At 34.6% G+C, this 72,089-nt stretch overlaps 1 protein-coding gene across 1 annotated transcript; it reads right to left on the reverse strand.

The window, feature by feature from the left end:
* Nucleotides 1-31,977: 31,977 nt before the first annotated feature.
* LOC147077668 (ionotropic receptor 84a-like) lies at nucleotides 31,978-52,806 on the reverse strand. Its single transcript, XM_085940066.1, has 9 exons — nucleotides 52,608-52,806; nucleotides 51,341-51,530; nucleotides 49,333-49,508; nucleotides 45,013-45,251; nucleotides 40,167-40,305; nucleotides 37,838-38,016; nucleotides 37,297-37,404; nucleotides 33,661-33,827; nucleotides 31,978-32,179 (listed from the first exon to the last, which is right to left on the reverse strand). The coding sequence occupies exons 1-9, from the start codon at nucleotides 52,804-52,806 to the stop codon at nucleotides 31,978-31,980; spliced, it is 1,599 nt and encodes a 532-aa protein (XP_085796192.1).
* Between the last annotated feature and the right edge of the window lie 19,283 nt (nucleotides 52,807-72,089).

Genomic DNA, 72,089 nt, shown 5'->3' on the forward strand with positions numbered 1-72,089 from the left:
CAAGGATCAAATCATAATATTGAAATTTGAGGCAAATTTGTTAACGAATGATAACTGTTGTTAAATTTGTCTATTTAGTTAAAATTAAAAAAAAGTGAATAAATCAATGCAAGGACCACTAATGCATTGACTGATTTAAAAAGACAAAGTGAAGGCATACATAAAAAATTGGAGCTTTGGAAATCAAAATTTAAAAAAAAAATCGTCATGTTTCCACTTTTAAATGATTTTGCGCCAGATATATTGAAGCAAACAAAAATCTATTTACTGAGCGTTATGATAGTTTGCTAATGCACTTTCCCCATTATTTATTTCACAAATTTACTCTAATAGTAAAAAAATCATTTGATTTCAAAACTATGATATATTAAATGTGTAGGTAGTTGTACGTTTGATGTGATACCTATATCATGAGTGATATATGTAATGATAACTCCCGTGTATGTGTATAATTTAGGAAACACTACATTATAGTACCACACTGCCCTTAACCTCAGAGATAGGTAGGTGGGCCCGACAAATATCCTGGCCTAGGGGCTCGCTTTTCGCAAAATCTTTTTTAAACATCCATCGCATGAAAAATAAATTAATTTAAATAAGTATAAGTAGTAATATAAGTAGTAAAACCTTGTTTATTATTTATATATTTAAGTTTTCTTTATTTTTGTATTAGTGCCTACATTTTTGACTATTTAAAAAGGTGTCTGAATTATTTAATGAAATAAAGGGGGGAGGCGCCAAGTTTCATTTTTTTTAAAAAGGAGGCGTAATAACATTAAGTTTGGAAATCACTGATGTATTTGATAGGAACCGTAATTTAATACTTGTGTATTTTTGTAGATACTAAACATTATACTTACCTACATATAATAAAACAATCATTAGATTTACTTAGGTGGAAGATAACGGTGTGAAAGACCCCTTACTTCAAAAATTGTACTGAATTCCACACCACCGTGGAGGTACAGTTAAATTGCGGGTTTTTTTAAATCTGTGGTTTTCCCATTACGACTATTTCATTGTACTACGTTTTAACTTAATTTTCTAAGCATAACATATTATACAAACTACAAATGAATATATCTACATAATATTATCTAATTAAAATTTAAATGGTGACCCATAACTTTATATTATAATATAAAACAATCGAAATAATAAAACTACCTACTATTATATTTCTAAGAAAAATACTCACTTTCTGAAATGCAAAATATTAAGAATAACATTACCTACATAATATATACAAAATACATAAAAACATTTTATACATGTGATAGAGGTATTTTTTGCAATTTACATTAAATTTAGTCAATACCATTATGTACGGACTATGTCCAAAATGGTATACCAACATAAAATGAATTGATTTTACAGACATGGGGTGCAGAGAAATAATATTATATTATGTTTATACCTACATCAGATTGAGTATGATAACATTTTTATAATAAAATAATATTATTTGGTACTTATGACATTAAAAGCAAAATTAATAATTAGTAGGTAATCTTAAATGTATTAGTCCTACCTAAATAAATTCACTGATTTCAGGGACATAATAACATGGAGTTAATGTTATAGTATAATAACTACATGTAAATGCAACAGTTTCAATATAATTAATTATTTAGACATGTACCTACTCACTAATATTATTTTTTTTAAATAAAAAAGATAAAAATAAATATCAGTAAGCACTTATTCATTAGACGTAACCAACTGAAAGAAAGCATAGTGGTTCGTACCACGAGAATGTCGTGTATACTATACTATTGAAAATACTAAAAATACTTTCTGCGACTATTGTATACCTACATACTTCATAAACAAAAGAATATCTAGTTGTATTTGAAATGCATGTCCTGACTAAATAATATTCTTTTCGGGCATAAGTTATTATTAGTAATTTATAACTACAATATAATTTATTATAGAGGTAGAATATGCAAGTACTCATATGCACAAAGGAAAACCGACCGCTTGCTGTGCGTTTTTGTGCAGGTCACTCGAGGTAGGTATATTTTCAAATGCACATGTTCCACAAACTGATGTAAACTTTACAGACCTTGTAATAAGGGTTGGTATTCTTCTAAATCTGGGTAAAAAGGTTTTTATGACATGCCCGAGATACCGGGAATTTAAGGTAAGTGTTTAGGAATAAACGTCATATGAAGCAAAGTTAACATGATAAAATAAACACTAATAACATTACATTAAGGGTTAGTTTGGCATTTATCGTCAGATGCACGGAACATTTTAAATTTCAAGGTTCGTTATATTATGGGAGGATTTATACGAGCCATCAGTCATATAATTAAATTGAACAAACACATAAATTGGCCTCGCTGTTCTAACAAATAACATTTTATAATAGTGTCTCACTTTACAAAATTATTATGTGGGTTTCTCTAACGTATATCTTTTTACATAGCCCTATCACTGTCTTATCAAAATATCGATCAGACTTTGGAAAATGATTAATTTTATATAGAAAACATTCAATTAAACTACTTGTGCATTTTTATTTTTACGCATAAGCATTTTATCTACAAATAGCTAAAAGTAGATTTTTTTGTATATAATAATAAATGGGGTATCCATGATTTAAGGGCCTAAATAAAGTGCGAGTTCTTCATGGCAACGGGAGTGTTAAGGGCATTTAAGCGATTTTTTGTATTTTTAATACACCAGTTTTATATTGATATACACAATTATGGACATGTCAAATATAGACAATAATTAAAAATTGTATGGCAAAACCACATATCATTAAATGTCAGTATGCTTGAAGTGAAACAGCGCCCAACATTTTTTTCGTATTAGTGCATATTTGTGATGTGTGTTTATTTCACTTGGCTGGTTGATCTCTCACGCCGGGCACCCCGTAGGCCCAGGCCCCCAGGCTAGAGGCCTGTCAGCCCCTTGTGGGAGCCATGACATAGATATTTGAGGTCATAAACATCAGTGGAGATTGATCACCACTCGCCTTTCAATATGAAGAAGATCCTTTAATTATTTTAGTTGTCTTATTTTTCTTCAACTTAGTAGAAGATCTTTATATGTGTTGGAGTGTATAAAACCTTCCCAAATGGTCGCGGAATACCTATTCAGGTTCGGCAAAACATAGTTTGGGAAACCCTGTATAGATTATAGAGGGGAGTTATGGATACATATCAGTTCGCTACTTATTCCCACATAATCTGTAAAGTTAAAAAAACTATATGATCTTTATCAATTTACCATTTTCGGAAAAAAACAACTCAATTATAAAATAAAAATATATAAAACTTTCTTTACTCTACGCCACTTTTAGTCACAACAGTGCAATAAAAACATCAGTGCGTAGTACCGACTTTCTTATAAAGTTTTTCTCTAGGTGATGTCGAATTTTTTTACTGGCTTCTTTGCTACAGAATGTTAATTCTTGGAAAAAGCTTCCGATTGTGATGATATCGTTACTTTGGGTATATTTATTCCCCGTGACTAGGGATGTGACAAAAGTATTGATCGATATCGGTTCCGACAAGATACGGATACATTTGTAGCAATCATACCACTCTCACACGACACACTTTAATATTAATATTGTTTTTTTTTGTCAAAACAAAACAACGTAGCGGAAACGATGTCAGCATTTCCTCAATCATAACTAATACTTACAGTATTGGGTGAACATAAAAACGTCTCGCGGATAAAATATTTCATTATCTAGGTACATTTAGTTTTCTAGTTTAGGGATGACTTCCCTACTTACAATTAATAATTTTCTTCTTTCTTATAAAGTATCATTATCATCATCATCAGCCTGAATCTAAACACTGCTGGATGAAGGCCTCTCCAAGCTGATTCCACTCCTCTCCTGTGCGTTGCATTGCCACGTACTTCTGTAGAACTTTATCATTTCATCAATCCAGCGGCCTCTAGGTCTACACTGCGGACGTTTTGTACCTCTTGGATACCACTGGATGACTAAATTTGTCCAACGATTGTTCTTTCTTCAAGCTATGTGTCCAGCCCATTTCCATTTGAGGTTTTTAGTAAACTTTATTACATTTAAAACCCCTGTTTGTTCCCTTATCCACTCATTCCTCTTTTTGTCCTTTCGCGTTATGCCCAGCATGCACCTCTCCATACCACGTTGTGCTACTCTAAGTTTCTGTATCTCTCTTTTACTTAGAATCCATGTTTTACAGCCATATGTGATTACGGGAAGCATACACTGGTTGAACACTTTGCGCTTTAGGCACAGTGGAAGGTCACTTTGAAAGACATTATTCAGGCGGCCAAAAGAACTCCAGCCTAGCTTTACTCTGCGAACAATTTCATAAAATATACATCCATCTATTGACACTTGTTGTCCCAGATAGGTGTAGCTTTTCACCTGTTTGAGCTGAGTGCCATTGATAAGGATCTCTTTTTGGCCCGCAAAGCAGTTGAATATGACTTTCGTCTTTGATATATTTATTTTCAAGCCTATTTTGTTGCTTACTTCAGCGAGTTCCTGCATTCTGCTTTGGAGGTCTTCTGAGTCTTGCGATAAAACTACTATGTCATCGGCGGCAAAGCGCAGATGACTTAGGTATAAACTCTTATAAAGGATATTGACACTTTATTCTGATTCAATACCGATTATAATTTTAGTATTAATACTTCTCCGAAACGATACCAAGTGGAGTTTCGCCACCATGTTATTGATTTTTGAACCCACATAATATAACAATAATTTTATTTCTCTTCAAGTTTTAAATGCGAATATTTATTTTACAGGAAACTGCTAAAAAGGCTTTATAAAAGTTTCAGGAAAGTTTTCCCTGTATCCGACAGAATATTTGGATTTAATTTAACGTCAAAAAATGTAGAGAAATGTTACAGAAGAGTTTAAATATATATTTTACAAACTGTTTTCCTTACAAGAAAACGTATTACTGTTATGAACATATTATTATATACTATGTAAGTATGCAACGATATAGAGCAGTATATATATTATTTTATCATTAAAATTATCGAACGGGAACGTTTACAGAAATATACAATATTGATGAATTTAAGATTTAAAAAAATCGGTGTGTGTACTTATATACGCGCGTTAGAAGTTATACTTCTTTGGCGTAATAAAACAAAAACAAAACTAGATTCTTTGACTAGCTCTTAACCAGTTAAGTGACCAAAGCGTCTTTGGACGCCCTAATTACACCAATTATTATGTTAATTACTATCAATTAACTAATTGCGGCATATGAAGGATTAATTATCTTGTTAAATAACACACTCAAGAAAAAGGACCGCTTATTGGAACGCCGTTGGTTTATTTCTATACACTTTAAGTTATATTACTAAATTATATAATGGTTTCTCGTTGGTTTTTATTTTTAATGTACCAACTGTCACTCTGACGTTTAATGGTTTGTTTACGTAAGGAATTGCAAATGGCCGACAATAATAAATTCGCTGCCTAGGCAACGGAACAATTCTAAACTATAATATTATACTGTATAATCGCCACGATTGCAGTATGATACTGTGGCATAAAGGTAGTGCGTTCGGTTAATAACCGAACAATCGGTCGTTCGAATCCAATCGAGTGCGTTTTTTTCGTGTGAAAAAATAAATTATGTGTTACATGTCACTCGCCAAAAATACACTCTGATCTGATTTCCCAAACGCGCCAAAATAAGTATAACTTCAAAAACAAGCACAGGACGAGTCAGTTTGTATAATTAAAACTCATTTAGTGCTAACACCGCGACTGGTGCATTTGGAGTAGTTGGCTATTAGATATAATTAACATGTTATTTAAATGTGGTAATGAAAAGGTAATTAAAAAGTCAGCAGTGATTGTGTTGCAAATCAGAAACTATTATATAAAAAATACACGAAATATAAGAAGAAAAACACACACTTGGCAAATAATTATAAATGTTGTTATAGTTAGGATGGTTGGGATATCGATATACGAGTAGGATGTGGATGGTATATATATAGGATGGGGATAAGGATAGATAGGGATAGAGTATGGACTATTATTAGGGGTCGTGAATTACCTGTTTCCAACGGACATCTGACATTACGACGAGGTTATGCGTGACCGGCAACGTATCGGATACAGTGTTGTGAATGAATGAGACTAATAAATGAAATACCCACGGCTGACCGCTCGTGTGAAATATATTAAAACAAGCAAGTATGTGAGATGTTAAATAAGTGCTCCAATCACTTGAAGATGTCACTCTGAGGCGGACGAAACCAGTCATAAATAAAAGTGGAATAAGTAGTACGATAAAAATTTGCGTTTTATTAAATTAAACTAATAATAACTGTTTACACGTAAAAGGGCTGACTGTCTCGCCAATATCATTCTTCAAGAGTAAGCGAGATGCGATGTAATCATTGTTTGGTACTATTTGACAGGTCGTGATATTCATTTAACCTCAAAATGAGTCTGCGCGGTGTAGTTCGTTTTTTTACCGACATGTTCGCTACTATCGTTTTACTGCGTATGCGCAGATATTGCACATTCCAATTGTCGTGTGAAAATTCAGAAGCTTCTGAACTTTTTTGATTCATGCATGCAATGTATCAATTTGCACAATAATACACGTGCATTTTTTTGTTATGGCCGCGATAATACGTACTGTCTGTCAACAGGAAATCCGTGCACGTGCAAACGGGGTATCATGTTAAATGAATTAAAAAAAATGTTGAATAACACCATAATATATATATACCTGTATATATGTATATATCGCTATATATATATTATATTGTCTTAATTATATGTTCAGCGGTTGTGTTGTCAGTTGTCACAGAACAAGGTCAGTGATATCTATACTATAATTTCGACAAAATTTGGAGGGTAGACGGAGGCCAACGAGCCGGAGTGCGTGGTGGGGGTCTTGAATTTCAGATTTAATTAGCTTCTTCTTCTTCTTCATTCTATCTTCTTTTATTCGTATGGTTCCTATATCATTCATCCAATTGCGATGAAACTTTGGTGAGTTGTTATGTGCACATCTGCGAAGGTTTCTGAATTAGAAAAACCATCTTCTTCTTCTTATATTCGTATGCGTTCCTATACCATTCATCCGGTTGTGACGAAACTTTTGTCAGTTGTTGTGCGCACACCCGCAAAGGTTTCTAAATTAGTATTATATAAAATACAAAGTTTGTTTGTTTGTTTGTTCCATCCAATTTTGCATTTTTTTTACTACATATTAATATTATTTATAACGTTTGCATATTTTGGATTCGATTCTTATATATTGTGTTCTTTTGTTTGACCTTTACTCCTATTAGAATTATTTTCAAATTAAAGCGACCTTTTGCAAAGCCGGGTACTTCAGCTAGTTATTATTATAATTTCCGCTGTCTCGTAAATGTACTGACTAGTTTGATGCGCACCATATTTTTTTGATCCCTATTTGTATCCTTCCTTTTTCCAAATGTCACTATTCACCACTGATATTATTAGTAGAGTATTAATAAAGTTAGCGTTTATATTATAGAATTCTATTTTGTAAAATAATAATATAATTAATAATTACAAGATAAATACAACTTTTTATATACAAAGTTTTTAAATTCTGTTGAACCATATATACTTGACTTGACTAGCTTAAACGAACAAAACAATTTGTATTTGAGATGTCATATTGATTTCCATAGTAACGCACGTATATATTAATAATTTAGCTGCTAGGACCCCAGCAACCAATAATGGTGTCGAAATAACTTTTCATACAAAACAGAATTAACTGAAAATGAATTCAATTCTACTTAAAGATGGCTAAAAGTATTAAAAAATGCAAAATGGCATCGTGTTCTGATAAATATTCTGTATATACAATAAATAGGATCATTATTAAGTATGCTATCAAGTTTTATTCAGTGTACATAATATAGTTTAATTAAGACTTAAATCTTTAACTAAAGTTTATTAAGTTAATAAATAGTGTACCTACATTGGTATATAATTTCAGTTAAAGAAATTTGGCTCTCAAAAGAAATATCAATCGTTGAACTGTTGATATTTGGCTCTGTTGACTAATGAGTTTGCCGACGACTGGCATAGGCCATTCTCAAGAGATCTTCCGAAACGTCAAAGAAAGAAGGAAGAAGTACACACGATGAAAACCCAGAAACCTATAAATTCGTCAAAGTTATCATCATTCATTTCGAAATTTTCTATAAATAATTTACCATATTGCAGTTGAAAGATGAGAAATATCTAGAAATACCATCGAACTGTACAGTTTCGTGCCACGGCTTGACTAGTGGGCCTTGACCACTTGGCGGGTGGGCCTTGACCATGCCCCCCACAACTGACAGTGCTCTGGCCTGGGGCCTGGAGTGGCTGTTCGACCAAATAAGTACAAATTAAAATATTCTGTATAGTTTCAAATGTCTAGCTAGTCGGGAAGTTAGTTAAAAATCGATTGCAAGATTTGTACTGGACAAAAAACCACCGAACAAATAAGAATACGAGCTAAGAAAAACGTTGTAATAATATAAGATTATACAGGTGGGTTTAATAGTCGATAACTATTTTGGTTGTCGTACACGATGGTTTTGATAATGGTGTGTCAAGCGAATTAGGTGTCCTGTAATAAATTATTAACCAGTAGATTAACCAGTAGTCTCAAATTTATTTTGCCCGCTGTTCCCTTTTTAAAAATAAAATATTCAACGCTCCTTTGGAAATTTATATTCTTTAAAAGAACAACAGAATGATCCAGCGACAAATTTTCATTCTTTTTGTATCTTTATTTCTGCATATTATGAAACAAAGTAAAAAATATGTTGTAAATAAAATGTCCTGATTTCCTGAATTATTTGTTTTAATTAACCACAGTAAGAGTCGTATTAGACATCGACAATTAAATAAACTATTTATTTTATTCAACGAATAAGACAAAATATTTTAAAATGTAACATTCTATATATTATGTACTGAATTTACATAGTTGAAAACATCTCATGCGTATACACACTAGAACATTATAACAACGCAATTCGATAAGCATTTCATGTAACAAGTACTAGTTAAAATTGACGTGATTCAATAAGATTCCCGTAGCTTAATTGGAAAAGTATACTGGCGAGAATCCAGCAGATAAGGAGTCATGTCCCGTACAAAATGATTTTCTCTAGTGTTGCATGCGACAATTAAAATAACAAAACATATTTAGGTATACTAAAAAACTAAAATAAAATAAAAAATAATCCCTATGAGAAAGATAAACCAATATAATAATTATTGTTGGGGTTTATTTTTGTCGATAGCACATATTCCTGCCGACATGCTCGTCTGCTAACACTATTGTTTATTAAGACCTGTCAGCTGCCATGGAAACATCTGAAGTTTCCGTGTTGATTTAGTAAATATAGTAATAACCACGAATTTAACTGTAATATTATGTTACACAACACAGTTTTTCAAAATTTTCTTCTACTTATTCTCTTTTTTTATTCCACCGCCCCTTTATTTATATTCAATACAATTGCTTCCGACGCTACTGTCGTCCTCCTGGATTGCTCCGGGGTCCCATAGGGGGCAGTAACGCCACTTTGAGAAACACTGCGTGTAGAATGTAATTTGATTTATATTTTCAGTTCGTGATATGTCTATGTTCAGGTATCTACTTAATTTACAGAGAGATACGTTATCCTTTCTCTCACTCACTTAAGCAATTATTAAATATATATTTATATATATTATGTTACGCCGAATGTGCGAAATTGACTATTACATGAAATGGGAAAAATTTTGCCTAAATCATGAAAAATGCAAGCCCGTTGCCTTATTCATGAATTAGGCAAAATATCTGCCAAGTGCGTGAATTCGGCAGTAATTTTTCTGCCTAGTTCATACATTGGGCAAATTAGATAGTAGCGCTACGGTGGTGTTTTTTGCAACTAAACCAAATGTGTCAAATGCTCATGCATTGGTCAAAATATATGGTCGCGCTTTGGTGGTGTTTTTGCAACTAATCAAACTAACCAAATGTGTAAAATGTCATTGATTATATAAAAATATACCAATCAATAACTACAATGACGTTCATATCCATTTACTATGCCAAAAAAAATAATATATACAAAACTGTAATATGATAACGGAAGAATTTTATTAAAAGGTATTTTCGTGGATTCGTGCTTGGGTATCAGGCAACGGTCGATTGTTTGTTTGTGATAGTATGATTTGATAGTTTGTTAGCTATCCTCAAAATGGACATTCAGTTGAATTCAGAATTACAAAACATAACCTAACCTAACCTAACCTAACCTAATAAGAATAATATTATATTATGTCCAATTATAACTAATAAAACCATCCGTATTAAATTTACTTTTTCTACTGTCATGTTGACAGTTTAAGAGTTCCATACCCTGGCAAATTCATGCACTCGGCAGATAGCTTATCTAATTCACAAATAAGGCAACGGGCTTAACTGTTACATGAATTAGCCAAAATTTTCCCATTTCATGTAATAGTCAATTTCACACATTCGGCGTAACATATATATCATAATAATGATAAGTATTTTTGGAAAATCATTAACTTTAGTTAAAAATAAGTTAATATCGTGTGCTTTGGTGAATTGGCGAATTTATAATATGCCCTCGAATATTAGCATAAATAATATAAAATACGGCTAAAACTTTTGCATTTTATAAATTAAATAGGTCAAACTGCGCTGAAATGCCTTCAATGCTTCGAATTTCTATGGTCGAAGCAGCCAGACCCATTAAAAAAGAATAAAAAAGACTTAAACAGGACAAAAACATATCCAAAGCAGCATAAAAGAATATTCAATACATCGCTTCAAGGAACGATGTTCATATTAATCTAAAACATCTATGGAATTTAGGTATAGTTCAATGATATTATATGATTTTAATCAAAATGGTAGAAAATATTTGTTATTTTAAATAATGAAAAAATATTATAAACTTATTCATAATATACCTAGATAAATTATGATGGTATAGGAGTAAATGACCGGAATCCTTAGCTGAAACCGTCTCTACAAAGGATGAAAATTTATTTCCCAAGTAAATTGCATATAGCGGAATATACATGTTCGCCTTTCTTTGTTGCTTTTGTTAAACCTAACCAAATAGTAGTTAAATATATTTTTATCTTATTCGTTACTTAGAAGGAAATTTGGTAAATACTTATAGTACCTACTGTAACAAAGCCGTTGTAACAAAGTGTAATTTTCGACGAAATAAATATTTAATTTTAGCCAAACGCGATGGCTTATAATAGTATTTTTGTCAGATATAAAATCTCACTTATTTCACATGCAAGCAAGATCTTATTACATATAATCTGCATACGTCTGAAACATTTCATCGACCGACAAATACCTAAGGAACAAGCAGGTTTTGTTATGGGCAAGAGAACTCGAGAACAAATTATGAACATCAGGCAACTAATTGAAAAATGCAGAGAGTTTAATACCCCTATGATGTTATGCTTCATTGACTATCAGAAGGTATTCGACTGCGTAAGATGGAACTGTATGTGGAAGATACTTCTAGAAATGGGAGTTCCATCACACCTTACCTGTCTTATCAAAAACTTATATAACAATAGCCATACAAAGGTAAGAGTAAATAGTGCGTTTTCTGAGACTTTCCGAACCGAGAAAGGAGTTCGTCAGGGATGTGTTTTATCTTCCCAGTTATTCAATATATATGGAGAGCACATAATGCGAAGAGCCCTAGATCATTGGCAAGGCGGAATAACAATTATTGGAGGCCAGAAAATAAACAACTTAAGATTCGTAGACGATACCGCACTAATCGCTGCTGATGAAAGAGAACTCACAGAGCTGCTACACCGGGTAGAGGAAGACAGTCGCAAATACGGCCTTCTTATTAATAGGAATAAGACCAAGTTAATGGTTGTTGATCAAACTAACCTTCTACCAACAGCAAGTACACTCGAAAACCTCGAAAAAGTCGACGAGTTTGTATATCTGGGATCGACCATCAGTGGAAAGGGCAGATGTGAAGCGGAAATAAGAAGGCGCACACATGTTGAAAAAAATGCGATGACACGCCTTACCACTATATGGAAGGATCGGGGAATTTCGATTGCCACAAAAATGATGCTTGTGCAAACATTAGTGTTCTCGATATTTCTATACGGGATCGAGTCGTGGACCCTGAAGGCAAGGGAACGGAAGGCAATTGATGTCTTTGAGATGTGGTGTTGGCGACGAATGCTACGTATTTCTTGGACGGAGCATAGGACAAACCAGTCAATCATCCAGAGACTGAAGATAAAGGAACGGCTCTCGACAATATGTCTGAGAAGAATTCTGCAGTTTTTTGGACATATTATCAGGCGCGGACCGGAGAACCTGGAGAGACTGGTAGTTTTGGGTGGCCTCCAGGGAAGGCGAAGCAGAGGAAGAGCGTATGCGCGCTGGAGCGACCAAGTGAAAGAGCTGACTAGGGGCACCATCCATTCTGCCCTGAGAGAAGCGGAAGATCGAAAAGGATGGAAAGCCTGGTCGCTCAAAGGATGGCGAAATTCAAATGTGGTCACGATCCTTAGCCATGAGTGCATGACTAAGAAAAGTCAGATATAAAATAATAATACAATCACTTGCTTAAATATTTCTGTATATATGTACTTATACGTAGCTAAGTAATAACATATAAATAATTTAAAAACTATAACAAGCCATAGGGCCCAATGATAGTAGTTTCGTGAAACAGTGGTATAGTTAGTAATATAAAAGAAACGGTTCCATGACAAAACAAAACAGTGATAAAATAGAACATGACAAAACAGAACAACGATAAATATAACTATGACCTTTCAGGAAAAATATAAATTTAATATTGAAACTGTCTCTATTATAATATTATGATAGATTTTTAATAGCACAGATTTTCAATACGCCATAATAAATCAAATTATATACAGTGTTGCCGTACAGTATATAATATAGTGTTGCCGGTAATCTTAGGATATCTCATCTTAATCAATATAATATGTTCAAAGTGATTGGATGACTAGGTACAACGAAATAATGACCTAACTTAACCTAACCCAACCCAACCTAACCTAACCTATCCTAAGTAGATTCAACAAAAATTAATGTTTCATTTTCCCCCTGGCTGTTCTGTTTTGTCACTGTTCTGTTTTGTCATGTTCTGTTTTGTCATGTCCTGTTACCAAAAGAAACACCCTCAAACACATACATATATTGTGACCTAACTGGGAATCAAACAAGAGCCCGCGGATGAAATGCCAGCACCTTTTATTTATTACCGAACACACTACTGTGTTTACTAGTGTTGTAAGTGTTATAACTTTATACTTCCACCAAAGCTCAGGTATGACACAGCAATTCTAACAGAGCGTAAAAACCAGTTGTTTAAAATTCTAAAATCCCATTACACAGTGAAAATAATATGATCTATCCGCCTAATGTCAGGTAAAATGAAGAAAGACTTTCTGGAGGATAAAAGACGAGGTGGTTCAAAAGAAAGATGATTCCCGGGAAGTCTGGCGCTTTAAATGGCAGGTGATGAAATATCATCTGCTAATTAAATTCTAGAGATCCCAGTCGGGCCCTTCTTATCCGAAATTAGATTAATGAGTTGAGACCGTTGCCTGTATGAATTTCCTGTGGAACTTTTTTTTATTATGCAACAAGCTGATGAAAATGCTTTGACACGGATTGAGGTTCTGCCAGTGTCTCTATAATGGGAACTATTTCTACGCAATTTGATTATGTGTCATTGACTCGTGGTTGGGCCAATTATGGCGGACCTAACACAATATAAATGTCTTAATAATAACCTGACATTATTATCCTTGCCAGGCCAGGCCTACTATGAACAGGCAGTCATTCTGCAACCATGTGAGTGTAAACACCTATAACTTGTAAAATATTAAGACGTCGTTACTTGCACTGGATTTGACCGTCAATTGCCGCGCACAGGGTGACTCAATAAACAGTACGCGCGAGAGTGGTAAAGCTAGTGAGTGAGAACCAGATGACGGAGCCAGCCTCATCATCAATAAAGGTCATTGCCTGGCATCATTGGTATAACTCCCCTAGCATCCGAATCATTCCGTCATATTACAGTCCACTGAAAAGTGCTGCCAACTGGTTTTCCGTGAATGTTGTCATCTATACCCGGTCATGAAACGAGTGAGCGAATGAATTAGCGACTGTCTCTGTATACACATTGTTGCACGTCTTTTTGTAGGACATAATATTATGTGGCCATCTGCTGACGTTATCTTTATAATAATTATCGTATATTACTATATTTTTCATATTATATTTATCAACCTACTGAGTTGTCATTTTAATTTAGAAGATTTTAAGTGTTCTGTGCTTCGCTATTGGTGAATACAATTTAATACAACCATAATGTGACATATAATAGTCGTAGAAATACAAAAAAAACAACCAACGAACTGAGCTACGAGTATGTATGCATCTCTTGAGGTTAAACGAAGACCTGGATAGTTTAGACTGCACTCTAGTAAAATTGAAAATACTTAATAGAATAATAAAAAGCTGTGGCTGGATCGTCCGGGATGGAGAAAGTCCTTAGAGGAAGCAATACAGTTAAATATTTACTTTAATACGTTGCATTACAATATATACGATAGATTTTTGCGTCAATTTACAACTCAAAAAATTACATTCGTAAATGATACTTTAGCTTCTTACAAGCGGTCAGCACAAGAACTCACCAAAACCATTAATCATACAAAACTGTACGCACCTATTGAATTGCGTCAACATCAACAACGTTTGTGTATAAAGTGGAATACACTCATGTAGTCCCAGTTTTATCAGAATTAAGCTTAGTGCCTGTTGCTCCCCCCCATTTCCCATTTCCACCATTCCTAACTTCCATACAGTCCACTATTTTATAATAGATATGATTATATTTTAAAGATCAAATAGAATAATATCAATAAGGCCATCCGCTCACGTGAATACTCAAAAAAGACGAGACTGAAACTCCAGTATTTCAATGGCGGCTCGATGACGGCAAGACTGGAATCTCTCAGTTTCAAAACTTTCGCAACCAAACTGAAGAGACGCGACATGCTAGTCTCCCAGTCTCTCAGTTTCCAGTCACCCATAAAACAGTGGTACCAATATCAGTAGATTCGATGAAAAATCATATTTTATTACCAAAATTGGTAGCACTGAACTGAAATAAACAAGCAATAGTAAGTCAAGACGTCAAAATTTAAAGATGGGTGAACCGATTTTTTATTTTAAATATGTGGCAGATGTTGAGAAATACTCCTGCCTGTATAATTACAGGCTGTCAGAATATTCCCGTAAACATATATTACGGAAGAAGCTTAGAATGACGTAGGAAAGACAATGGGTTTGACAGTTTGAGTTAATGAGATTATTAGGTTTCAGTAGCGTCGTGTGCGAGGTATCAGTCACTGGCCAGTTTATGAGTTTCATCACCAACCGGTTTATCAGATTTTAGTTTCTACGTGAGCGGATAGTCTAAAATATTACTGTAAATAAAATACAATATTATCTATGGCTTGCCAAATTTCACGATGAAATAAATTCTTTTTATGTCATATATATAGAAATTAAATTGATGTTAAGAAAATGTTAACAGGTGAAATTTTGTAACATGGTAACAAAATACTCTGTCACGTTTTATTATATTACGCCATTTTACTTTAATAATGGTAAGTGGCTTACTGAAAAAAAACGTTTTTCACATAAAAAGGGATTTCAGGAGACAAATTGGGAAAATCATAAATATATTATGGACATTTTGTGGAATTGGTTGTGACAACACACCTGGTACAGACAGATGCGTAATTGGGTACTCTTTTGCCCCGAGGACGTCTGTTCAGATAATATATCATATACACTTTATAACATATGTTGTTGTATATAGGACAATGTATCACATTTTCACGGAAATCACATTTCATTTTTACTTTTACACTTTTCAGTCCACAAACCTGAGTTTTCATCTTGGTCTATAGATCAACCGAAATCCTAAGTCCATCGGTCGAATATGGAAATACAATCAGCTCATAGTAAGAATTATTCAATATGTACCTATGTAAAATAAAATTGATACATAAATGATGAGATTGCTTATAGACTTAAAGTGGCATGCAGGCCTATTCTAACATATCACTTAAAATAAAAAAATCGATGTGTGTAATTATGTTCGCGCGTTAGAAGTCATACTTATTTGGCGTAACAAAACAAAATATTATTGCAGAATACTTTGGAAGAAAAAAATTTCAAAACCTGTGTTTGAAAAATTTAACAAACCGCTATTACGACCATCTTTGCTTAAACAGATGACTGTACAACTATTTTTGTTAACAATAATAATTTATTACAAATCAAAAGTAAAACACAGCCTATTTAATGGTTTAACCGAAACGTGATATTGGATTTTGTGATGAAACATAAAAATTATTATTGTCTTCCATTATTATAAACCGCTAATTGATAAATTGGGATGGGATGTACGACAAATATTAGGTATCATAAACTGTAAAAATATGTATTTCTGTATATGAAGTGTCTAAATATTGGAAAATTACAACATACCATTGTTTGAATTATTTACCAGCTCAACATTCACAAAATTTATTTATGTATTGATATATAATTTTACTCATAAATAATAGTTGTAACATTCAGTCTTTACCCAACCGGCCCAAGCTACAGCCCTCAATATCACAGCTGAAAATTACAAACCTCCAGCATTTAGAACACCGGAACGTCGCCGCGCAAAATAAATTTAGTTGCATTGGCGGGAAAAACTTCCGTCCCACGCCAAATTAATGCGTTACATTTGCGCGCGCAACTTCGTCCCACACCAAAAATACACTCTGATCTGTTTTCCCAAATGCGCTTAAAGGAGTATATCTTCAAACAGAGCTAATTGTGATTATATCACATTTATCACTTTACGTTTTCTGGCGGTTAATTATATAAAAAAGTTAACTAGTAGTAACATAATATTTGTTTTACTGCAATCGCAATGACATGAAAAATAAAATTGTTGGTTATGTTGATATTATGTCTGATGTGTCAATACGAAATTCTTGTGTTTGGCTCATTACCGACTAGATGACGCTGGTTCGGCGTTATCCGCTTGGGTTCGGCAGCACGGAACATATCCGAATTTAACCGACATGTCAACCAACTTAAATTTTTGGCGTATTACGAATTGGAGATAGCCGCCGATAATCGTTTAATGAATAGAATGCCTTCCATATTAATTTGGACCAATGAAAATAACGGAAACGTGCTAAAGTGATAACCGTTAAAAATAAACCTATACAAGTGCATTTGGGTGCAATAGTATTATCAAAAGTGACCAGTCATTCTATCTTAAACGAAAAGTATGCAACCAATGTATACTACCAGTGTTCACATATGCGTGTGAAATATGGACTCGTAATGTAAGATAAACCAATGCTTGTAATTAACGTAACGTAGCATGGAAATGCGTATATTGAGAATAACGCGAAAATACAACAAAAGAAACAATGGATAAGGAAGCAGGCAAGAGTATGCGATGTGATGGATGTCGCTAAGCAGAACAAATGGCAATGGACTGGACATGTCGCTCGATCAGAGGACAACCGCTGGACATATTAAGGCCGTTATATAATGGTACCTAAAGAGCACTAAACGACCACAGGGATATCCTAAAACTCACTGGATAGACGCAGTGACGTCCCGTGGGGGTAGGCAGATTGAGCGTCGCTTGGGGGCGCCAGTTACTCGAAGAGTGGAAAATCGAGGAGAATCATTTGGTATATATAGAAATAGATACCTAAACCGAGTAACCTAAACGAAAATATCTTTCCTTTAAAAAAATCAGCTCGCTGGTTGGAAACAAAATGTATTAATTAACATAAAAGGTTAAACAAGGCTGTAATATTTTTGTCGGGTTCGCAATGTCTAGTTTACTTCCGTTGCCAGAAACGACACGAGCACGGATGATAAAAAATATTGTATAAAAAAATGAGGCGGCATTATGGCGCTTCAAAGGGGCGGCATTTTGTCTAGGGACGTCACTGGATAGACGAACTTACAAAGTTCGGTGGATATAGGTACTCGAACGCAACGAAGAAATTGGCATCGAGAAGAGTGGAAGGAGCTAGAAGAGGCATTCATCCAGCAGTGTATTGATCCTGGCTGATGGTAACTGGACACTAAGGGTCCATATTTTACATGTGTACGTGAGCACTGGTAGCACACATTGGTTAGTATATGAGGCGTCTAATTACAAAAAGCGACAAGTCCACAATTAAATATTTTCGGGAAACAATGTTTTTATGTTTCAAGCTTCAATTATTTATTTTAACGTGAGATTATTTTTTTTCCGTTGTGTTCTATGTTGAAATTAGAACCAAATGGCAATTTGTTTCAGCCGATAAACTTTTAAATGTAATAAATATAGGCAAAATAAATTTGGAAGTAGGGCTACTTGTACCTCACTTGTTAATTTATTCCGCATGTTGCACATATTTCCGTGGCACTGTCATGAGTTTACGAGATGCTACAGCATGGGAGACGCCCTTTTCAATTTTGAACGTTCCCTTATTGGTTGACTTAAACACGCGCGAAATCAACCAAGCTTTAAATATTATGAAACACGGACTTGGCACTTTTTGTAATAAATCGAGACTTAAAATATTTTTTTTCGTAGAGTTATGTCGCGTTTTGTAATTTATAGATCAATACACATTGTGTAAAATTATACAAAGAATACGTGCGTATTTTTTTAAATCTGGACTTATCGATTTTTGGAATTAGACGCCTCATATGCTCCTTACCAGTTTTATTTAGCAATCTCGTCATACATACCACCGTCAATTGAACTTTATATTGTCCGAGATACACATAGTTGTTAGCATACATGACCCGCTAGATTTGAGTGCTACTGCTGAGGGTCGAGTTTAGTTCAGCAAAGCAGTCTATCAATTATTACTTTTGTTTAATTGAGTATTCAAAGATTTGTCTTGAAAAATAAATAGGTACCTTTTGATTTTAAAACAGTTTTGTAAAATTTAAGTCGTTATTAGGAGTATTATACAACAAATCTAAAATATATGTACATTGAAAAGGTTACTTTAATTTTTTTAAATAGCTTTATGTACTACATTTGATTTATTTTAAAAGTTATATAAAATACTGTATAATTTTTTGATGGTATACAATATAATATGAAGATAATATTATGTAGGTTGTTGTATTTTTTTATATCATAGATTTTGACAAGACATTTACTTTTTTATCAAAAAAAAAATAGTTTGCCAGGAACACATCCAATATTCATTCGAACATTGCCGTATCTATAATAGATACTATCCATAAAACATGTTGACCGTAATGAAGATTCTCGAACGATTTACATTTCCTTTTATTTTGATTGAACAAAAGAATTGCCCAATCTTGTAGACTCGCCGTATTGAAACAAAGCGTATTATTCTTGATTAGTATTTTATGTAAGTGTATTATGCTTAGTATATTATAGTAGTACACTGTTTAGGAAAATCAAACTTAGCTAATATCGTCGGTAGTATTATGCAACCCAATGTGGGTGATGGCTGTGTTATGTATTCGTAACTCCCCTCTCTATATCTCCCCAATGACAATAAATTGTCTTTTGTTTAATTCATCGACACCCTAAGATACTAATTATTATGTACCATTGTGAAGAATATTCGATAGGCGTGATGTCAACTATTGCAATATCTTCTTCTTCTTCTTCCACCCTGTCACGTCCTAACATTGGGGCATAGGGCAAGCACAAGTTGGAGCCACTTTCCTCGGACCATCGCCAACTCTTGCGCCTCCCGCCATGTCAGACCTGCAGCACGTAGGTCGCTCTTGCAGCACCGCTGCAGGGTGAGGGAGGGCGACGGAACCCTTGAGGATGTGCCACAAGGGTACGAAGTGCCGCACTCTTTGGTAGCATCCGGAATACGTGTCCCAGCCACGTAAAGCGTTTCTTCGTGATAACCTCAATCACCGAAGGCTGTTGTGTCTGCTCACGAACTCGGGTGTTTGTAACGCGGTCGTACCAATGTACCCCTAAGATTCGGCGGTGACATCGATTCTCAAAGCACAAAAGTCGAGACTCTTGAAGCTTAGTAAAATGCCATGTCTCGAGACATACAGGAGCACAGGTAGCACGCACGCGTTAAACAAACGACATTTGGTCCTCACATAATACAGCCTTGACCTCCATGCGACTCCAAGGTGGTTGAACGCAGAGCCCACCACACCCATGCGGATTCCAAGCTCACTAGAATTATTGATCAACCCCAATTTATCCACCCTCTCTAGCTGTGTTAAAACACACATATAAACCCTTGTACACGAACTAAGCGTCACTAATATTACTTACTTACTAATTCATGTACACGGTATATGGTACATTTCAGGTACATGGGTCAATGAGAAATGGGACCAGTCTCAGGAAATTAAAACTAAAATTGAGTTTGCAAGGAGCGCCTTTCTCAAAATGAGACGCCTACTTAGCAATTGAAACCTTAACCTAGGTCTGAGACTGTGTATGGTACGTTGTTATGTTCTCTCAATTCTTTTCTATTGTATGGAAGTATGGACGCTAAACCAAGAGATGCCACGGAGATTTGAAGCTTTCGAGATGTGGCTATATAGATGCATCCTCAAAATTCTTTGGACTGACCGGGTGACAAATGTTGAAGTTCTCAAACGAATGGGGAAGGACCGAGAAGTTCGACGTAGTATCAAAACCAGGATACTACAGTACCTCGGCCACATTATGAGAGGAAAAAAGTACAGCATTCTCCAACTTGTCATTCAAGTAAAGATCAATGGTAAGCGTAGCAGAGAACGGCGCCGCATTTCATGGCTTAAGAACCTCCGTGATTGGTACGAGTGCAGCTCCACTGAACTGTTCCGGGTAGCAGACAGCAAAGCTAAGATCGCCTTGATGGTGGCCGACATCCACTAGGGGATGGCACAATAAAAAAAAACTATTTCATATTCATACTATTGTAAATGATTCTAATATCATTCAACTTGTTAAAACTAAACTCAGCTCTACTATCCGAGTTGTTTCAGTTAGTCAGGTAGAAGATCGAATGAGGCGAGAAAGCTCTCTCTCCAGATGACATACAAAATCAAGTGCCGCAGGTTTCAAATGCATGGCTTTGGGGAAAGTTGTCAGACTGCCAAATCATCTGGATCATGATGACTGTCAGTCATATGATCCTGACGATGAAGAATTTACTCGTCAATCGTACTTCACCCAGCGGTCATTTTGTAGTAACTAGACTGTAATTTAGGTCAGTGATTCCGAAAGAGGTGATAGAAGTCTCAAAAGGGGCGCTCAAAAGGAAGGCAATGAAAATTAAACTTTAAAAAACCTCCATTTTTGTTGTCACGTTGCCGCGGAGCCTCCCGTTAAACTTGTCGCTCTCTAGTCACCCCAAAATTACGGATTGTAATACCGGTATTTCAAAATCCAAAGTTTTAAAAATCCAAAATACCGGAATTTTCGGTATTAAGAAAGCACACTCGATTACGTTTTTGAAAATGAATTATATGTTATGTGCTGCTAAAATGCAAAGGTGAAAAAATAATAAAACATATTTTATCAAATATATTTATGGTAATTGTCGCGATGAATTATCATAATATTATTTCGAAATAGAAAACATCCGTGAAAAAATGTTCAATCATTCTATAACTATTGATGACTGTACAAGGAATGAAGTTAAGAAGCTTTTCCTGTAGCCGGACTTATTTGCACTTGATGAAATTTTGAGGGCTTTAGTTAAAATTATCAATATATTCAAATTATTTGTAAAAATTCACCAGTTCTACAATTATGATCAATACATATTTTTAAATGTCAACATAATAAATGTAGGTATGTAGGTTTTTGCTATAAAATAATATTTTTAAAAGATTTTAATAGCTTTATTTATTGATAAGCACCTACTTCTGTTTTTTTAATGTTTAAGAAATACCGGTATTCAATAAGAAATACCGCAAAACCGGTATTGACATTTTCATTCGGTATTGCAATCTCTACTCAAAATGGGTAACGAATAAAAAATAGTCAATCATTGCATTTAATTTTGTTTTTAACGCGACAAACAAAATTAACAAAAGCGAGGTTTTTTAAAGTTTAATTTTCATTATATTGCATTTTATCGCTTAGACAGAGATGAGGAGTGGATAAGATAATATTTATGGTCTGACTAAAGAGAGTGGTCGTCCAAAAAAGTTTAGGAACTACTGTGTGTAGTTATCGTTGGACAAAGTGGTCAATTTGTGTTCATTGTATTTGCACACCTCTCTTTCACTACAGCATCCAGAGTTTGTTTTTTCGTCTTCCAAAATTTGTTGTCGAATTTAGTATAGAGGTGGGAAAATTGGTCGATTTTGAAGACTAAATATACTTACTACTACTATAAAAAAATACTTAGTATCGAAACTTGTTCCAAAATACTTACTAGTATTTGGAATACTATATAGAGCGTTTGGCGTGCGTATGAAACATTAAGTCTCATACTCAATTGGAACTAAAACCAACTCCATATCAGTATTTGAAATATCGGCTTCAAGAGAATCGCAAAAAATACTCTGAGCTCTGCTTTTCAAAATGTCCCATTTATTATAAAATTTTAAACACATTATAAATTTATGAGTTGTTTTTCTATCAGGTTATAATATTCTTGTTCATGAAATGAATAAGAATGGTTTTATTTTAATTTTAAAGAATTTGTCTTGAGCGGTCATAACACTCATAACAAGCCTGTGCGTCATCTCACCATAAGGGAAAGTGCTGCGACACAAAATTTATGACCTACAGCCCTATGTTGTAACTTGTGACATGAAGTCACCCGACGACATATTCACTCACTCCGGTAGTACGTCACAATGATATCATATGACGTCATGTCGCCGGGTGACTTCATGTCACAAGTTACAACATAGGGCTGCTATTGTTCAACTGGCAAGCGACTCGCAATGATATCATCACAAGTTTTTTGGAACAAGTTTATTGGGCCACACATACTGAGTATGGGTAGTTTCATCTGAGACGTGAGTACACAAACTGGTGACAGTATTTCCAACTCACCTCTAATTTAGCAGTACAACAAAATACTATTTTCCACTACTCGCGGATTAATATATTAAAATTTTTCCTGTCACATCATATTGATGCTAAAATAATTTATTATATTTATTTTTTGTTACCTACTATCAACGTATAATGATTAATTGTATAAGCATATTATTTTGTATAATAAACTAGCTGAAGTACCCGGCTACGCACAGGGTCGCTTCGTGGTTATATTTATCTTAGATATTTAAAAAATAATAAGAGGTAATTATTTTTTTAAAATTAAAATATCTGTGTAATACAATATATCAATATGAAAATAATTCTAATAGGAGTAAAGGTCAAACAAAAGAACACTAAATTAAAATCGAACAAACCAAAATTGGATGGAACAAACTTTGTATTTTATATAATACTAATTTAGAAACCTTCGCAGGTGTGCGCACAACTTACAAAAATTTCATCGCAATCAGATGAATGGTATAAGAACGCATATGAATAGAAGAAGATAGAATAGATGAAAAAGAAGAAGAAATGGTTGTCTCAATTTAGAAACCTTTGCGGGCGTGAGCACAACACTTGATCAAAATTTCATTGCAATCGGATGAATGGTATAGGAACACATACGAATAGAAGAAGAAGAAGACGATTGTACTAATTCAGAAACCTTCGCGGGTGTTGGCACAATTACTGAAGAAAGTTTTATTGCAATCGGATGAATGGAATAGGAACTCATACAATTAATAGAAGAAGAAGATGGTCGTACTAATTCAGAAACCTTTGCGGGTGTTACCACAACAACTGCCGAAGGTTTCATCGCAATCGGATGAATGGTATAGGAACCATACGAATAAAAGAAGATATCATGAAGAAGACGAAGAAGATGTTTGTACAAATTCATAAACCTTTGCGGGTGTTGGCACAACCACTGACGAAAGTTTCATCGCAATCGGATGAATGATATAGGGACCATACGAATAAAAGAAGATATAATGATGAAAAAGAAGAAGATGGTTGTACAAATTCAGAAACCTTCGCGGGTGTTGGCACAACCACTGATGAAAGTTTCATCGCAATCGGATGAATGATATAGGGACCATACGAATAAAAAAAGATATAATGAAGAAGAAGAAGAAGATGGTTGTACAAATTCAGAAACCTTTGCGGGTGTTGGCACAACCACTGATGAAAGTTTCATCGCAATCGGATGAATGATATAGAGACCATACGAATAAAAGAAGATATAATGAAGAAGAAGAAGAAGATGGTTGTAAAAATTCAGAAACCTTCGCGGGTGTTGGCACAACCACTGATGAAAGTTTCATCGCAATCGGATGAATGATATAGGGACCATACGAATAAAAGAAGATACGAGTATAATGAAGAAGAAGAAGAAGATGGTTGTACAAATTCAGAAACCTTCGCGGGTGTTGGCACAACCACTGACGAAAGTTTCATCGCAATCGGATGAATGATATAGGGACCATACGAATAAAAGAAGATAGAATGAAGAAAAAGAAGAAGATGGTTGTACTAATTCAGAAACCTTTACGGGTGTTACCACAACAACTGATGAAAATTTCATCGCAATTGAATGAATGGTATAGGAACAATACGAATAAAAGAAGATAGAATGAAGAAGAAGAAGAAGATGACGATTTTTCTAATTCAGAAACCTTCATGGGTGTGCATACAACCACTTACCAAAATTTCATCGTAATCGGATGAATGGTATAGGAACCATATGAATAAGAAAAAATAGAATGAAGAAGAAGAAGAAGATGATGATTTTTCTAATTCAGAAACCTTCATGGGTGTGCATACAACCACTTACCAAAATTTCATCGCAATCGGATGAATGGTATAGGAATGCATACGGGACAGACACACAGACAGACAGACATACAGACAGACAGACATTCATTTTTATATATTAGTATAGCCTATACTCTTCGCGAAAGTGCAAGCAATAAGTTGACAAAGTTTTATCGCAATCGAATGAACGGTATGGCAGTGCATTCGATACGAACAAACAAACAAACAAACAAACACAAAAACAAATATTATTTTTTATATATTAGATGACAGATTTAAAAAAAAAATATATAAGTACTTATGTTGTTTTTTATAATATAGAGTAAAAATATTAAAAAGTTAAAATAGAGTGCCTTGTATTAAGAATTATTATTTAGGAAACGTCTTTTTTGATTGTAAAAAAACAGCAACGTTCGGTTAAAAGAATTTTTAATTTCTTCACGATAATGTTTCTTATATGTTAAAATATGCGTGGTTGGCGAATTTAAAGCGATCCCTAAATGGAAACACATAAGTCACCCGTCTTTTTCCCATTTAAAGCTATATTATTCTTTTACGAAGACAAAAAAAAACAAAAAAGCATATTTACGAATTTTAATGGGAAATGCGTTGTATAACATTAAAGTCTGAAACATTACATAATTATATTACATTATAAATAATTTAGTATTTGGAAAAAAGCATTTATACATTATCTTTGTCATTAAGACACAAAAAAATTAACGACTATAATTATTGAGCTGAGAGTTGATAAACTATTCCTTAACCAATGAACTCCCAATCTGAATTAAATATTTAAAAACAAATAATATTAATAAACAATATCGACCGAGGGTACTGGATAGAATTTAAATTTAAATTGATTTGAGTTTTGTACTATTCCATTTGAGTCATTTTTTGCTACCCAGTTTCACCTTTCGGCATCTTCAGGCACTATGCGCACAGTTAATATTATTGTTAAAATTAATTGAACATCTTTACATAATAATATTATAATATATTATATTATAGATATTATAAAACCATTGACAAGCTTTGTGAATGATATAATTTAAACATATTCAATTTGACAGACAGAAATATAATATGTATCTACTTGATATAAAACAAACAACAAATTTTTGTTTTTTGGTAATTCTTACACATTTAATTTTTAAAATATCTAAATCAGTTTCTTTCAAAGAAATTTTATGTGAAGTTATTAATTAATTGCCACTAAGAATATATTATATAAAGTAAAGAAGATTAATAAGATCTCGCAGAATTATCTGGATAGGGCCAGTTGCCCCGCTAGGTATTGTAGCCAGCTTGGCGTCCCACTCATAGTTGTAGATTTACATAATTACATGTGATAATGTAATATGTGTAATAATTTAAATAAATGTGATAATTTACTTAGTCTGCTTGATTATTTTCGATTGTAAGTATTTAAGAAGGCGCCATTTCGAGACGAAATTTTGCTTTAATGTCAATTTTATGTTAGTTTGTCGCTGATAATTCATTTTTTGCGAGGATAGTTTTTTTCCAGTAATTTTTTTTTGAACAATTCAAAAGAAAATCATTTTCTTTTTCAGTGTATGTTTAATTCAGAGCAAGCAATTGGGTTGAGCTAATGCGACTAATAACCATTCATAATAAAATCATAAATGTTAATATAATTCTTATTCTGGAGGGTATATGCTTAACTAGCTTTATTTATTATAAATCTTAGGTTTCGGTGCTTTGTTGAAATTAAAGTAAGGTACATTTTTAATTAATAACTATTTTAGAGTTAAATAAATTATTTAAATACTGGAGGATGCAATGATTCACCCAGGTTGGAAACACCACGAATAATGATGATGATGATTAAGTTTATTAATCACTGTATTTGGTGCTATAGTCATTTTCGAATTTCTTATTCCATATGGAGTCACGTTGTTTTGTCATAACGTCCTTGTCTAAAGTGTCTTTAAAAAATCTGACCGCTCGCATGTTTCTGCAAAAAGACATTTATTACATTAATTACAAGATAAAAAGAACTTTTTATATACCACGTTTTTAAATTTTCTGTTGAATCATATATACTTGCAAATTCAATGTATTAATAAATACTTTTTTTGTACTTGATAGAAATCATCATCATCATCATCAGCCTGAATCTATCCACTGCTGGATGAAGGCCTCTTCAAGTTGCTTCCACTTCTCTCGGTCCTGTGCATTGCGTTGCCACGTACTTCCGCAGAACTTTATCATTTCATCGATCCAGCGGCCTCTAGGTCTACCTTGTGGACGTTTTGTACTTCTTGGATACCACTGGATGACTAGATTTGTCCAACGATTGTCTCTTCTTCGAGCTATGTGTCCAGCCCATCTCCATTTAAGGCTTTTAATAAACTTTATTACATCGCAAACCCTTGTCTGCTTCCTTATCCACTCATTCCTCTTTTTGTCCTTTCGCGTTATGCCCAGCATGCACCTCTCCATACCACGTTGTGCTACTCTAAGTTTCTGGATCTCTCTTTTACTTAGGGCCCATGTTTCACACGCATATGTCATCACGGGAAGCACACACTGGTTGAACACTTTGCGCTTTAGGCACAGTGGAAGGTCACTTTTGAAGACATTATTCAGGCGGCCAAAAGCACTCCAGCCTAGCTTTACTCTGCGAACAATTTCATCAAATATACATCCATCTATAGATACTTGTTGTCCCAGATAGATGTAGCTTTTCACCTGTTCGAGCTGAGTGCCATTGATGAGGATCTCTTTTTGGCCTGCAAAGCAGTTGAACATGACTTTCGTCTTTGTTACATTTATTTTCAAACCTACTTTGTTGCTTACTTCAGCGAGTTCCTGCATTCTGCTTTGGAGGTCTTCTGAGTCTTGCGAGAAAATTACTATGTCATCGGCAAAGCGCAGATGACTCAGGTATTCTCCATTTATGGGGATCCCTTTGTCATTCCAGTCAAGTTGCCTGAATAAGTCTTCAAGGGTAGCTGTAAATAGTTTAGGTGAGATTGTATCACCTTGTCGGACTCCTTTGCTGATAGGAAATCTGCGCGATGGTTTATGGAGATTTACAGATGCTGTTGTGCTACTGTATATATTATTGAAAATATTTATATAGCGTCCAGGGATTCCTTGTTTTCTGAGTGCGTCGAGTATTGAACATTTCTTTATCGAATCAAACGCCTTCTCATAGTCTATAAAACCCATGCATAGTGGCAGTTTGTATTCCTGGTACCGCTCTATGATTTCTCTGACGACTTGGATATGGTCCATAGTGCTGTATCCTCCTCTAAATCCGGCTTGTTCTCTCGGTTGGTTCTCGTCTAGTACATTTTGCAGACGGTTTGAGAGAATTTTTGTGAACGTCTTGTAGAGAATAGGGAGTAGACTTATTGGACGATAATTTGCTAGGTCTTCTCTGTCACCTTTTTTGTGAAGAATGACAATGCTGGCATTTTTCCATACCTCTGGGACATCCTCTTTGCATATGCAGGCTGTGAACAATTGTGCAAGTACTTCATTTGCATCCTTTCCTGCTTTTTTGAGGATATCTATCGTTAAGCCGTCTTCCCCGGGGGCTTTCCCACTTTTCATGTAATTTAAAGCATGGGTTACTTCCCAGGATGTAATTTCGGGAGTATGGTCTTCCGAATTTCCATTTCTCTGAAGATCTAAGTCTATAGTCGTATTGTCAGTGTCATCACTGTAGAGATCGCTGTAGAACTCTTCAACTCGGCTTAACAAGTGTTCCCAATTTCTGACGATAGAACCATCTTTTGCTTTTAGTGCTGTGATTTGACGTTTTCCTATCGACAAGCATTGCTTGTTTTTGTTTAGACTTCTGCCTGCTTTCACAATTGCTTGTATGAGGTTTACATTGAATTTACGAAGGTCTTCTCTAATCTTCCTTCGGAGGGTTTTGCAAAGTGATGAAAACTCCATATCGTTTTGTGCCTGTCTATCGCTCTTGGTTTTCCTTCTCTGCTCCATAAGATTCAATGTTGCCTTCGAAAGCTTGGTGGAAAGTGTAACTTCTGAGTTTTTTACGCCTATTTTTTCTGCACATTGTAGAATAATATTCGTTATATCCTCCGCGTTGGATAGGGAAACGGTTTCGTTCTCATCTAAGAAAGCCGATAGTGCATTTTTGAGTTCATTTTGGAATTCAGTATTGTTCTGCAGGTATACGCGAGCATTTGACTTCTTCTGCAGTTTGGATCTTTCTGATTTGACGTTCAATCTTATCTTACATCTCACCATCCGGTGATCACTGCCGGTGTTAAACTGATTGATCACTTTACAGTTTAAAAATGTATATTTTCTGTCAGTGAGGATGTAATCGATTTCGCTGGTCCTTCCTGTCGGGCTTCTCCACGTCCATTTACGTGTAGGTTTATGTTGAAAAAAGGAATTCATGATGTGAAGATTGTTGGTTTCAGCAAACTCCACAAGCATGTCCCCTCTACCATCCCTTGAGCCATGTCCGAAATGTCCGACCGCTACGTCATCTCTTTGGTATGGTCCAATACGTGCATTGAAATCTCCCATTATGATGTTGAAGTGGCATTTACTTTTATTTTTCAAGGATGTTATTTCCTCGTAAAACTCTTCCACTTTTTCATCAGGATAACTCTGTGTCGGAGCATATACTTGCAAAATCTGAATGCGGTACCTAGCATTGATTTTAAGTATCACGCTTGCGACCCTGTCAGAAATGCAGTTGAACTCGACTATGCGGTCCCTCCAGGCTTTGTTGACAACAAATCCAACACCGCTCGTGCGTCCTTCATCGGTTCCTTTGGAGTACAGCACATGTCCGCTTTGTAAAGTAATAATACTCTCACCTTTACGCCTTACTTCGCTGAGTCCGACAACATCCCAGTGGATATTCCGGAGCTCTTCTTGAAACTCTACAAGTTTGGCATTGCTGGACAATGTTCTTGCGTTATATGTAGCAATGGTCATCTGTTGGCAGCCTTTTCCGGGTCTCCGGGGATTTTTAGCACCCTCTGCCTTCCTTCGCTGATCGCTGCCGTGATCAGTATCAGGTTGGCCTCCGGAGAATGAGGGCCGGGTTCTAGAAGTTTTTGTTTTCATATGAAGGTTTTGGACATAACACACCACGCTGTCCAGTCCATTATTATAGAGTACTGAAATGTCATTTTGACATTTTAATAATAAATATATTAATAATTTAGTTGCTAGAAACCAATAATAGTGAGTAGTAAATATTACTTTTATCGATTTTTTTCCGAAACATACAAAACAGAATTAACTGAAAATGAAATCAATTCTGCTTAAAGATGGCCAAAATTATTAAAAGAATGCATTGTCGACGTGTTCTGATATATTCAAAAAGTTTCAAATGTCAAGTAAGTTAAAAATCTTGGACAAACAAGAAAAAATTTGTACTGAACACATTAAAAAAATCTGTACTCGACAAACAAGAATACGAGCTAATAAAAACGTGGTAAAATACACATAATCTATAGGAATATTACATTTACCGTTACCTATACGAAATATCATAGAAACTAGAATGCACCTGGTTAGTCTTCTCAATTTGTAGAGGATCTTACGTCGTGTTGTTAATTATTTTTTTTATTCAAGACTGAATTTTTTGATAATGTTTAATTTTAAATTTTAACATGCATATTATTAGAAAAATACTATACAAAATGTTGACCAATTCGGATTCGAACACACAATTATATTTGTTTTCCGAGCAAGTGCTCTAAGTCAGGTTAATCTTCCGGTTCATCTGTCCTTCTTACGAATAATTCCTAATGACTACACTATTTAACGTTATTCAGTTAAGAAATTGCTACCACCTTTACAATTAAAATCAAGATAATTATGGTTGGTTGAGCTTTTGTGGACTGTAATTTTGAAGGATGCTTGTGGATTCCGGATCTGGGGAGGAGATTTAAACAGGATGCCAGACACCTAAATTTGACGTTGAGAAGGCTGGCACACGCTGGAACTGGTCCCGGGTCATGCATTCACGCACTAGTAGGTAAATAATTTTGGAGTGTCACTCTCACTGTTACACTTCGGTTAATATGAATGATGATGACGTTCGTATGAATGATCAGACACCATGTGCCGGTAACACGGCCTAAATAGATGTTCTGATTTACTGTGAACTCATTCGGAGACTCGTATTGAGTTATTGCTTAAACGATGGCCACACTGTAGCAAGTTGACTCTCTCGTTGGCTACTAATAACTATCTGTCATTAAATCACGGTCTGCTGATTCTGTGATTGTTAAGTGCCTGGATGGCAATAATAATAAGGATGGTAGGTATGACATATTTTTGCGGGTTTAAGGATGAGATTGGGATCAATAAGCCCAACCAATGGTCTTAATATGATTTAATTATGTTGTAGCATCAGGAGTAATCCAAGTTTTAGTTGTGATGTCTGTGAAACTAATATTTTTTTCCAAGAAAATATAACTTTGAAAAACCTGAGTTATATATTATTAGAAATATTATAGATAATAATGAAGCCTAAGTAGTGGTATTTCCAGGGCTCGAAATGGACCGGAACGCACCGGAGCGCCGTTCCTGTTCGTGAAATCGGTAAAATTATCGCTCCGTCTCGTGGAATAAATAATTTGACCGTCTGAGCTGGATAGGCCATATAATAGAAAATCTAACACACTTATTTTTATGAAGAAAAAAAACACATAAACTTTGATAATTTTATTATGTAAAAATCTTCAGAAAACTGTCGAGCGCTCCAGTTCGCTATTTTTTCCATTTCGAGCGCTGGGTATTTCAAAATCCAATTATTGTTTTTTAGGATTTTCCAAGTTACTTAAACCACTACCATATTTTAATATCATCTTTTATTGCCATAAGGCAATAATACAAAATATAGTTTTTGATTTTTCTTTTTGCCTTTTCTTCTTGCCACGTGAGTGAAAGCTTCATTCAAGAGTCGTTATACTGTGACTGTGTTAATGATAATAATTTTAACTACTTATTATAAAAAATAATTGATCTCAAAGCCTGTATCATATTTTACCTCATTGTATAGATTTTCTCTAAGACCAGCAGGCTTATAGCAACGAAAAACCCAGCACCGAGCCACACCAGGGCCGGACGAATTTCGTTGAGGCCCACGCTGATGAACCCCCCACCACCTCCGCTGCACTCGGGTTTCTTCGTGTATAGTCGCTGTATTTGTCGGGATTGAAGACCAGCCTCGAGAATGCGCCGTGTACTAAAACATAATAATTGTACATAAATACATTTTTATTATTTATTGAATCATTTACTAAATTTTAGAATGTAACAATTATTTAATGGGCTCACATACATGAGAGAAAGCTTAGAAATATTTTTTGTTGGATCCTAAGAATAGGTACCTCTCCAGCGTATCAGGAAATTTGTACGTAAACAGTTCACCGCAGGACACTTATTCGTGCGCCACAGTACGTGAAACGTGAGTTGTTGAGCATTTCACCGTGGAGTATATTTCTACGTATGCTACAACATGTGGCGAATTTTATGAGATGTCTTTACTAGGTTAGGTTAGGTTACATGTAACCCATCCACAGTGTGGATGTTGTATTAACAGATTTCTCATTCAATTGAAAAATCATTGAAACAAAAGCTGTGATTATTTTTCGCCAGACTCGCCTTTTCGCCAGATTTGAACCCAAGATCCACGACATAACAGGCCGTCACGTTACCCGCTCGGCCATCAAAAATAACATTAAAAATATGCTTAGGTATCATGAGACCAGGCAAAACGCTCAAAAGGTAAACACTTCGAAGTTACAAATGTAGATCAATTTCATTATTATTGTAGATATTATTTTGTCTCCATCTTGCACATATTCTTATTTTAATGTGCTTACGACACATATTAAAGAAATATTATTACCACGTTTCTCTTAGCTCGTATTCTTGTTTGTCCGGTGGTTGTTTATCCAGTACAAATCTTGCAATCGATTTTTAACTAACTTCCCGACTAGCTAGACATTTGAAACTTTTAGAATATATCAAAACACGATGCCAATGCATTATTTTAATACTTTTAGCCATCTTTAAGTAGAATTGAATTCATTTTCAGTTAATTATATTTTGTATGAAAAGTTATTTCGGAAGAAATCCGTAATCCTATTCACTATTATTGGTTGCTAAGGGGGTGGTCCTAGCAACAAAATTATTGATATATACGCGCGTTACTATGGAAATCAAAATGACATTTCAGTATTCTATATTTGTTTGTATGTTGCAAAATAGCAAAAAAATGATTTGTTGACAATTGCCTTATTTGTCCTAAATTATTAATACATAGAATTGTCAAGTTTATATGATTCAACAGAAAATTTAGAAACGTGAAATATAAAAAGTTCTTTTTATCTTGTAATTATTTCAATTCCTATTTATAAAAGTACTTTGAGATGCATTTGTGGTTATATAATATCGTGAGAGCAATTGTATTGATAGAAAAAAAAATAGTGAGAGAGTGTAAAGAATCAGATGGAATAGAAAATTAACAGATAGGTAATACCTTGTAGTTCCCCGCAAATTAGCAAAAAAATGATTTTTTGACAATTGCCTTATTTGTCCTAAATTATTAATACATAGCATTGTCAAGTTTATATTATGATCCAACAGAAAATTTAAAAACGTGGCATTTAAAAAGTGCTTTTTATTTTATAATTATTTTTGTATTTATGAAATAAATCTTACCCTATTTTAAACAGTTCCTTAAGCGAAGTATTCTTTTGGACTGTGAACCAAGGATATGGTTCAAGAAGGTACGGTATTTCGACCAAGCCACACTTTTCTTCTTCCAGAAATGTGTCACTGACTACTTGGTAGCAAACACCTGTCTCCACGTGAAATGCAAAGAGACCCTGAGGAGAAAACAAACAATCAGAAAGGGCTATGCTATAATTGTTTGACAATAAACAGTGGCTAAAGATATTCAATTTGTCTTTAGCAAATTTACATAGCTACCTACCTTGTTAATATTAATTTGGGAGTAGATATAATAATAAAATAAAAATATATGTCCACAACTATTGGCTTCGGAGATATACCTACATTATTATGTTGTTTTAAGCAGGGCTTCGAAGCGGAACTGAATTGAAAACCGAAAACAGAAAAAGCGGAACCGAACCGAAAAAAATCGTTTTTTTTTCGGTTCGGTACATGTTCAAACACGCGCGTTAATATGATCTTACTCCTCACTTCAGTTGTTGTTCAGTTGTCGCAACGCATCTCGAAATAATACTCATATTATATCATAGCGAGGGCATCCGTTGTTTGTTCTCCCAAGGTGCAGAACTAACCTGCCATTGGTGATGCCAATTGGGAGGGCAATGACCATGTTTAATGAAATCGCTTCGGATAATGATATATTATTTTACTTACGTGAGGGTGAATTTAGGTGGACGTTGTTTTATAAGTTTTTAAAATATGGTCTATCGATAGTTCACTCTGTGTGCTTCCATCGCTTTACTTTATTTCTTATTTTATTACTTATTGTATTATTAAGTCACATTTCTCTGCATTTTTATTTAAAAAATTGTTAAAACTTATTTTATGTCATGTCGTGAACGCTTTGAATTGGTAATTTGTTATGTTTATTATAATGTAAAATAAATAAATTTGATTTGATTTAAATTTGATTTGATATTATATAATATCTAATATATAAAAATTAATATTTGTGTATTTGTGTGTTTGTGTGTTTGTTTGTTCGTATTGAATGCGCAGCCATACCGTTCATCCGATTGCGATAAAACTTTGTAAACTTATTGCTTGCACTTGCGCGAAGAGTATAGGCTATACTAATATATAAAAATGAATGTCTGTGTGTCTGTATGTCTGTCTGTCTGTGTGTCTGTCCCGTATGCGTTCCTATACCATTCATCCGATTGCGATGAAATTTTGGTAAGTGGTTGTATGCACACCCATAAAGGTTTCTGAATTAGAAAAATCATCATCTTCTTCTTCTTCTATTCTATATTTTTCTATTCGAATGGTTCCTATACCATTCATCCGATTGTAATGAAATTTTGGTAAGTGGTTGTATGCACACCCATGAAGGTTTTTGAATTAGAAAAGTCATAATTTTCTTCTTCTTCTTCATTCTATCTTCATTTATTCGTATGGTTCCTATACCATTCATCCGATTGCGATGAAACCTTTGTCAGTTGTTGTGTTAACACCCGCAAAGGTTTCTGAAATAGTACAACCATCTTCTTCTTCTTCTCTTTCTTCTTCTTCTTCATTCTATCTTCTTTTATTCGTATGGTCCCTATACCATTCATCCGATTGCAATGAAACCTTTGTCAGTTTTTGTGGTAACACCCGCAATGGTTTTTGAATTAGTACAACCATCTTCTTCTTCTTCTATTCTATATTTTTCTATTCGTATGCGTTCCTATTCCATTCATCCGATTGCAATAAAATTTTCGTCCGTAATTGTGCCAACACCCGCGAAGGTTTCTGAATCAGTACAACCATCTCCTTCTTCTTCTTCTTCATTCTATCTTCTTTTATTCGTATGGTCCCTACACCATTCATCCGATTGCGATGAAACCTTCGTCAGTTGTTGTGGTGACACCCGCAATGGTTTTGAATTAGTACAACTATCTTCTTCTTCTTCTTCTTCTTCTATTCTATATTCTTCTATTCGTATGCGTTTCTATTCCATTCATCCGATTGCAATAAAAATTTTGTCAGTAATTGTGCCAACACCCGCGAAGGTTTCTGAACTAGTACAACCATCTTCTTCTTCTATTCTATCTTCTTCTATTCGTATGCGTTCCTATACCATTCATCCGATTGCAATGAAACTTTGGTGAGTTGTCGTGCGCACGCCCGCGAAGGTTTTTGAATTAGTACAACCATCTTCTTCTTCTTCTATTCGTATGCGTTCCTATACCATTAATCCGATTGCAATGAAACTTTGGTGAGTTGTCATGCGCATGCCCACAAAGATTTCTGAATTAGAAAATCATCTTCTTCTACTATTCGTATGCGTTCCTATACCATTCATCCGATTGCGATGAAACTTTTGTCAGTTGTTGTGCGCACACCTGCGAAGGTGAAGGAAAATTATATAAAATACAAAGTTTGTTGTTTGTTTGTTCCATCTAATTTTTTTTTTTTTTTTACTACATATTAATAACATTAATAACGTTTTCATATTTTGGATTCGATTTTACTTTAGTGTTCTTATGTTTGACCTTTACTCTTATTAGAATTATTTTCATATTGCCATATTGTATTACACAGATATTTTAATATTAAAAAAATATTTACCTTTTATTATTTTTCAAATATCTAAGATAAATATAACCACGAAGCGACCCTGTGCGAAGCCGGGTACTTCAGCTAGTATTATTATAAAAAAATATGGCTGTGGCCGTGCGGTGCAGCATAACCATTATTGGTTTCGGAGCGTGGCGCCGGGCTATTATACAAGTTAGTATCATACATAAGCAAGAATATGTCATTGTACGGTGCTATTTGACAGGTCGTGAAAATTGGTAAACGTCAAAATGCTCGGCGCTATGTAGTTCGTATATTTTTATGGAACGTTTGCCACTATCGTTCTACTGCGCATACGCATACGTCATGCAACTCGCGTGAAAATTCAAAAGCCGCAGATTTTTTTGTTTCATGCATGCAACTTGCAACATGCACGTTAATTCATGTTTACATTTGCATTTTATCGTTATGGTCGCGATAATACGTACTACCGCCAGTAAATCCATCTACGTGTAAAATTTCTGAAGATTTATATTTTGTTTAATTGATCTAAAAATTGTGAAAGAAAAATAAACATTTTTTTTAATACAATATAAATAATTGCTGTAAAATGATAAGTACCTTATAATATTATTATGACGATTTTATCATTGAATAATTCCCTCGAATCACTAAAAACAGTTTTTTTATTTATTTGAAGACCAGCTCCTGAATTATCATATAACATACATAATACGTCATAACGTCGATGCTTTGGTTTCAGTATCAGACGACCACGTTTCGTGTTTGATTGGTCGATGTTTGTAGTATGTAACAAAATAAGATAGTACTATCAATTTTCATAAAAAATGAATGTTTCTAGATTTATTTTTGCAACAAAATATACATTGAAAAAATTATTGGAATTGACTGATTGAAATAATCTACATTAGTGTTGAAATGTTTGTGGCTTTTGACAGATGCAGGCTATTTAGCATGTGAAACTTTTCACAAATTGATATGAGTTGTTGTAGGCGTTTTTCACTTTCACTTTCATTTATTTCTGCTTCCTTTATGTAATGAAAGGTTTCTTCAGCATTCTTGAGTAATAATTATTTTTACCTTTCGCATTTCTTCTACACCCTCTTCAAGCTCCATGAAACGTGGTTTAGTTCCTTTGGGGGCGACTTTTTGCTGCCATATTGCTTGACGGACCGGTTCTGTCATTGCCTGCGATAAATATAATTATTAGTAAAATTAGATAATTCCTCGAATTCAGCTTCACTAAGGTGTCTAGCAAAATTTTTGTCCCGCCATCTGAACGACGCCATCGAGACGACGATTAATTGGAAAACGGATATCTGGGCACTGCTACACATTAATGAAATGCGTGAAGAAATACACGTACAAATCTTATATTATATTGCTGTAAAAATGAATGTTTGCCTGATTGAAATATACAATGCGCAATTGAATTATTAAAAAAGGCGTACATACAAAGCCGCTGAATTGATGAGATAATCAAATTTGGAAAAAAAAACTTGACAATGAAAGATTATAGGTTGTGAAGAGTGAAGACCACAAGAATATGGCGATCGGTGGATTGAAAGTGGCTTGGAAAATATTGAATTATGAATTAGACAATAAGACAGTTATACAATACCGGGAAGAAGTATCTATTGTACAAGTTGTCGTGGACTCCCATTTTGAACCTGGAGTGGAGGAGATCAGCGAGGGTTTTAATGCTGTCAGACTGTGATTGCAGCAGCGCAACGATGTTGGCTGAATATGCATTGTAGAGGAACATCAGGACGAGGAACATGATCATCGTTGAAATACGACCTGGAATTTAAATAATATAATAATATCTTCATCTTTTTACATATTATTATGTTTTAAATGTCATGCCGTCCAACTTGTATTACCAATAATTAATTATAGGCTAGGTTAGGTTAGGTTAGGTTAGGTTAGTTTCACATTTTGGGAGAAGAATCAATCGATACTTCTAATATATCAGATGTCTAGTCATCTAAAGTAGTGTTTCTAAACATTTTTCAGCCTATGGCTCTTTTTTGGGTCTAATGTTTTTTTGTGCCCTACTCTCACCCACAATAGCTCGGAAAAGACAATTAAAAAATAAACATTACACGTAATATTAATATTAATACTTTCGACCGAAGGTACTTGATGGAATTTGAATTTAAATTCTAATGGATTCAAGCTCTGTACTATTCCATTTAAGTTGTTTTTTGCGACCCGGGTTTCGCCTTTCGGCATCTTCAGGCGTCGTGTACACTCACCACTAATTAGGTTTTTTACTTCAGCTATTCATAATTTGTTTATTGTATTTTTTGTTGTAATTTCTGACTAAATAGGTAGGTAATGGAGTTTTTACCTACTTTATTTATCGATTTACTATATAAGGTAGAGTTAAGGGTGTTCGTTGTCAGTGTGTATTTGCCTTTGGTGAGTGTACACGACGCCTGAAGATGCCGAAAGGCGAAACCTGGGTCGCAAAAAACGACTTAAATGGAATATTACAGAGCTTGAATCCATTAGAATTACACGTAATGTTTATTTTTTAAATAAACAATGGATTTCTAATAAATTAAAGTATTAAAATTAATATTTCTTATAAAAATGACGTTTCTTTATTAAGTTTATCGTGACAGATGCATACTAAGAAGTTCTTTAGTATCCGATTGTAATGCCATCAGCGACAAACAAAGATCGCTTCTATTTACATCAATTATATAGTAACCTACATCTTGAGTTTTAATAGTTTTTAGTTAAGACGGTACTTCAGTGAAACGGCAAATAATTTTCAACCATAGGTGCGACGAAATTTCTGGCATTCGGAGAGTGAAAATTGAGCTGTGAATACGTCATTTTGTTTTGTGATGCGACGTGGGAATGAATTCTTAAATCGTGTAAAGATGACTATAAAACGTTACCCATTTACTTGGAAAAGAAAACATGTCAATGAATATATTAATATTAGTAGTAATAGAACAATAAACATAACATTAAATGGACGCATGTTGACTTTTTATGACAAATTATGTTTTGTTCTGCACGCGTCATTTGCACAATCTTTGCGTCGCGGAGTCACGATTGTTTTAGACCGTGCCCCAGCTGAAGGGCAATTCACGAACAAAGCAATTAAAAAACACCGCTTAACTGAAGCATGTAAAATTTTTAGTTTTATAGGAGATATTGAGTGGGTAGAGCTTCGAACGACATCAATACGTGCGAGTGAGAAAGCATTCAGCATGCTTATACCTCATGTCCATGCGTTAGAGTAAGATAGAAAGTAAACATGCCAAAACGGATCGTTTGTGAATGTCATAGAAATTAAATAACATTTTTATCCATTTTGGTAATGACTTCATATTTAATCAGTACTTACTGTTAACGTTGCATGATTAAATCATTCATTGTTGAAGTACGTAGCCAATTAATCTTTAAACAGGCTAGTTACGTCTACAATATAACAATATTACAACACGGAATTTCCGTTGTATTTTGCAAACAAACATGTGTGTTTCTGTATTACAAAATCACAATAAATATTTAAGTGAGAATTTAAACTTAAAATAATACTTTCAGCGGTAATAGAAAAAATAGAATAACAGCCTGCTCACTACGTACAAATTTTTGACGTTTAAGGCGAATTCTTTGCCTCAATTTACGATCAAACGTGACTTCAACGCCATCTAAAGGCATCTACAGGCATCTACCATGAATTTCTAAAAATGTGTTACTAAAAACTTTCGTCGATCGCAACCAGATGGCAATAAAATATAAAATAAAACTGTACCCGACACCACCGGTTGACATTTAATATACTTCGTTGTAGTAGGTTTGCGCTTAGGATCACATGACCTCCGGTTGAGAAATACAGTTAAATGACACACATATAAACTTAGTACCAAACATATTACACTCTGTAAACAGCAAATCAATGAAAAAAAAAAATGAGTTCAACTAACCAGGCAACGATTTAGGTTCTTCTGTACTTCCCTGCTGAGAAATGGCGCCAACCGCCAACATGGTGACGTCAGATATATTTCCCGTTAAATGGGTTGTATCGCAGTCATATTTCCCACATACTTCACAAGGAAATTTTGGCTAGAATACAAAACCAGAAATAATAATATGAAACTAATACAGTTCTCAGATTTTAGTGTGAATGTTTTTGAAATAATATTCTATGATTATTGAGACAGGTGTCTCAGCATATAAGAGTGATTTCTGAATCTGTGCTTAAGGGGACTCAATCCGCAAACACATTTGTGCATTTTATGATAATTGTTATAATAGTTGCAATATAATCCCTTTGTTGTTTGATTGAGTGCATTAAATTTATCGTCGATATACGAGTATATGGTTGAACAAGCAACTTAATTAAATTCAGAAATGTTTAAACGTGCATACATTTGGCGCTTTGTTAAACCCTGAAGGCCAATTCTTGAATGAAGTAGTATTACCGGTTGCACAACCTAAACGCAAACCTGCTACAACGAAGTATATAAAAAGTCGACCGGTGGTGTCGACTACAGTATGCAATTTAACTATACAAGCTTTGCCGATAGAGGCGCTAGTAACTCTCCATTTGACTTTGACATATTATTAAACGTCAAAAATTTGTACGTAGTGAGCAGGCTGTTATTCTATTTTTTCTATCTTTTACACAACTATTACCGCTGAAAGTATAAGTTTGTGTTTAAATTCTCACTTAAATATTTATTGTGATTTTGTAATACAGAAACACACATGTTTGTTTGCAAAATACAACGGAAATTCCATGTTGTAATATTGTTATATTGGAGATGTAACTGATTAATTGGCTACGTACTTCAACAATTCACAAACGGTTTGTTTTGGCATGTTTACTTTCTATCTTACTCTAACGCATGGATATAAGGTATAAGCATGCTGAATGCTTTCTCACTCGCACGAATGCAAGTCGTTCGAAGCTTTATACACACAATATCTCCTGTAAAACTAAAAATTTTACGTGCTTCATTAATGCTTCATTAAAGCGGTGTTTTTTACTGCTTCATTCAAGAATTGGCGTGCTGCAGCCTAGCGGGATAACGATGCAGAACTATACGCATGTTTGGTTGTCACAATACACTGAATTTTTGTGTTTGACATTATTTTAAGACGTGCCCAAATTAATTAATACAACATATTTTCACATATTTTTAATTATATTTATTAATGTTTTTAATTTATATTAAAAGCTCCATTACTAAATACAAGGATTTAAAAAAAATAAAATAACATTTATTTGTCATATAAATATGTTGTACTTTCTGCCTAAGTTTCATTGAAAAAAATGGCCGCCATTCCACTTTAGGCTATAAATAACCTCCTGATGAAAATAAGGTTGGAAACCCTTGGGCCCTAAATAATAATAATATGCTATTAATCCATTTTAGTTTGACTGCACTGCAAGTCGACGTAATTATTTTTCATATTCCATATTACAAGGAATGCCGAAAAACGATTCACGTGATGATTTTTTACTTATATATTATACAATATATTACTGCCTACGGGAAGGATCACCCAGACAGAAAAACCACACACCAACCCGTCTGGACAGCGTGGTGTGTTATGTCCAAAACCTTCATATGAAAACAAAAACTTCTAGAACCCGGCCCTCATTCTCCGGAGGCCAACCTGATACTGATCACGGCAGCGATCAGCGAAGGAAGGCAGAGGGTGCTAAAAATCCCCGGAGACCCGGAAAAGGCTGCCAACAGATGACCATTGCTACATATAACGCAAGAACATTGTCCAGCGATGCCAAACTTGTAGAGTTTCAAGAAGAGCTCCGGAATATCCACTGGGATGTTGTCGGACTCAGCGAAGTAAGGCGTAAAGGTGAGAGTATTATTACTTTACAAAGCGGACATGTGCTGTACTCCAAAGGAACCGATGAAGGACGCACGAGCGGTGTTGGATTTGTTGTCAACAAAGCCTGGAGGGACCGCATAGTCGAGTTCAACTGCATTTCTGACAGGGTCGCAAGCGTGATACTTAAAATCAATGCTAGGTACCGCATTCAGATTTTGCAAGTATATGCTCCGACACAGAGCTATCCTGATGAAAAAGTGGAAGAGTTTTACGAGGAAATAACATCCTTGAAAAATAAAAGTAAATGCCACTTCAACATCATAATGGGAGATTTCAATGCACGTATTGGATCATACCAAAGAGATGACGTAGCGGTCGGACATTTCGGACATGGCTCAAGGGATGGTAGAGGGGACATGCTTGTAGAGTTTGCTGAAACCAACAATCTTCACATCATGAATTCCTTTTTTCAACATAAACCTACACGTAAATGGACGTGGAGAAGCCCGACAGGAAGGACCAGCGAAATCGATTACATCCTCACTGACAGAAAATATACATTTTTAAACTGTAAGGTGATCAATCAGTTTAACACCGGCAGTGATCACCGGATGGTGAGATGTAAGATAAGATTGAACGTCAAATCAGAAAGATCCAAACTGCAGAAGAAGTCAAATGCTCGCGTATACCTGCAGAACAATACTGAATTCCAAAATGAACTCAAAAATGCACTATCGGCTTTCTTAGATGAGAACGAAACCGTTTCCCTATCCAACGCGGAGGATATAACGAATATTATTCTACAATGTGCAGAAAAAACAGGCGTAAAAAGCTCAGAAGTTACACCTTCCACCAAGCTTTCGAAGGCAACATTGAATCTTATGGAGCAGAGAAGGAAAACCAAGAGCGATAGACAGGCGCAAAACGATATGGAGTTTTCATCACTTTGCAAAACCCTCCGAAGGAAGATTAGAGAAGACCTTCGTAAATTCAATGTAAACCTCATACAAGCAATTGTGAAAGCAGGCAGAAGTTTAAACAAAAACAAGCAATGCTTGTCGATAGGAAAACGTCAAATCACAGCACTAAAAGCAAAAGATGGTTCTATCGTCAGAAATTGGGAACACTTGTTAAGCCGAGTTGAAGAGTTCTACAGCGATCTCTACAGTGATGACACTGACAATACGACTATAGACTTAGATCTTCAGAGAAATGGAAATTCGGAAGACCATACTCCCGAAATTACATCCTGGGAAGTAACCCATGCTTTAAATTACATGAAAAGTGGGAAAGCCCCCGGGGAAGACGGTTTAACGATAGATATCCTCAAAAAAGCAGGAAAGGATGCAAATGAAGTACTTGCACAATTGTTCACAGCCTGCATATGCAAAGAGGATGTCCCAGAGGTATGGAAAAATGCCAGCATTGTCATTCTTCACAAAAAAGGTGACAGAGAAGACCTAGCAAATTATCGTCCAATAAGTCTACTCCCTATTCTCTACAAGACGTTCACAAAAATTCTCTCAAACCGTCTGCAAAATGTACTAGACGAGAACCAACCGAGAGAACAAGCCGGATTTAGAGGAGGATACAGCACTATGGACCATATCCAAGTCGTCAGAGAAATCATAGAGCGGTACCAGGAATACAAACTGCCACTATGCATGGGTTTTATAGACTATGAGAAGGCGTTTGATTCGATAAAGAAATGTTCAATACTCGACGCACTCAGAAAACAAGGAATCCCTGGACGCTATATAAATATTTTCAATAATATATACAGTAGCGCAACAGCATCTGTAAATCTCCATAAACCATCGCGCAGATTTCCTATCAGCAAAGGAGTCCGACAAGGTGATACAATCTCACCTAAACTATTTACAGCTACCCTTGAAGACTTATTCAGGCAACTTGACTGGAATGACAAAGGGATCCCCATAAATGGAGAATACCTGAGTCATCTGCGCTTTGCCGATGACATAGTAATTTTCTCGCAAGACTCAGAAGACCTCCAAAGCAGAATGCAGGAACTCGCTGAAGTAAGCAACAAAGTAGGTTTGAAAATAAATGTAACAAAGACGAAAGTCATGTTCAACTGCTTTGCAGGCCAAAAAGAGATCCTCATCAATGGCACTCAGCTCGAACAGGTGAAAAGCTACATCTATCTGGGACAACAAGTATCTATAGATGGATGTATATTTGATGAAATTGTTCGCAGAGTAAAGCTAGGCTGGAGTGCTTTTGGCCGCCTGAATAATGTCTTCAAAAGTGACCTTCCACTGTGCCTAAAGCGCAAAGTGTTCAACCAGTGTGTGCTTCCCGTGATGACATATGCGTGTGAAACATGGACCCTAAGTAAAAGAGAGATCCAGAAACTTAGAGTAGCACAACGTGGTATGGAGAGGTGCATGCTGGGCATAACGCGAAAGGACAAAAAGAGGAATGAGTGGATAAGGAAGCAGACAAGGGTTTGCGATGTAATAGAGTTTATTAAAAGCCTTAAATGGAGATGGGCTGGACACATAGCTCGAAGAAGAGACAATCGTTGGACAAATCTAGTCATCCAGTGGTATCCAAGAAGTACAAAACGTCCACAAGGTAGACCTAGAGGCCGCTGGATCGATGAAATGATAAAGTTCTGCGGAAGTACGTGGCAACGCAATGCACAGGACCGAGAGAAGTGGAAGCAACTTGAAGAGGCCTTCATCCAGCAGTGGATAGATTCAGGCTGATGATGATGATGATGATGATATTACTATAATATCTTCCAGAGTCAATTCATCTTATTTGCGCTTTCCCGAAAGTGTTATTTTTGGACTTAAGATACATTGGCTCTCATGTACAGATTACTTATTCAATCGCAAAAATACATTGAGCGAAGCATCAGTCCCGGAAAACTATATGTATTGTCATCTCTCAAGCCTTTGAATAATCATATATCATATATTAAAATCTAGTTTTCATTCTTACCCTTGGCACATTATTCGGCTTTCTCTCTTCCCATAGGGCGATTATATAAGTCGCGACGATTATTAACATCACGAGGGCCGAGGAAGCCATCCATACAGTCCACCTGAAGGGTAGCAGGAAGAGGTTCCTGACGTACGATAAAGGTGGCTGGCGGAAGATGAATTTTGCGATGGTCGGAGTGGTCATCACAATGTAGTCTACCACTGGTACACGCTCTATCGTGAAGAAGAGAGTGGAACCTGTAAACACAACGTTGTTTGCATCTATACTGTATTCCTATATCTATATTGTATCCGGCGTCCTAGGTCCTAGGTCTGAGACTGTGCATGGTACGTTGTTATGTGCTCTCAATTCTTTTCTATGTTATGGAAGTATGGACGCTAAACCAAGAGATGTCACGGAGACTTGAAGCTTTCGAGATGTGGCTGTATAGACGCATCCTCAAAATTCCTTGGACTGACCGGGTGACAAATGTTGAAGTTCTTAATCGAACGGGGAAGGACCAAGAAGTTCTACGTAGTATCAAAACCAGGAAACTACAATACTTCGGCCACATTATGAGAGGACAAAAAATACAGCATTCCCCAACTTGTCATTCAAGGAAAGATCAATGGGAAACGTAGCAGAGGACGGTGCCGCATTTCGTGGCTTAAGAACATCCGTGATTGGTACGAGTGCAGCTCCACTGAACTGTTCCGGGTAGCAGACGACAAAGGTCAGACCGCCTTGATGGTGGCCGACCTCCGCTAGGGGATGGCACAATAAGAAGAAGATACTGTATTCGAATGTACATTTATTTGGATGCAATTTATCGTTATCAAAATAGTTATAAAAACTGCAAATGTTATTTGACAATCAGAAATATGGCCGTTAGGATTGTGTGAATTGCTATAAGAGGATGTTTTATTTTATACTTTATAGTTATTGTAGATGATTTTTTTTTGTATTGTGACATCTGTTTCATATTAAATGATGGCTACAATGAGGGATTAGATAATTAGATATGGTTCTATGTAATGCATTGTAATAGAATATATTATCGGTGTGTGTTTAAGGGTCTAGGACGATTTGACGCAGGGAAAACTGGGCGCTACGCAATCGAATGATATTTGAAAAATAAATAGACGTTCGTAAATATTATAGACTAGCTGAGCCAGCTGGCTCTTGCCAGTCTATCTCGCTAGGTCTTGCAGACAGCTTGGCGTCCGAATGAGATGGTATTGAATTTTAATAAAATTATATGCAGAGACGGTGCCGTTTGACATTTCGCTGATTTGTCACTGTTAAAATTTGCAAGTCATTACTGTCGATATCAATTTGGCGTCATATGCAAAGTCTATTCTGGATTTTGGCCTTCAAGATGTCATCTGACACCATCTCAGGCTGCTAGACCTAGCAGAATAGGAGAGCGGGGCTCGCCGCTCAGAGCTTAGTCTGGTACTTCCGCTTAGTCAGAATTTTCATGTTGCAAACGTTGTCAGGACAGCGGCTCTGAGCTAGTAACGACGCGCGGCGCAATTCGCGACAGTGATGTCGAGAGCAACTAAAAGGTGATAGACATTCTTTCAAGGAAAAAAGACAGAAGAATCAATTTTATAATATACTTATAATATTTAATTTTAATAATTTTGATGTTAATTAATAGTAAAATATAATCCAAATAATCATATATTTTTACTTTTAATCAACCGCAGCACCCCCAGATATAATATCCACGAGCCGCCACTGATAGTGACACATATTAATTCTTGTATTTATGGTACCTGACCACATGAATGCAACAATATGTGTAATATGTATTCTTAATACAACGAAAACAAATAAGTATAAATAAAAAAGTGTGCACAATTTTGTCGTATCGCTCAAAGTATACCAAAATTGTTATGGTTTGGTTAGGCAGAGTTAATTGATTTTTAAAAAACTAACCAACACCACAGGGAACTCAGAAATAATGGGAACTGAAATACCCAACCGGTAAGGTTACGCAAGCAACCGATCTCGAGTAAGGTAAACTTAAGCCGCGTGTTCAGAAAACGTCACTCTAAGCTTGTGCGTCGGCCTGACAACTGCTCTCAGAGCTCTCGGTTTTATGTTCATTTAAAATTAAAAATGGCAATATGTTCAGTAAAAAGTTGTAGTAGCGATACAAATATGAAAAATAAAACAAATAGCGCAACTACATTTCACAAGGAAGCATATTTTTATTTTTATTTTGAATATATATGTCAATATCTTAACATGCATTAAAATTTATTTTACGCATGGTATTTGACGTTACGCACAAGCAAGATTACATATATTTGGAAAGTGGGACGCACACCATTGTATGCATATAATACGTGTGTTTTGTTTGGATAACAGGGCCGCATTTCAGACAGGGAATATTAGATACTTACTTTATATTTATTATAATCAATTATAACTGTTTTCGTTTATCATAATGATTTATACAGTTGCATATGCAATAAACATAGGTAAATGTGCATTTATTTACTGTCAATATTCATTTTAATCATAAAATGAAGAGATAAACACACTAATTACATAGTACAAAGTTTAACGATTTCAAATATTTTGTGAATAATTAATGATATTATACTATTGACTTTTGGCATAACAGATGTCCACGGGACCAAGTACGGCGTACGACTTGGACTTGGAACTCATCATCAGGGATGGAAGGCCAGTGCTTTACGCACTGCACCACGAGAGCCGCCGATTATGAATTTAAAAAAACAAACACATGGCTAGCTATATTATTCCAAATTTTAATACTGCGTCGACATACCTTATCTCCATCGGCAATTTGACATAGCCATGATCATTTTATCATTCCAAATAGGTACCTTGTTTTGGATACCCATCTCGATTGAATAAATCGTGTATAATATTTTCTTGTTTATGTCCGTACCGTCGTTTTTCATATTTGTATACGAAAAATGAATAGCGTGTAAATAGATCTAGAGCTTCCAACCCTGTTTTCACTGAAACCTGCTAACCGGGTAACCGCGGATATGTAAACTAACCGAAAACCGGGTAAAATTATTAGTAGGTATATGAACAACTAAAGAGACAAACAGCGAAAATAGCGTGTGAAAGCTTTTTCATAAACGTCGCGTCGTAACAAATAATCAACGACTCAGTCTTACGCTCAAGTAATAAAATCGCCTGCCTAAATTACTTTATTACGTACTTACCCTTTAAATAGCTTACTTTTATTGTTATTGATATAGTGTGAGTCAAATTCCATAGAATAAATAATAGCGCGGCGGTCTTTAAGGATTACGCGTGGCTTAGATATCCACGGCAAATCTATAGAGCTGTTGGATATCGACAACTGCATTGGGTTTTTTGCTTAATCCCCTAAATTGAGTAAGTACACGTCTTGTCTTGCCCGTAAATAATTTTGTTTGTATAAAAATATATTGTAAATAATGTAAATAAGCAAACTAACCGCTAACCGGATAGTAAGTAATTTTCCTCTGATTAATAATAATTGGAAGCCCTACATGGGTCCCATCATTTTTGTTTATTAGATTGATTTTTTCAACCCACACCATTAATAAAATGTGTAATTGATGGATGACAGTAAGTTAGGTATAAGACAAAATGTATACTTTCTGTTAATATATTATTATAAATGCGATTAATGTTATACCTATTTAGAATTACCTGTTGTATGTAAATATTGCTGTACTTATCTTGTTATTACTTAATCTTATATATTATGTGACGTATAAGTTGAATGGGATTTTTATAATTATATTTAATATTTTTCATAATTGTTTTGTACAATGTGTTATTTATGTTCATTCATTTCATATAAATATACTTTCTAAAAAACCAAATTAATATCCTTTTTTCAATTTCTAGAAAGTATATTATTCCTAACTAATTGTGTGTGAAATTAATAAGTATGTATGTTAATTTAAAAAACGCGTTAAAAAACTAATATTAGTAATATGTAAGTATTTAAAATATGTTTCATATTAAGTCTTTCTAATGAATAGTAGTCATCAATAATGCGGCTCTGTGCGTGCAGCAAAGGTCATTTTTTGTGCGTCCACACATTTACTCACACTACTAAAATCCTGCTTCACTTTCAAACGTTTGGAGAATAGGAGATCGGAGTTATATTTATTTTCTTTTCTGTGCAACACCATTTGTCAATTGTAGTCTTAGTTCAATAAAAACAAATACGTATGACCAACAAAGTTTAACGGACACTATTTATTGCGAATCTTAACGGCCTACCTCCACCCTTCGCTACTGGTGTATAGTAATAGTTTATTTTATTTAGTAGTCAGTCGATATTCTTACCACCAATATCCGATTGTCCTCTTATCATTGCACCGATCATCCCGCTCCATGTTCCGTTTTCCAATTTATATCCCCAGGAGCCTTCCCAGATGAATTCTTTCGTCCCATTCAAGACTTCAATTAGCTGGTTCACCAGAATGAAGTTCGCCTTTGTCACCGTATCGACTTTTTTATTTCTACAAAGCAACAATATAATATACTGGAATGAATAATTAGTATTTGTAGCTATTATGACCTAAGCCTAAATAGTAATGCATTGGAAAGGTATGTGAAAAGCGTATCCGGAAATTTCTACGTAAACAGTTCACCGCAGGACACTTATTTGTGAGCTGCAGTACGTGAAACATGAGTTCGTGTAACATTTTATCAAATGACGAGTTCTTCGTTAAACATTTCACCGTTGAGTATATTTTTACGTATGCTACAACATGTAGATATGTCTTTACTAGGTTAGGTTTAGTTAGGGTTAATCTAATTGGAACAGGATTATTTGCAAACTATCGCCGCATTTTGTAAGATACGTACAAATGTATTCCACGGTGAAACGTTCAAACGAAGAACTCGTCATTTGATAAAATGTTATACGAACTCATGTTTCACGTACTGCGGCACACGAATAAGTGTCCCACGATGAAAGATGTTCGTTGTATTTTCTCCGTATCTCGTAGCCAACGTGATAACAAGTAAATTATATATTCGTTGTTAATTTTCCACAAACACGTATCTCATTTTTTGGCAATTTTGAGTTACTTACTCAAAAAATGCAGAATAATAATATGTACATATTCCAAAAACACGTACCTTAAAATAATATACTTAATAACATATTAATAGATTTAAGCAATTACAAAAAACTCGTATAACAATAAAAGACTTTTATAAATATTATAAATTCATATCTTGAGATACGTGTTTGTAAGTACATACACAGAAAACTGATCTCAGACCAATGATTGTACTGAAGTTTTTTCTCGTAAGTCAAAATACGTATTTACTGTAGTAATACGGTGGAATGATTCCCCGTATAGTTGCGATACATTATCGTACCTTCGACGACATGACTGTTCTGTCAAAGCTGTATTGCGATCGATTGAAGAAAAAGTACGTTTTTTCATAAACATATTATTATGACGTGTAACTATAATAAATAGATATTCGCACCGTGAGTGTAAAACCAATGCATCTGCAAATTTTTCAATTTTGAGATTAAATATAAAACAACTGCAAAAGTCGTAAACTTGATAATGTAAAAGTGAAGTAACTGAAAGAACATACAAGATACTGTAGATATAAACCAAATATTATGGTTTCTCTATGGAAGTCTATTTCTCCTAACAAAACGAATTCAAACCCTAATATATCCAAAATATGTCTTTTGCAGATGCCTTGATTTTACACTCACGATGCGAATCATAGAAGAAAATTTATTTCAAATTAAAAACTGAGAGTATAAAGTTGTTTTTTGCCTCTCCTGTAAAGTTGGGTTTTTTGAGATACGTGATTGTAGAAAATTACCGTTATATTGTTGACGTTATAAATATATTATATTATTATGTATTTCATCGTGAACTGTCGTCTCGGAAACAGATGACCGTATAGCATTGAGATTTAAAAAAATACGCGTTATTCTTAGAGAATTTCACGACCACCTACTTACTAACCTACTTTTGAATCATTCAAGATTCTACATACACATATTATACGATATGATTGTATTTACAATTTATTTAATAATCTATTTTCTTCTGTATTTATTTTAAATTTAGGTAGGTTTAATAACGTTTTTTGTAAAGTGTTTTTTCCTCAGACACGAATTTGATCTCGATGATGAGCGGCCATCTATTTATGTTACAACATCTCACGGTAAACTGTGATACGGTTAACTGCATATATAGAAATTTGAGGATACGGCTCAAGTATGGCTACAGATAAGGATGTTCTGTCTTTACTGCACTGTAGGGATGAATAGTAAATGAAATAATGTTGTGTTTGTGTAAGTAAAACTTACCCATAATTTCTTAGATTCTGTACGGTATCATTAGCAGTTATGACGACACTTGCTGTAATAACAGTCCCTTCAACATTAATCCTCCTGATCGCAGTCACTTCAGTCAAGTTGTTGTGTGTGATGCCGGAGTCCAAATCCCACCATCCAAAATCCTCTTCAACCATGACAGCTTTAGGACGCCTTTTATAAACTACCAAGAAAATGTTAACAACTTCGGGGTCACCGTTTTGGAAGGAAGTGGATGATGGTGTAATGAGGTGATGAGTGATGTGTTACTTGGAGAATAATGATGATGTGTGCGAAGAACTGAATTATAATTAAATTAAAGCGATATAATGCAATAATAATAACTAGATGTTTATCTCGATGCGCGGTAATACAGAGTGACATACAATGCAAATGAAAAGCGGAGTGAGTTATTTGTTCAATCATGATAGCCTATTTATTGAACTCTTCACGATTGAATAATGCTTACACTGAATATCCCATGTCTTCGGTGATATTACTGAGGTAAATTTCTAGGTTTAGGTCTAGGAGGTAGGTCTTATTTGCAATTGTTAATTAGATTCATGTGAAATGCACGTGATATACAATCTTATTTTCCCCTGTCGGCATTTCTCGCTGACTAATTATTAACCGATACGCTGACGGCCTGTGAAAAAATGGATATAAAAATAAACCATTTCTTTTGTTCAACGAATAATTCACAAGGTTTTGAGAATGTAACATTCCATATATTGAACACACATAACTTGAAAATACCTACGACTAATACCTACCTACCTACCTAAAAAAATACGATGCTCGACGGGATTTGAAGGCGTATAACCACTGGTATCGCGCCACTGTTCATTAACCAATAATGCTACGAGCCTTTATATAAATATATAATGGTCTTCTAAAAAATATATTATTATATTTGTCTGTCTGTAACGCATAGTAGCACACATACACTTTCTCTCTGTCTGCCAAACGTACGCAGCTGACAATAAGTTAGTCGCTTAGTCACGTTTATGCATTTCGATCACACGATGTTGTTATTCTAACCTCTGAAAACAATACAAATGAAACTCACGCAAAATACACCGGCTTTCTCGAAATATATACATACCAAACTATATTTGTATTTAAATATTCAACTATGAATATTGTTACTCTATATTTGTATGCCTATGATAAAAAAAAATATTATTGTTAGCTATTAGCTGAATAGTATTATTCACAGGTGGCATTGGTACATTGTCTAGTAATTTGAATAGTAACTTACTTTGTTTTAGCTTAAATCGACCACCATCAACGAGCTTCGCGTAAACCACTTCACTATCACTCAGCATTGAGCAACTATTGAGTAAAAACTTTTCAGCGCTCTCTGAAAAGTCTGAATTTTTTTGTGGCACCTGTTCTTTATAATCTGCACCGAAGATGAGTGGTTTTTCATCCGTGTCAAATGTAATGACGTTTGCCATATTTGTAATGAATCCAAATGCGAGTTTAATGGTTTCATTTAGCAGGGGTGGTGGTGGTGGCTGTTGAGTTGTTTCATGAAGTTCTAGTATAGGAGACGTATTCATAATATTTGAATCCTGAAGTTCTGGTATTGGATTTATATTTGTAATAGTTAAATCCTGAAGTTCTAGTGTAGGAGATGTATTTGTAATAGTTAAATTATGAAGTTCTAATGTAGGAGATATATTAGTAATAGTTGATTCCTGAAGTTCTAGTATAGGAGATGTATTATTCGTAATAGTTGAATCCTGAAGGCCTATTTTAGAGGATGTATTTGTAATAGATAAATCTTGAAGTCTTGTTATAGTAGATGTATTCGCATTAGTTGATTTCTGAAGATCTAGTGTAGGAGATGTGTTCGCAATAGTTGATTCCTGAAGTCCTGTTATAAAAGATTTATTCGCATTAGTTGATTGCTGAAGATCAAGTGTAATAGTTGAATCCTTTGCTTCAAGTGAAGGGGGTGCCGATGTTATCATTGAATCTTGAGATGATGACAGATGCAATGCACTGGTAGTAACAGAAATATGAGAATCAAATGACGTAGTCATTTTCTTTCTTACAGAATCTTCAACTTCTAATGGAGATTGTGAATTCATTATTGAGTTGTGAAGCTCTGGTGTAAACGATGTATTAATTGTTGATTTTTTGAGTTCTAGCGGAGACTGTGTTGTAATATTTGCATCATAACGGTTTATAGGGGGTAGTGTCATGACGTTTATGGTCGAGTTTTTAGAATCTAATAGAGTTGAGGTATTCATTGCTGGATCCTGAGTAGTTGCAGTGTGAAGAATCAGCCATCGATACGGCGTAGCAAAAAGTTTCATAAACTCTGCCTGAAAGTGTAAAAAAGTATATACTTCAGTGACTTAATTAGAAAATTTATATATTATAGGTATATTATTCATGTATTTGCATTTATATTAATAACAACACTTCATTTTATGCATCCTCCAATGCGTCAAAACTACCCGAGAAAACAAGTTATAAGTAGGTAATACCAACTGAATTAATTTATAACATTATTATAAACACACATTTTATACAGCTTCAAGTATCTAACTATGATTATATTAACGTAGACGGTGAAGCTAGTTACATTTAATTAACCTATTTTTAAACAGATAACTTCTTGGAATATTGTAGTTAATTATCGTTCTTGTCTTCAGTAATTAATTTTAGTATAATCAGCGGTCGAAATAGAAAAGTTTACGAACAGGAGCGCTCGACAATTTTCTGAAGATATTTACATAGTTATCAAATTTTATGTGTACTTCATAAAAATAAATGTGTTACATTTTCTATTATATGGCCTATCTAGCTCAGACGGTCAAATATTTTTTCCACGAGACGGAGCGATAATTTTATCGATGTCACGAACCGGAACGGCGCTCCGGTCCATTTCGAGCCCTGAGTATAATTATTAGTATGAATAGCTAAAATATTGTATATTATTTGTGTCAGTTGAGGATGTTCCATTAAAACCCTGTCCTGATCATTATTAAATTATAAAGGATAAGTACAATTTATACAAACGATCAAGTGTAGCCATATTTAGGGGATGAAAGTGGCGATGTCGTCAAGTAGAATTGCGCAAAAATTTGTACAATATTGAGTTTAGACTGTCCAAAGTGCATTTAATTTGGTAGAATTTTTGCAGATGTGTTCAATATGGTTTGTCACTTTATGAACACGAATAAAATTATTGTCGTGTCCCTCTATGGATTGCAAGGGGGGACATGCTCGTCGAAGGTCAAAATTGAGTTTTTATTGTATATTCAAACCATGATCCTGGACACTCCTTAAACGTTGTAGATGATCTATTTATATAATTTTGAAGCCTTATTATCCTTTATAGTTATTTTAAACATTTGATGACTGCATGAAGTATTTTTGTTACATAAAATAGTATTCTTTTAAACCTCTCGCTCTAATGTTTTAGAATATAGTCATATTTCGGTACATAACTGTGCAGTGGTGTTAAGATTTTTTACATTTATTAATTTTTAAACGCATTTATAAAACTATTAGCATAATTTATTACGAGATAATTTTTGTAAAATATTCACGATAAAAAATTATATTGATAATCTCTGTGATCCCAAATTTGACAAGAATTAGGCATTTTATTATTCAAAAAATCGGCAAGATTAACACATTTGAAGATAATTCTAAAGATATTTATTATAAGCTATGTTTTTGATCATTCATGTGTGATAAACATCTTATGAATAATGATTGCTTTATAATAATTATTGACCTAAGAATAAGGTAGTGTTTTTTTGAAATACGCCATTTCTTTTGTCATTCCCTAGTGGTTAAGCTACATCATACGGCCGTAGCAATAAATTGACAAACTATAATTGAAGTAGGGAGTAAAATGATATTGACGCGCGTGTTTGAACATGTACCGTTTAAAAAAAAATTAAAAAAAAATCGGTTAGGTACATGTTCAAACACGCGCGTTAACATAATTTTACTCCCTACTTTAATTATAGTTTGTCATTTTATGGCTACGGCCGTATGTTGTAGCTTAACCACTAGGGAATGACAAAAGAAATGGCGTATTTCAAAAAAACACTACCTTATTCTTAGGTCAATAATTATTATAAAGCAATCATTATTCATAAGATTTTTATCACACTTGAATGGTCAAAGACATAGCTTATAATAAGTATCTTTAGATTCATCTTCAAATGTGTTAATCTTGCCGATTTTTTGAATAATAAAATGCCTAATTCTTGTCAAATTTGGGATCACAGAGATTATCAAAATAATTTTTTATCGTGAATATTTTACAAAAATTATCTCGTAATAAATTATACTAATGGTTTTATAAATGCGTTTAAAAATTAATAAATGTAAAAAATCTTAACACCACTGCACAGTTCTGTACCGAAATATGACTATATTCTAAAACATTAGAGCGAGAGGTTTAAAAGAATACTATTTTATGTAACAAAAATACTTCATGCAGTCATCAAATGTTTAAAATAACTATAAAGGATAATAAGGCTTCAAAATTATATAAATAGATTATCTACAACGTTTAAGGAGTGTCCAGGATCATGGTTTGAAAATACAATAAAAACTCAATTTTGACCTTCGACGAGCATGTCCCCCCTTAACATAACATTTATAGACGTAAAAAAAAGGACACAATATTATTTGAAAGTAGTTCTAGTATTTTACTATAATATATAACTTTCATCGTGAACGAGAGATAAAACATTCGCTTCGGCAATTATTGACGTGCAAAAAATTGTTTACAGACATTTGTATTATTTGTTCACGGACTGATTTATTTTGGATTAGACTAGGTAGGTACAAAGATATCGATGTAAAATGAATGCAAAGTACACTTCTCTACTCTCTTCCCCGGAGATATGACTACCAACGAAAATATTATGTTATATATCTGTAGCGGTCAATGAATTCGGACCTTTTCAGCATTATTTTGACAGTGTAAGAATTGGCAAGTCATTTAAACTATCGCACAATCGTCGCATCTACTACAGTCAGCATGTTCTGCATGCGTGATACTCTTTGATGGGATCTAAACGTTCGAAGTGCAATAATGCAGAGGCCAGCAGATTTCTCAATTGCAAACTTAATCAAAAATGACTCGCAATTTACCGAATATTTATGCATATAATTGGCGGGTTATCGTTGATGAGTTAGTCAGTCTAAATACCTATTAGTATCAATTATAATCTCGGTCCGATCAATAAGCTCCATACAGCATTCTATTCAACTGAGCGCAGACCTCGGAACAGTATCATAAATATTATAACATAATGCTCTTGTAACATACTCTTGTACCGACTGTTTATGATGGAAATAAAACTCGCTCCTCCATCCATCGGAGCAACCACCAAATCTCGACTTCTCATCTCTCCTCCTGACGACTCTCCATCTACACCTCGTCTTCATCCACCATACATCAACCCAAAATATCTTCTAAAACATTTTACTGTAAATACAAATTTAAAAAAAAAGATAACTGACGAAATTTATTTTACTTACGTCTTTTAAGCAACTCAAAGAGAATGGACAATTTAGATCAAGGACGAATAAAGATGCATGGTCAGGAAAAGATATCTTATCTTTTTTACATTCCAAAAATACATTAGATCGATAGCCATTGACAGAAAGTGTCTTAGTCAAATCCAATAATGTTTCTAGAAAGTAAAAACATAATATTATTGTAATAAATAATTAACAAATTACTTACCTATGTATACTTGTACTGTTAATGTTTAAAAAAATAACATGCCTTTGTGCAGGACTAGATTTATCCTTGAAGGGACCCTGGGCTAATACCTTTTAGAGTTGGGCCCTTAACTTAACAAACCTAATTTAAAAAAAGTATTATATATTTGCTTAATCGTATTTTTTATAACGAATTATCAAGCTGTAAAATTAACAACTGAAGTGCAACATGAGAGTTCTTCAATATATTTGCTTCGCTCACAAATTTTATGTGTTTGACCGCAAGTTTGCGGGAAATATTTTTTTTATGCATCTTAAATATAACGTATTTTACCACATTTTTATTAGCTCGTATTCTTGTTTGTCCGGTACAGATTTTTTTTTGTGCAGTAATTTTTTTTTTGTTTTTCCAAGATTTTTAACTAACTTACCGACTAGATAGACATTTAAAACTTTTGGAATATATCAGAACACGACGGGAATGCATTTTTTTAATACTTATAGCCACCTTTAAGCAGAATTGAATTCATTTTCAGTTAAGTCTGTTTTGTATGTTTCGGAAAAAAATCGTTAAAAGTAATATTTCATACTCACCATTATTGGTTGCTAAGTGGGTACTAGTAACTAAATTATTAATATATACGTGCGTTGCTATGGAAATCAATATGAAATGTTAAAATGACATTTCAGTATTCTATAGTATTTATTCAGTATATTTCTATCAAGTACAAAACAAGTATTTATTAATACATAGAATTGTCAAGTTTATATGATTCAACAGAAAATTTAAAAACGTGGTATATAAAAAGTTCTTTTTATCTTGTAATTATTTTGTTGTAGTTGATTTCAATAATATTATATTGTAGTAATGCTATCTCTGCTTCATGGATTTTTAAATTTATTTTTACCCCCACCAATTCGCGCGGCCGAGGTTATAGTCTCTTTAGCCCTATGGTAAATCTAGTCCTGCTCTTGTCTATTATCAAGCCATTTAAGAGCAAAATATATTATGCTGCATGTCGTCTACTATCACGTGACGTCACAGTAAGCTGCCGCTATGGGGAAAAAGTATGTAATGTCGTTTTTCTTGGTGATTAAAATATTATCAGACTGATACTCTCATCCCGTAGCACATTTTGAACCTTTAAACGAACATTGTCAGTTAATCTGCTGAATTCACCAGAACCACATTGAGGTCGCCTCACGTCGAACCGCACTCCATCGACACCTGCATGACTCAATGAACGTTTTTATCATATTCTATAATATGCCTACACTTTTCGAATGTCATGTCATAATCACGTTTTTTTTTGTTTTTATCGGTTGGCACTATCTATTTTCTATAAGAATGTTGTCTATTATCTGTGGTCTGCAGGCTGGGTTCTATGGATCTCATTTTGCAAGTAATTTTAACGTGCTGTTACGTCCCCAAAAAGTGGAATAGTTTAAGTAAGATAGTTAATCACTTTCACTAAGTCTTTTAGGTTTCGTAATATACGAAATTAAATAGTCTTTATACTTGTTAGGTATTATTTGCTATTTTATTATTATTATACAGAGGACTATGAAATAGGACTCTGTAAAAGTCTCTTTTGATTTGTCAGGAATAGCGAAAGAGGGCGGATATATTCACAGGAGATATCAAATCGAAAATAGAAGAACTTTTGATAGATGTTTGATTTATTAAATGGCGATAAATTACAAGTAATACAGATTTATTACAATTGACAGAAAGCCAACTTACATACTATAGGTACAATGGTCGACAAAGAACTAACAAATTAATTACGTGTACAATGGTTCATATATAGATTGAATAATGTTCTAGATGTTTCTAATTATCAAACACAAATAACATGATATTATTGTTTTGTGGTTTTCTAGAATTAATTAGAATAAAATGAATCAATATTTTAATTGACAATATTATTGATATCAGAGGATGCTATTGTTATCACAGGAAGTTGCGGTTTCTCTAATTAGAATCTCTTATCGACGTATCGATCTAATGCATAACAGTACGCACACGTGGAAACTGTTAAAATTAATTGAAATTAGCATGAATAATAAAATTAATAATAATTTAAATTACTAATACATTCTTCTAGTTGGCACTCTTCATCAGTGTCAAAATATTCTGAAAAATGACGTAACCATAGACTTAATTTGTCGCCGTGACAGCGTGACAGTAGGCGACATATAGGCGACATGCACCTCAATTTGATCACAACTTTACTGTTATAAATGAATTATAAATAAATATGAATATTCAACGATGAGCAGTGAGGATTGGAGATTTAAGTAATACAAGTGCACAGGTGAAAAGGTTGAGTAAATTGACTTCAATGTTAAATATGCGATTGGTAATTCTACATAATAATTTTCAACATACAGTAAATTGGGTCTTGTTTTAAAATTATCCTTTATTTTATTATGAGGAATAGACACAATTTTAATTTGATAGATAATTAAATTTACCTCTCTCCCAACAAAGAAAACCGTTAACGAATGTAGGCCATTTTTGAAAATTCAAAACGTCCCTGATTAGTGGAATGGCGTCCTTGTTGGAAAACAAAATGGAGCCGTTCGAAATTTGAAACAGACAATAAAGTGGGAAACTCCATAAAAATGCGTCGATTCTCATCTCAATTGCACACTATAAGATGATTTGACGTTGGAAGTTTTCCTGGAATTGAGTCCTCAGTGAAATCGGGCTTTTTATATAAAGCACAATATAGAACTATTGGTTAAATCAGTGGCAACAACCTTTTTACGACAGGGTGTGAAATCAGGGAAGGTTTATAAAAGAAAATAAAATGTATTACTACAACAAATTTGAAGATTGAATCAAATAATTATGCAGAACTTTTTCTTACATCGATGGCTTAGAATTCGTAAGCCAAATATACTAATATTAATTTGAGTGCACATATTATTATGTACGTAGTTTGTATGATTTTTTTTTACGCTTAAAACCAGCAGAGTTGAGAAATCATCTGAAACTGATTATAAATAATTACAAAATAAAAGAACTTTTTATATACCACGTTTTTAAATTTTATGTTGAATCATATAAACTTGACAATTCTATGTATTAATAATTTAGTACAAATAAGGCAATTGTCAACAAATTATTTTGCAACAAACAAACACATATAGAATACTGAAATGTCATTTTGATTTCCATAGTAACGCACGTACATACTAATAATTTTGTTGCTAGGACCACGCACTTAGCAACCAATAATAGTGGATTGGATTACGGATTTCTTCCAAAATAACTTTTCATACAAAACAGAATTAACTGAAAATTAATTCAATTCTACTCAAAGATGGCTAAAAGTATTAAAACAATGCATTTGCATCGTGTTCCGATATATTCTAAAAGTTTCAAATGTCTAGCTAGTCGGGGAGTTAGTTAAACATCGATTGCAAGATTTGTACTGGATAAACAACCACCGGACAAACAAGAATACGAGTTAAGAAAGACGTGGTAAAAATAAACTAACAACATACTGGTGGCGATTCGACATAAATACTGCACGCTAAACTTTTTCAATCATTTTTATTTGTTTTCATTGAACTGAGAATACAATTTACAGATGGTGTTGGTTAGTTTTTAAAAATCAATTAAATTATGTTTTAACCGAACCATAATGTTTAGTTAAGCCATTGGCGATCCAAAAAAAAATAGTGCATACTTTAGTCATACTTATTTGTTTTCGTTGAATTAAGAATACATATTATTACAGATGGTGTTGGTTCATTCAATTCATTAAGCTCTGCCTATATCATACTATAATATAATTGATATAAATATTCTTCTATCTATAAAATATCCAAAATTATGTATATTTTAATTGCATAATTTTAGATATTTTATAGATAAACGAATATTTTTTGATTATTATTTAATATGGCTTGGATTACGTAGGGTTTATTTGAAATAATAAAATTAACAAACACTATCTACACGTTGTAGGCTTAGTCCAATAAAAACAAATACCTTTGACTGACTAATTTAGTGTGCACTATTTATGTCGAATCTTAACAGTCTACCTCCACCCTTCCTTACTGCAATATACAATGGTGGGAGTAGAGGGTATCAATCAAACAAGATACACCATACACTTCCGATACATGAGAACTTGATGAATTCAGCAGTACATATACGTATGTAGATTGTGTCAAGATATTTAGGTGAATAATCCCAAATATGTTAAAAGTATGTGCATTTCGTACCGAAAAATCAAAAGGCAGATGGCGTTTGTAAACAAGCCTTTATGCTTAATATCAACTCACAAAATAATAATTTTACTCTGGCAATCAAATCGGCTATACCAAAAACAATCCAGAAATGCCATCAAGTTATACATTTTTACAAAGCTCTTTATTATTAATTGAGATGGTATTTACGTAGTAGAACGTTATAATAGTTTTGAACCCTTTATGCAAACAGAGAAGCAGATATTAACCCATAGCTTACGGGCCGCACAAAATTGTGTTTTTGCTAATTACTTTTCAAATGCAAATTAACACGTTAATGACAAAATTAATTAAAAGGGCCCGTAAGCATTGTTTTAATATAGTAAATACTTTCGATCTGTTTGCGCATGACCGTTAATTGTCTTAAATTTGTTTGAAGTCCATTAGAAACTATTTCGTTATAGTCAATTTCTTTAGGGTGCTGTCATTAAATTATTAGGAGAACGAGTTTCAGCTATACACCGTACCTTGGCCCCCATATCATGAAGCGGGCCCCCAGGCTAGGACCTTTGAAGGGCCCCCTACCTATCGCTAAAGATAAAGGCAGTGTGACGCTCTACAGTAGTGTTTTTCAAATGGTGTATCTATGCGGTAAAATTAATGTGTATATTTAGTGTTTTTTGTATATTTGAATTATGGAGTTGTCGAGTATCGATACACAATTAAAAATTATATCGTATAACCACATAATTTTCAATAATAATAATATATATATTTTTTAATAATAATGACTTTTTTTCTACTATTCGAGAGAATTTGTGATGTGTGTTTAAATCACTTTTCACAAATCACAAATTGTAATTCACAAATCTGGTCGATTCGCCACGCCCGGCCCTTCCTGAGCCCGGGCCTCCAGGCTAGAGCCCTGTCAGCCCTCCCCTTTGTGGGGGCCATGCACCGTGCTAAATTGAAGGCTGTGCATGGATTAATCCCTTGCCGGCAGTGACGTCCCAAGGCAAAGTGCCACCCTTAGATAAACTTAGAATGCCGTAACATTTCATTTTTAGATTAAAATTATATGGAAATTTGTTAAGTAAATGCCTACTTATTTACTATCAATATATTTTTGGCCATCTTAAACAGACAAACAAATTGATACACACATGTCATCATCTACTGATAATGTATTTCTACTAAACCTACACTCAAATAGCCATGGTTAGTCAAATAGTCTAATAGTCAGGTACGTAAATATTGCTAGATGCGCTGACAAGTTTGGTGCCCCCTTACGATTTCTTTAAACAAAGATATATAATCGCAATTGAATTTCAAAAGTTGTACTGATCACAATCGTCCTTTCATTTGCTGCCCCTAAGTAATGCATGACCTGCCTACACCCACAGGACGCCTCTGCTTGCCGGTTTCACTGTGAATTTTATTTGCCTAGTTTTGTAATAATTTTGTTTTCTGGTGTTTTTATTATTTCTTTTTTCTTTCTATGATTATGGTCATAATATGAATACATGTATTAAATAAGGCTCTAAGTACCAAAAAGTAGTATTTGCCTTAAGTTACAAAACACCGAGTCATTGCAGTAAAATTTCATGAAGCAGACCTTTTGAAAAATGTAGTTTTACAGTGTGAAGCAATCACGGCAGCTTCTATAATTTTAGGTATTAAGAACTCGCAAGTGTCAACACACCATCGTCAGCTATTTTATATTGAATGCCGTTGACCACTGCAGTGCTACTTACACCATTATAAATAAAACACGCCAACGGACGTACAACGTCGACAGGTTTAATTATTTTGCTGTATTTTTTTTGACTTGCTTGAGGCACTTAGACTATAGTTGAAGTTATTGGCGTTGGTATGTAGAACATTTTTCTATAAAAATGTCAATTTTTATTATTTTGGTACTTAGCGCCTTAATTAATACACGTATTCATATGATTATCTACATACATATAATATTACATACTATTGTTTGAACATTTAAAATACAGTTTCAAATACCGCTAAATACTATAATATATAGTGTATACGACGGAGCTACGGGCTGATGGTATGGCCAGGAACGTTGCAAGAAGACTGACTAGTCATATGGATTCTTAGAGGCGCCGCATGGTGACGACATGCTCCAACTATGGGGCGGATATGGCTAAATAAGAAAGAAGAAGAACATTTAAAACAATGTTAGTTAACTTTAAATTTCAATACGGCTCAAGTTAAATGCCGCGTACGACTCTTAATCCACTGGTCCTCTACAACTGGTATTAACAATTTAATACTGCGGCGATTTGATTACATGCGTCATTTCAATATATCAGTATTAAATATGCAAATTGTAGACATGAATCCAGTCTGACTATACTTGTCAGGTAATTACTGATTATTCCAACAGATAATCCGATGACATCGAGAAATAAATAATATAATATTATTATCTTGTAAAATGATGTGATAATAAAAATGAGCTTTCATTTTATGCATTTATATAATATGGGAAAAATAAAAGATCCTAATATTTTTTGACATTAATAATTTTGTATATTCTGCTTGAATTTAATGGTTTTTTTCATGGTGACGGGTTTTTAATAGTAATACGGTGTAGCTTGTAGTAATTACATTTGGTATAACGTCCAATTACTTTAAGTTTAGTTTTTTTTAATATGGATACATATTTGATTAGGAGCATACTTCACTACTGGCAAATAATTTTCAACTATAGGTGCGACCTGGGTGCGACGAAATTTTGGACTCGCTGGCAATCGGAGAGCGAACGTCGAGCTGTGAACGCGTCAATTTGTTTCGTGATGGCGACGGGGGTATTAATTCTTAAATCGTGTAAAGATGACTAAAAAACGTTACCCATTTACTTGAAAAAGAAAACATATCAATGAATGAATATATTCATAACACACATAGAACAATAAACAGAACATTAAATGGACGCATGTTGAATTTTTATGACAAATTATATTTCGTTCGGCACGCGTCATTTACACAATCCGCGCATCGCCTAGTCACGATCTTTTTAGACCGTGCCCCAGCTGAGGTATAGCCTTAATAAACACAGAACTGTTTTATGGTTGTTTATTGTTTCAAGTCTATTTTAATATTACATGATAGTATGGCTTTATTATTTTGTTAGTTTACGGCTATTGCGGACAAACACAGTATGCGAGGAACGGTAATTCAACTGGGAGATTATTTGTGAACTTTTTGATTGAAAGCTTTGCTGTCGACTAGTCCTTATAATTTATATTGTAATATATATATATATATATATCATCATAATCAGCCTGAATCTATCGACTACTGGATGAAGGCCTCTTCAAGTTGCTTCCACTTCTCTCGGTCCTGTGAATTGCGTTGCCACGTACTTCCGCAGAGCTTTATCATTTCATCGATCCAGCGACCTCTAGGTCTACCTTGCGGACGTTTTGTACTTCTTGAATACCACTGGATGACTAAATTCGTCCAACGATTGTCCCTTATTCGAGCTATGTATCCAGCCTATTTCCATTTGAGTTTTTTTTGCGAACTCTATTAAATCTCAAACCCTTGTATGCTTCCTTATCCATTCATTCCTCTTTTTGTCCTTTCGCGTTATGTCCAGCATGCACCTTTCCATACCACGTTGTGCTACTCTAAGTTTCTGGATCTCTCTTTTACTTAGGATCCATGTTTCACACGCATATGTGATCACGGGAAGCACACACTGGTTGAACACTTTGCGCTTTAGGCACAGTGGAAGGTCACTTTTGAAGACATTATTCAGGCGGCCAAAAGTACTCCCGCCTAGCTTTACTCTGCGAACAATTTCATCAAATATACATCCATATATAGAGACTTGTTGTCCCAGATAGATTTAGCTTTTCACCTGTTCTATCTGAGTGCCATTGATGAGGATATCTTTTTGGCCAGCAAAACAGTTGACTTTCGTCTTTGTTACATTTATTTTCAAACCTACTTTGTTGCTTACTTCAGCGAGTTCCTGCATTCTGCTTTGGAGGTCTTCTGAGTCTTGCGAGAAAATTACTATGTCATCGGCAAAGCGCAGATGACTCAGGTAGTCTCCATTTATGGGGATCCTTTTTCATTTTTAACTTAGGTTGTATGGCGATCAGGCCATAAACTACCCTGCTTCAGAACCTTGGTCGATGGCGATGACTTTTACTTTTTTTTTTATTAATCTGTTCTGTTTTTTATGTCGACTGTTTTTGTGACGATTACTTAATTATTGACTGAGACCGTTAGTTCTATTTTATGTCAATAGAAGTTACTATACGCTTCTGAAGTTAGAAAACGGAAACACCATTCGTTTATAAAGCACGTGCACATCTATTAGGGATTTTACTCTTGCAGAACATTTTTAACTCCGAGTTCACAGATTAGTATTTTTAAAATTCTACAATTGGATTTAAATTAGTAAAAAATTGTCGATTTTTTTTTTACTTGGTACCAGAATTTATAAGTACCAAAAACATTAGAAATATCAACTAGAGTATGTATCGTTTATTGACTGAAAAGTTAGAAGAGTGATTTCATTGAAATTTTAAAGAGGTGAAACATTAACCATTCATTTTTTAATTCTTTAACCAGCTTATTTATTACCTAGTCATATTACTTGCTTTTATTGCACCAATCATGTACTGCTGCAGGAGTGAGAGAAAGAGACGATATGAGACTGAGGGTAGTTGTCCATTACTGTAGTATAGTAGGCTATTATTTGTACAGTGGGTGAATAGTTTGACGGTTAGTGCAATGAGTGCTCAAAAGAAGATATAAGTTTTACGATGAAAGTTTTGTGTAATATTTAACGCCGCGGTGTTCACAACCAAATTGATAAATTACAATGGAAGAGTGATAGATCAATGCCAGTTTTGATACTGGATAGTAAGTAGATCACAGCTTACTTGGCGTGTCCGGAATTTTGTACGTATGCAGTTCGCCGTATCACACTCCACCGTGAAATGTTGTAATGGAAATATATATTATATATATTTTTTTCCGACCATGTTCGATCCTAATAAGATCAGAGCGGAGGTTTGTATTGACAGATTTTGTTTTTACGAGAAACGGATGTCGGCCACTTGCTCAACCTATTAGGTCCATAGTCTGACTCATACACAAATTGAAAAACAATATGTGCACTTGCCAGACCCAGGATTCGAACCTGGGACTAACGACACTATAATCCAACGCTTAAGCCGCGCAGCCATCATGGGTGTCAGGAAATATATGGTCGTATATTAAAGACCGTCCAACCTCTTTGGGTCGTATAGTACTGAGATAAAATTCATGTTTAAATAAAACATGGTTCTTGTCGGTTTACAGGAAGCCGGCGGCAAACAAATTTTGAAAATAGCCGATATACTGGATTATTTGTTAGGTTGGATTATGTTAGATTACGTTAGGTCAGGTTAGGTTAGGTCAAGTTTATCAAGAACAACTGCGGTGAGTTAATTGTTACATTTTAAAGTTTCATTGAGCTTTAAAACCGTATCCGGTACCTATGCAGTTCGCCATATTACACTTAATTTTTTTTTTGAAAATAACCGATATACTGGATTATTTGTTAGGTTAGGTTACGTTAAAATTAGAACATTATTGTCTGCAATGCTCGACAAACAATGTGTATTTTTTTCATCAGCTCTCTCCGATAAGAAACCTCATTGTGCTACGGTGAAATGTATACGTACAATTTACATGTAATCCCTACTTAGAGTTGAACGTGTCGATTTTATATAATAAAGAAGTGTAATGTATTAGTACGATTGTTTTCATTGCATCATAATAGTCATTGTTCAAAAGTTTTAATATGAATTCAAATTTTAATGACTTAGTAAAACTTTAATCCCGTTCTCCAGCAGTATTCCAAAGAGAACATAAATTTTATTTTCAGTCCTGAACGTCAAAAATCTCATGAAATCTCTGCTTCACAGTCTTACGCTTTTAAAAGGCGAAGCAATATCCAGTTATTTCATATTATTTTACGTCTGGCAACTTCATCCTTCTCTTTGTTTTGAGCGCATTACGCAAACAAATTACATCGTTAGAAGAAAACAAAGTAATTTAGTTCCAGGATCCCCCGCCTTATAAATAATGGCGTATCTTTAAAATCTGTGAGCGTCCTTCTATTTCATTTAATCAAATGTAAAATCTGCTTCATAGTTTAAAAATATGCCTGAAGAAATAATATATAGGGTACTTTCATTGAATTCATGTTAAATTTTCATTTTACTGAATTTAAGTTTTGTACTATTCCATTTGAATCATTTTGTTGCGACCGTAGAATCGCTTTTCGGCATCTTCAGACGCTATACGCACTATAAATTATTGTAAATACATACTGACAGCGAATACATTTAATTTTAACTTATATAATACATTACAATAAAATAGGTTACCCATTAAGGCTATACCTCAGCTGAGGCATGGTCTAAAAAGATCGTGACTAGGCGATGCACGGATTGTGCTAATGACACGAGCCAAACGAAATATAATTTGTCATAAAAATCCAACATGCGTCCATTTAATGTTATGTTTATTGTTATATTACTAATATTAATAGTACCTATATTCATAATTAACTATTTCTTTTATTCAATGAATAATTCACAAGATTTAAGAATGTACCATTCTAATTATTTTGATTGATTTGGAAAAGCGCTGATAAGTGGGTATTAAAAGTGGCCAATAGTTGAAATTTGTCGCAATTAGTATGTCACCGCGTAGCATAGAGGTAATGCGCGGATGGGGCGTAAGCCCGGGACTACTACCCTACTTTTTTGAAAAAAGATTTTTTCTATTGGTTATAATATATTTTCTCAGAAAGTGTTTTTCAAAATTATGTATGTTCAATAGTATATTCATTGACATGTTTTCTTTTTCAAGTACATGCGGAACGTTTTTTAGTAATCTTTACACGATTTAAGAATATATTTCTCCGACGCCACCACAAAACAAATTGACGTGCTCACAAGTCGACTATCGCTCTCCGTTGCCGGCCGAAATTACGTCCCACATAGTGTTGGAAATTATTTGCCGTTTCACTTATGTACGCTCTTAAGTAAAGGATAACATTAAGAAATATAACAAACATAATATTATTCCCCATCATTATCAGCCTAAATCTATCCACTGCTGGATGAAGGCCTCTTCAAGCTGATTCCACTTCTCTCGGTCTTGCGCGTTGCGTTGCCACGCACTTCCGCAGAATTTTATCATTTCATCGATCCAGCGGCCTCTAGCTCTACCTTGCGGACGTTTATACCTCTTGGGTACCACTGGATGACTAAATTCGTCCTACGATTGTCCCTCATTCGAGCTATGTATCCAGCCTATTTCCATTTGAGTTTTTTTAGCAAACTCTATTAAATCTCAAACCCTTGTCTGTTTCCTTATCCGCTCATTCCTTTTTTGTCCTTTCGCGTTATGCCCAGCATGCGCCTCTCCATACCACGCTGTGTTAATCTAAGTTTATGGATTTCTCTTTTACTTAGGGTCCATGTTTCACACGCATATGTGATTATGGGAAGCACACACTGGTTGAACACTGCGCTTCAGGCATAGTGGGAGGTCACTTTTGAAGACATTATTCAGGCGGCCAAAAGCACTCCAGCCTAGCTTTACTCTGCGAACAATTTCATCAAATATACATCCATCCATAGACACTTGTTGTCCCGGATAGATGTAGTTTTTCACCTGTTCGAGCTGAGTGCCATCTTTTTATGGCCCGCAAAGCAGTTGAACATGACTTTCGTCTTTGTTACATTTATTTTCAAGCCTAGTTTGTTACTTCAGCGTGTTTCTGAATTCTGCTTTGGAGGTCTTCTGAGTCTTGCGAGAAAATTACTATGTCATCGGCAAAGCGCAGATGACTCAAGTATTTTCCATTTATGGGGATCCTTTTGTCATTCCAGTCAAGTTCTAGTCAATATTATTATGAATAGTAAAAGTGTTTTTATTGAGAGGAAAACTTGATTACATGAACTGACGTGAGAGTATTTTTCATTAAGCTATGAAGTCTTAATTGAGGCTTCTTTAGCTGTACACTGTGATTACTTATATTAATAATAATTGGTAGGTAGGTAGGTACACAATATTACATATTATTATCTTCAAACATGTAATATCATAATTTATACTTGCACAAAAATGCTTTGATGTTTGGCTGAGCTATACAAATTTCAAGATTAAGTGATAAACGATAATTTTAACTTCATAAATTTTTAAGGAGACTTAGTATTTAAAAAACCCGTACTATAAAATATCTTAACACTAAAATAATGGATGACATATCTAGACGATCTGTTAGAGGTGACGAATTTTATCCGTTCATCGCAAGGGATACGTTCTGGATGTGGTTACGATACGCGAAATTTTGCGATCAACGGGGGGATTCCCTTGTTTGGCCTCTCTACGTTTATTGTACAAAATTTGTGATTATGTATTGTCAAGTAATGCATTACAGCCACCATTTATAGCACTCACTCGCTCGTAATTTTCGTCGTTCTCTTCTAACAACCCGATGCATTGATGATTTATTTTACCAACGTCATTGGTGTATATTTTATGTCAATTTGTTTCTAATAAAAACAATTATAATCATAATAAATTCAAATTAAAATTATTCGTGTATCAATATCATTCAAGCATACCCTACTTAAAACTAATTTAAACACTACCCCTGTGTACTATCTCCGTGAACCTAATCTCCATAGTTTGTGACACTTGCTCTGCCACAGACAATAACTGTACGTATATGGGCACGTCTGTTGACAGTTCGACAGATTTAAATGTGGTAGTTTGAACTGATCTGTGGTGTGCCCACTAACGTACAGTAAAGTTATTGTACAGTTATTGTCTGTGCCATGCTAAACCTGCTACTCAAACTGTACGTGTATGGCTTATTGTGAAGAGACATGGCCTTTTCAATGGTTTTAACACTTAACTTTTGTACGGAAACAGGTTCGGAAATGTCATTTTGTAGGGACGTATGGCAGTCCATTTCCTGCAGCTCTTCATTAGTAAAGGGTTTGCCGTGTGATTTTAACAAAGTCTGAATATCATCTACATCTTCACCTTCAATGCCTCCAGATATGGCTATAAGACTAATCATTATTGTAATGAATCTGAAACACAAACATACATCTCTACCAATTATTTAGTATCTACTGTAGTATGTATTATTAAACTAAAAGATTTATTTAATTGCCTACTGCATGGGTTGTGACACAAAAACTACTGACCTGAACGATTGCGCATCAAAAAGGTTAAGATATACTGGTTAAAAACGTATTATTTTCTTTTACGTGGTTTTAGTGAGAAATCCGTTTGTACAATACGTATTCTTTGTTTGGCTACCTACAGTTTTAATTTAGAACAAAGCATTCTTCCATTTTTAATAACAAACACGTGCACCTTCGCTTTACGGGATCTCAACTGTCTCCCTCGAGCAGTTTAAAATTTAATTTAACCGTTTCGACGCGACCCTTCTCCGTACCGTTAGCACTCTTCGCTTTGGTAATAATCATTCCGCGCCCTAGCAGTTAACACACAGCGTGGTAAGAAGGTTTTATTTTCACACAGTAGATGGGAGTATTTTTAGCTCCACGAAGTCTGATGAAAATAGTATTTTATACAAAAAACCATATATAATATTGTAGCATTTTATAAAAGCGAGTGTGTCCTCTCAATTTGACTTATATGTTGCTGTTTCAAGTCATTACGAAGGCGTATTTATTTACGAATTTAATTAATATTTTCCAGCGACTAGTTGTACTAATGATAGAGAGAGCTCGCTATTTCAGTGGGAATGACTGGAGCAACATTCAAATCAATGCGGAGTGTCTGGGACTCACGACTGTACTCTATTGCCTATTCGACGCATGCATTCTGACGGTGTTGCTTTACGGTAGCGAATCATGGCACCTTACGAAAGCTCAGAGCAACCGTATACTGAGCTTTGAAAACAGATGTTTGCGACGGATACTGGGTATGACTTTAGGAACAACGGGGAGATAAGAGAGCCTTTCATCACGCTGGGAGTGAAGAGGCGACATTAGACCTGGCTCGGCCACGTTCTGCGGGTGCCAGAAGAGAATTTCAACCCGGCTTGCCTGTTCTTCAAGCCAACCGGCTTCCTGGAAGGATGCTAAATACTATTTATAGAGTGTATACGGCGGAGCTACGGGATGCTGGTTTGACATGGAACGATGCAAGAAGACTGGAGAGTGACAGGGATTCTTGGAGGCGCCTCGTTGTGTCCATATGCTCCAACTAAGGGGCAAGGGGAAGAAGAAGAAGAAGAAGAAGTTATCCTAATTCATTTCATGATATGTGTAAGATTAGAGCACACTTAATAATTTGTGAATCATGGTAAACACATTCATTGCACTGCATTTCACATCTACACGCTGAGTACCATACTTCAAAAGAATATAATTCATTAAGGAAGTCATACAGCTATTTGGCGCGACTGAACATCGTTTTTATCAGACATACTATCTTACCGCGCCATGACGCTTCCGCAACCGATCGATTTATGCGCAGATATTTGTAAATTCTAGGAATCATTGAAAATTAATATCTAAATATTAATACTATCGACTGAATGTACTTGATGGAATTTGAATTTAAATTCTAATAGATTTAAGTTTTGTACTATTCCATTTGAGTCGTTTTTTGCGACCCGGGTTTCGCTTTTCAGCATCTTCAGGCACTATGCGCACTCAGCGAAAGGTGAATACATACTGACAATGAACTGGATCTAGAATCTAGTTACTTTTGTTCACAGGTGTTACTACAATATAGA

The sequence above is a fragment of the Rhyacophila brunnea genome, unplaced genomic scaffold (assembly GCF_057557595.1).
Source record: "Rhyacophila brunnea isolate RB1 unplaced genomic scaffold, BYU_Rbru_1.0 scaffold_12, whole genome shotgun sequence".
Lineage (NCBI taxonomy): Eukaryota > Metazoa > Arthropoda > Insecta > Trichoptera > Rhyacophilidae > Rhyacophila > Rhyacophila brunnea.

Bases quoted from the DNA above. Each gene is read 5' to 3' on its own strand.
- LOC147077668 (XM_085940066.1), bottom strand. From the start codon at position 52,806: ATGGCAAACGTCATTACATTTGACACGGATGAAAAACCACTCATCTTC. The intron at 40,306-45,012 runs GTAAGAATGAAA...TTTGTATTCTAG, and splicing joins AGCCGAATAATGTGCCAAGG to CCAAAATTTCCTTGTGAAGT. The intron at 32,180-33,660 runs GTAAGATTTATT...ATTATGTTTTAG, and splicing joins AAGGAACTGTTTAAAATAGG to TACACGGCGCATTCTCGAGG.